This window comes from Haliotis cracherodii, unplaced genomic scaffold (genome assembly GCF_022045235.1).
Source record: "Haliotis cracherodii isolate W230 unplaced genomic scaffold, xgHalCrac1.p SCAF_14, whole genome shotgun sequence".
In the NCBI taxonomy this organism is placed as follows: Eukaryota; Metazoa; Mollusca; class Gastropoda; order Lepetellida; family Haliotidae; genus Haliotis; species Haliotis cracherodii.
This window is the reverse complement of record NW_027266269.1, coordinates 35,248,715-35,320,803: the sequence shown is the minus strand read 5'-3', so window position 1 is coordinate 35,320,803 and position 72,089 is coordinate 35,248,715. Positions and strand designations below refer to the sequence as shown.

At 41.2% G+C, this 72,089-nt stretch overlaps 3 protein-coding genes across 4 annotated transcripts; 1 reads left to right on the top strand and 2 right to left on the bottom strand.

The window, feature by feature from the left end:
- Positions 1-6,357: 6,357 nt before the first annotated feature.
- LOC139461214 (dTDP-glucose 4,6-dehydratase-like) lies at positions 6,358-34,351 on the bottom strand. Of its 2 annotated transcripts, XM_071242820.1 has the most exons (14): positions 34,312-34,351; positions 25,596-25,657; positions 24,066-24,122; positions 22,561-22,615; positions 21,916-22,007; positions 21,365-21,478; positions 20,624-20,638; positions 15,120-15,273; positions 13,708-13,760; positions 12,241-12,367; positions 11,410-11,495; positions 10,538-10,651; positions 9,638-9,739; positions 6,358-7,515 (listed from the first exon to the last, which is right to left on the bottom strand). In XM_071242820.1, exons 1-14 carry the CDS (start codon positions 34,349-34,351, stop codon positions 7,375-7,377), a joined length of 1,212 nt encoding a protein of 403 aa, XP_071098921.1. In that variant the 3' UTR covers positions 6,358-7,374. The 2 variants fall into 2 exon arrangements, with proteins under 2 accessions (XP_071098921.1, XP_071098922.1); XM_071242821.1 differs by lacking the exon at positions 20,624-20,638.
- A 3,885-nt stretch (positions 34,352-38,236) lies between these two features.
- LOC139460774 (deoxyuridine 5'-triphosphate nucleotidohydrolase-like) lies at positions 38,237-50,194 on the bottom strand. Its single transcript, XM_071242244.1, has 7 exons — positions 50,116-50,194; positions 47,810-48,038; positions 45,978-46,069; positions 43,827-43,871; positions 42,746-42,820; positions 41,074-41,144; positions 38,237-39,862 (listed from the first exon to the last, which is right to left on the bottom strand). Exons 2-7 carry the CDS (start codon positions 48,010-48,012, stop codon positions 39,806-39,808), a joined length of 543 nt encoding a protein of 180 aa, XP_071098345.1. The 5' UTR covers positions 48,013-48,038; positions 50,116-50,194; the 3' UTR covers positions 38,237-39,805.
- Positions 49,801-58,304, top strand: LOC139460775 (protein KTI12 homolog). Its single transcript, XM_071242246.1, has 9 exons — positions 49,801-49,959; positions 50,118-50,169; positions 51,857-51,909; positions 52,549-52,604; positions 53,283-53,362; positions 54,073-54,232; positions 54,840-54,902; positions 55,852-55,920; positions 58,081-58,304. The coding sequence occupies exons 1-9, from the start codon at positions 49,806-49,808 to the stop codon at positions 58,222-58,224; spliced, it is 831 nt and encodes a 276-aa protein (XP_071098347.1). The 5' UTR covers positions 49,801-49,805; the 3' UTR covers positions 58,225-58,304.
- Positions 58,305-72,089: the final 13,785 nt, after the last annotated feature.

Sequence of the window (72,089 nt, the reverse complement as noted above, 5' to 3'; positions counted from 1 at the left end):
TCAAGGTCAGGTAAAGGTGAAGGTCATTCTCCTATTCCAGTACACACAACCCAAGGTCATGGTCATTGTTTTAAACAAGTCATCAAAGACATTTACATCACATAAATTCATTTAAATTTCACGATTTTTGACCTCATACAAAATATAGACATACCAGTAAGCTTAAGGTGAAGGTCACAAACATTCATGATGATGTAAGCATATAATTTTGGTTTTACGCCACCTAATGTCAGCTTAATGTGAAGGACATTTACCACACTGGTAAAACCAACCAGTAGGGGCGTTTGAACCCTTGATCAGCGAATCCTGGCATGATCAAGGGATGCAACTCTGCACAGCAAAAGTACAAACTATGTAATGATAATATACTACTCAAAATAAGTTAAGGATCACCAGATTCTTTCATATTACAATAGTTAATCTCTCATGCCATGACAGATTAACATTACCAATGTGAAAGAATCGGGTGATCCTTAACTTCTTTTGAGTAGTATATGAAAATAATAGTAATAACAATAATGATGGTGATAAAACACCACGTTTAAATTCCACATGATCCCTATTCATCTCCCTGGGGAGAGTTGTCAAAACACTTTAACATATGATATAGATTTCTTTCCTTAAAAAGTTGTACATCCATAACATTCAACAATTGTAAGTACAAGGGTGTGAGAATATACAATGAAAGCTTGTTGCTACATGAAGCGAAATACACAAATATGGCCATATATAATGGACAAAATATAATATATATAATATAATCAAAATAAACATCACTGGAATTAGATCCTTTTATCTGATGTTTCTCTATCAAAATCTGACACATGCTTCCAAAAAGGTCACATCATGATCTAAGGAGTGAGTGAGTGAGTGAGTGAGTATGGTTTTACGCTGCCTTTAGCAATATTCCAGCAATATTACGGCGGGGGACACCAAAAATGGGCTTCACACATTGTACCCATGTTGGGAATCGAACCCGGGTCTTCAGCGTGACGAGCGAACGATTTAACCACTAGGCTACCCGACCGCCCCTATGATCAAAGGAACCTGTGTGACACAAAATGAACGTTGCGCGGGTTTCTGAGACTTGATACATATCACCCAATTAACAATTTGTTTGTTTGTTTCTTTGTTCTTTAATGCTGCACTCAGAAATATTCCAGCTATGTGAGAGCACCCTGCAAATAATCGAGTCTGGACCAGACAATCAAGTGAGCATCGATCAACGCAATTTGGATACAATGACATGAATCATCCAAGTCAGCGAGTCTGACGTGATCTTGTTAGTTTCTTCTTACAAGCTCAGCTTATTATTACGATTCAGCTTCATTGGAATGGCAACATATGGACAGTGTGTGTCTGCTTGTACTAATCAGGACTAATTCCAGTTTTATAGTGCTAAGCCATTAAGATACCATGCCGCAATTTAACTTGAATAGGCAACTCAGACACGAATACATATCCATGCCGACCAATCCCCTTAGTGCCGAGTGCCAGCCAGGGTAACAACAAGTACCATCATGCAACGTCATTCGGCATGACGCGGTTGGGGTTCAAGACGCATTATCCTCTCGACCATGGAAGCAGCCCACATTTGTTTTCGAGACAAGTCTGAATACCTTCAAGATTATTGATGGCTCAGTTCGCCAGACTTGAGGGGGCACGGGTGGGCCAGTTGCCGCGATTCGCTGTGCAGAGTTGCGTCCCTTGAACACACCAGAAACCTATGATTGTGGGTTCAAATCCCGGTTTCGCCCCGATTATGTTTCTAGGTTTGTCGGCACCATACCCGTGCTCGTGGGTTTCACCGATGTGGTAAACGTCTGAGACCTGCATCACTTCAGGCTTTCCTCCCACATTAAACTGACACGCTGTGATATAACTGGAATACTGTTAAAAGCGGCGTTAAACACAACTCACTCACTCACCAGACTTGACCTCCTTTGATGAATCTGTCAGATCATGATGAAGAAAGACATTAAATCTGAATAAAGGATCGGACTCTTATGGGTTTATGTTTTGATATGGCTGCATCAAGTCCAACAGGTAGGCAACCATGAAGGACTTTCCTTTGACTGCAAGACATTCACCTTTAGGCCAGGAAACTGGACACAAGTTGTAGAAAAACACTCTGTTTATCACGCTACTAAACTTACTGATGTATATCATCAATCTTGCAACTTGCCCTAATCACACAGAAACAATATCAGTATTTTTCGGCCACACAATGTTCTCCTCAGAAAAAAATACTTTTTTTAAATTACGAATACGAATACTTTTCTTTTCACAACACATTCTTTCTGGACTTCCACAATGTCTAACATACAATTTCTTTTCTTGCGTACATTTTTTATTTGTTAATTTATTTTCTTCCCCATCATTGTCACGGACAAATTATTGAAACACAAGGCCACTCTCCAAAAAAACTATGGTCAATCACATGCTGTTTGTTTAAAGCTTGGTTGTTTGGTGTTCAGTAGGCAAGGGTCCGTAAATAATCGAGTCAATCCAGTGATTGACATCAAGAGCATCGACCTATGCAATTGGTATACGATGACATACATCAACCAAGTCAGTGAACCTGATCACCGAATCCCATTAGTTGCCTCTTTCAACAAGCATAGTTGCCTTTTACAGCAAGCATGGGTTGCTGAAGACCTATTCTCTACCTGGTCAATTACACGTCTTTGTTTAAATGCTAAACATTTTCTGATACAATAAACCATATGCCTTAATAACCAGCAGACATCTTCAATTTTCAGTCAAGTTCAAATTCATTTTTTGTAATCACCCATTATTCTATTATATTTGGCCTCCATCATCTTTAAATATTGCCTCAGTAAATCGGCCAAAGAAGAGTGAGTGAGTGAGTTGGGTTTAACGCTGCTTTTAACAGTATTCCAGTCATTTCGCGTCGTGTCAGCTTAATGTAGGAGGAAAGTCCGAAGTGGAGCTGGTCGCAGATGTTTACCACTTTGGTGAAACCCTCGAGCATGGGTAGGGTGCTGACAAACCTAGAAACATAATCGGGGCGAACCGGGATTCGAACCCACAATCACAGGTTTCTGGCGTGCCTAAGGGACGCAACTCTGCACAGCGAATCACGGCGCCTTGGACGACTGGGCCACCCGTGCCCCCCAGCCAAAGAAGAAATATAACAGGTCTGGTCTTATTGTCAAGTCTATTTTGTGTAGCTGATCTGATTAGTAAAAGCAATGGCGTAGCTACTACACAGCACAAAAAGCAAGTGCTTACACTTTGAAATTGTTACAAAAATGAAAACTCAATAAAATATAAAAAGTATGGTACTAGATCTATAGTGTTCTTCTGTCAGTCGTGTTAAAGTTACAGAATCCTAGGCTGACTTACAGGTTGACCCAGCTACACATGTGAAAATTGTCGTTGATTAGTTGGTTCGATGTGGTTGTTTCTTGCATTAGTTAATAGTGAGTGAGTGAGTATGGTTTTACGCCGTTTTAAGCAATATTCCAGCAATATCACAGCAGGAGACACCAGAAATGGGTTTCACACATTGTACCCATGTTGGGAATCGAACCTGTGTCTTCAGCATGATGAGGGAACGCTTTAACCACTAGGCTACCCGACCGCCCCCGCATTAGTAATTAAGGATATCTAGGTTTGACCTAAACGTTCAACTCTTACAAAGGGTTACGTTCAGAATGAAAGCGGGATATCTCTGGCTTAGATACATTGTACAAGCCTGTTTGTGTTTGTTTACATTGTCATTTGCCCAAGCTACGTCTCCGATAATTAAATTAATTAATTAAATTAAGAATTTGTATAGCGCATTTTCCAATTAACAACTTCTCAAATGTGCTTAGACCATGATTGTTCTTTTCAAAAGCTCTCTTGAACAGACAGGTTTTGAGTGTTCGTTTCCAGTTTGTCAGATTTTCTGTTTCTCAGATTCCTTGTGGCACATTGTTCCATAGCAATGGTCCAGCATGCTGAAAAGACCTATCACCATATGTTCTGGTACCACTAGGAGATGTTGATCCTTTGATTGATAAGTACAGTACGTTACACACATAAAGATTGTTGTCATTAAAGCATTGCTGGAGACTAAAATCTTTAAGACTAAATGTGAAAATGGTTAAAACATGATATGGTGTGTACACTTCAGTGAAGCAGGTCTATATACTTCAATACAGTAGATATGTGGTGTGAATACTTCAATAAAGGGGAGATATGGCCTGCATACTTCAACAGAGGGGAAAAATGATCTGCATACTTCAATAGAGGGAAAAAATGGTCTGTATACTTCAATAGAGGGAAATATGGTCTGTATACTTCAATAGAGGGGAGATATGGTCTGTATACTTCAATAAAGGGGAGATATGGTCAAGGTCAACCACATGAATGTCAAGGTCAAAGGTCAACTATATTAATGTTGATACAAAGGTAAAGGCCTACAACATGAAGGATGCGTCAAACGTCTAGGAACGAACACACTGACATGAAGGTACACCACAGTTGGAATATTTGTGCGATTGCAAAGGTGATTATTCTCGACTGCATCAGCAGCTTCAGGTAATACTGGCAACAGCGTATGAACTACGGCTGTAATAATACATTGTAGATAGTGAGGTCGCAATACAATTCATAAGCTACACAAATTTGACACTCTTTTCATGTTTAGGAACAATATTCCATCACAAAAGCAAATAATAATATTCATATCACGCTCCTTTGTCTCTAAGTCATGAGCTGACCAACACTTCCATCATTTACCTTGATGACAGAACAATTGCACGTCAAACGTGTGTCATTCCATAGGCAACATGGTCAACTAATATTTAGGTGATCAACAAATTGTTGATCAATGAGTTGTAACTGTAGTGAATTTTCTTTGAATAGTTTTTCTCAAAAAGCAAATTTGTACTTTATGTTAATATCTACTCAAAACCTTGACACTGAGTGCATGAATGCTGTAAGTCACTTTTACGTTACATGTTTGAAATTTGTAAGTTGTCAAAGCTTGTTTGTCAATCTTTCACACCTCTAATCGCCTTTTACGGCAAGCCTGGGTTGCTGAAGACCTATTCTACCCCAGATCTTCACGGGTCTGATGATTTTGGTAATGGGTGCGACGTCACATATATAAACATATTGCTAATTAATTCAGGCAATCCATTTGTGTCAAAAATATCTGTCCGATCACATAATTGTATTGAACACATGTGAAACATACATAGCACTGTACACAAATATTACGAAATGCTTAAAAGATAAAATGTGTCCAAATAACAAGCAAAATATATATAGCACAACAATTCAAACATTTACATAATGGTCATAACAAACAAGTTTAAGTAAGTAGTGAATTTGATATACTCAGTACTAAATATTGATATGCTTAGCTCTGATATGGTGTATGGTCATGTGTTGCATATAATACAGACTCCAGGAATATTGATATAGTAAAGCTGTTAAAATAAACTTTGTTGTATGCATACATTATAAACATTAAATAAACATTTGTAGCTATAGAAAACAAACATTTCCTCTGGTGTCAGGCTGTTTTCCAACATCCTATGATCCTGTTCTTTCTCCCCACCATATTTCCCCCCTTGTAATCTGAGTTTCCCCTTTATTTCCCTGTGTTTCTCCGTGTGTACCACCTTCATAACAATAAGTCTTTGACTTACGTGCTGTTTTCCATCCACTCTGGTTGTTTTCTCATGTGATAACATACTTTCTCCCAATGTGATATGTTTCTTTCTCCCCAGGTAATATCTGACTTCTCCCCATGTGATAGGTTTCTTTCTCCCCTGTGATATGTTTCTTTCTCCCCATGTGACATCTTTATTTCTCCCCATGTGATATCTATATTTCTCCCCATGTGATATCTATATTTCTCCCCATGTGATAGGTTTCTTTCTCCCCATGTGATATCCTTCCTTCTCCCATGTGATATCTTTCTTTCTCCCTTGTGATATCTTTCTTTTTCCCCTGTGACATCTTTATTTCTCCCCATGTGATAGGTTTCTTTCTCCAGATGTGATATCTTTCCTTCTCCCCATGTGATAGGTTTCTTACTCCCCATGTGATAACTTTCCTTCCCCCTGTGTAATATCTTCTCCTCATGAGATATCTTTGTTTCTCCATATGTGATGTTTCTTTCTCCCCTGGTGATATGTTTCTTTCTCCTCTAGTGATATCCTTCTTTCTCACCATGTGATATCTTTCTCCCTATGTGATATTACTTTCTCACCATGTGATATCTTTCTCCCTATGTGATATTACTTTCTCACCATGTGATATCTTTCTCCCTATGTGATATTACTTTCTCCCTATGTGTCACAGGAATGCATTTCAATTTGAAATGTATGTATAGAAAGGCGCCCAATTTAAATGTAAATTCTACAAAATAAAAGCATGTTTTACATTTTCCTTGGAACTATACTGACTTGATCCTACTGACGGCACAGTGCCCTGGACACCAGGGGGGTCAAGTACCAACATGGAGTGAACTTGTAATTTCATTGTCCATGAGTGTCAAACATGGGTAATACTAAACCACTAAATGAACCACTGTTATTGCAATAACCTTTATGTATATGCCAGCATAACTATCTAAATATTATTACTATTAGGTTTAAAAAATTAAAGAATCAGTTCTCAGGCACTGACTTTAGAAAATATAGAGCGGGTGGGCAGTGTTTTTTTGTTTTTAGCTTGTTCAAACTAGTATGTTACGAAATAATCAGTTGTGTACCATCAACCTGGGAAAGGGCCTCCCTACATAAACAAGTATACAAACTCCTACTGCCGCCATTACCATAACACAAGTTGCGCAGTAAAGCAGTGCTAATGTAAAGGGAAGTAATTGAAAGCTATATCTGATCACATTGTTTTTAAGTATTAGGATTTCTAAAAAAAAATAAATTAAAAATGGAAATAAAAACTCAACATGCAGCAGACTTTGTATTGATGTGGGCAGTGCCTGAGAACCAAGGTTGTTATATTCTTTAGCCTTACAAGTCAACATTTGACAAAGGCCAAAATAGTCATCTTCACTCAGATGTGGCCCTTAGCATATGTTGAGTAGTATACATAGAAGATTGTAAGCTTTCAAACTGAACACACTTGGCCAAATACAGAACACTGACACTCACAGTCATATCAGGAAAAGCTGTTTTGGAATGCATAACATCAGTAAACAGCGCTTTTACATGGTTCTGTGACATATATTTCAGTTGCTAGGCAACCTGTCATCATTTCACGCGCACACCATCAATGTATACACAACATACCAACATATACAAAAGCAAGTGTATAAATCATGTATCATCCCACGTGATACTAAAACATCTACATCGTGTGGTTGTACCATACGCGCAGTGGTGCGCATCACACGGTATCGCCCTCCCCTCCCTCTCCATCCTCCCCTGCCTCCCCGTCCACCAAGTCCCCGACTGGCTGACTGTAGAACACCTCCCCCGACAGCAGGGATGTTGGAAACAGCCCCATCTTGATGTAGTCGTCCAGGACCTGAAACATACAACGTCCTATACATGTGCAAAGGAGTTTAACATTGTGTTCAAGATGCTGGATTTATAGTGTTAGCCCTCTTAGGGTTTGTTTGTTTGTTTGTTGTTTAATAGTGCACTCAGAAATATTCCAAGTATATAACGGCGGTCTGTAAAATAATCGAGTCTGGACCACACAATCCAGTGATTGACATCAAGAGCATCGATCCACGCAATTGAGATCGATGACATGCATCAACCAAGTCAGCTAGCCTGGAAACCCGATCACCTCTTACAACAAGCTTATAAACCTATTCATTGGGATCGCTATTAAGTAAGAGACTTCTTTCTATAGGCATAAACCTATTGTGAGGTTTTACTTTCCAGTCAGGTTAAATCTCATAAACAGGGACGTTGTAATGTCCCTGGGATTTTATATAATATCCCAGGGATTTTATAGGATATTCAAGTCATATTTGCTATAATATTCCAAGGATTTTATATAATGTCCTGGGTATTTTATTAATATAATTTCCGTTCAGATTGTAATATGTAATGAAATGTCAAATCAAATGACAAATGTTTTTTTTATATTCCCGAGGATCGAACTCGCAACCTTCATATCAGTGAGAGTACCATGAGGCTACAGAGGTGTTGATAAGCCTCACTGGTTCTTAGAATGTCCTTTCAAGATCCGTACGCCAGCAACAGATATTTTACGCGCGTTTCCTAAGGTTCATGGAAAGTATGTTCGAAACATAAAAATGTTGTTCAATGTTGTTTTAAGTTTCTTTTTTCGGTTTATAAGTATGGAAAAACACTTTCCCTCGGTTTTGGTAGACAGAGCATGCCCCCTTGGTTTTTCCCTCTCCCCAGGGCATGCTCTGTCAACCAAAACCTTGTGTGCGTGTTTTCTCCAATACATAATCGCCTTTTTCTGGCAAGCATGGGTTGCTGAAGACCTATTCTATCCCGGATCTTCATGGGTAGCCCCCTGAGTGAGTGAGTATGGTTTTGCGCCGCTTTTTCAATATTCCAGTAATATCATGGTGGGAGACACTAGAAATGGGCTTCACACATTGTACCCATGTCGGGAATAGAACCCAGGTCTTCGGTGTGATGAGCGAACGCTTTAACCACTAGGCTACCCGACCGCCCCTAGCCCACTGAGATACCATGCGGCAGTTTAACATTGATACCCCACTCAGACACAGTATACTGACTCCGAGCCGACCAGACTTTATGGCAAAAGCCAGGCAGGGTAACAAGTACCATCTTTCAATGTCTTTTGGTATGATGTGGCCGGGGATTGAACCAAAGACATCATACTCTCTGGATGGAAGCACTATCCACTAGATCATGAAGGCACCAGGCAGGTTTCACAAATTACAATCTGTGTTTTGTTACCATCTTCTGGTCGGGATATCAAAGCCCAAAAGAAAGATGAGAATAAATAGGCAATGCGATTCCGAAACTCAGTTTATAATTTTATTGTTTAGTTTCTATTTCGAGCAATTTCAGAGAATATCAGCGGAGTCTCCCAAGATCTTCACGACTTAGTCACATTATGGCTTAAGGTGAGGTGAGGTGAAATGGGGTTTAGCGTCACATCCAAGATTATTGCACTTATATAGCGACGTGCATGTGGCTGTTGTACTAGTCTGGACTGATGCCGATTTATAGTGCTAGCTCACTGAGATACCATGCCGCAGTCTAACATGGATACCCCACTCAGACACAGTATACTGACTCCGAGCCGACCAGTCCTTGTTTTAGCCCCTTAATTCCAAGCGCCAGACAGGGTAACAACATGTACCATCTTTTAACGTCTTTTGGTATGATGCGGTCGGGGATCGAACCCCGGACCTTTTGCTCTCCGGGCGGACGCTCTACCACTAGACCACGGAGGCGATCTATGGCTTAAGATAGGGTAATAGGCTGTAGCACCTGTTTATTTAATTTGTTAGGTTCCAGAATGTTTGCCACAAAAAAATGGTCAGTCAAATTAAAAACAACATGAGATCCTTAAATGTTGTGTCATGTGGAAAAATAGGGTTGAAAGGGTACGAAAAAAGCACATAAAAGGTGAAAAGAGGATGATCTAATCTGTACATCCATCGTGTATGGTGTGGGAAGGGGCTCACCTCTCGGAGTGTGTCGACACAGAGGCTCGGCCTCTCCCAGGTGAAGCCCATGTCTGTCAGTCGGGCGGGGTCCAGGCACAGGTGCTTGTTGTACAGCAGCTCCTGGAACACACACACCACCATCATCAGCTCCAGCCTCCCACATCCGGTCATAATATACCTGTATCTAGCGTTAAAAAGCTATCCAATCAAATTACCGTATTCGATGTAATGAGCGCCCCTCTCTAATAAGCGCCCCCTTGCCCCCTTGTGTTTTATGAGCAAATAAAGACATTGTTCTACACATTACAAAATGGCATCCGGTAGCCATTCTACCCAGATGATCGACATATATCTTTCTTCGAGTTAACCATTCACACGACCTCATCCCTCTAAATATTTTCTCATACAGCAGTGTCCAATAAACAAAAATTAAACATACACAGAGATGGGGTGACATTTTGTTTGTTTGTTTGTTTGTTGTTTAACGCCGCACTCAGAAATATTTCAGCTATATGACGGCGGTCTGTAAAATAATCGAGTCTGGACCAGACAATCCAGTGATTGACATCATGAACATCGATCCACGCAATTGGGATCGATGACATGTATCAATCAAGTCAGCGAGCCTGACCACCCGATCCCGTTAGTCCCCTTTTACGACAAGCATAGTCGCCTTTTACGGCAAGCATGGGTTGCTGGGTGACATTTTCACAAGCCTTGACGGGCCATCTACTTTACGTTTCAGCAAGCCCTGTGTAATTTTAACTGGCCACAGGCCAACGGGCCACAGTTAAGTCGATACCTGGTGTTGATATAGATCATTCATATCTCAACTTGTCAATGACGTCTTGCCACTGTGCCATAGACAGTTGAGATGCAGAGATGGCTCCGCCAACCACAACGAGACTAGTTTTGTACCTGGTCAATGAAGGGGTTGAGCGGTGTGTTGACGATGTTGTCTCGCTGACAGGCGTCGGCCCATGGCGCCATGTGTTTGTCGTTGATGTCCTCGACCACATTCGTCATGTTCAACTGAAACCAAAAGAGGAATTATCTCCCCTTGGAATATCACCGATATTATGACTAGCAGCTGGGCCACGTAGACACACAATTAACTAGGTCACCAAGTTGAATCCCCTCTTACGACCAGCATAGGCTGCTGGGAGCCACTTCTAACCCAGAATGTCCACGGGGACATACCATGCCGCGGTTTAATGAATACCCCACTCAGACACAGTATACTGACTCCGAGCTGACCAGTCCTTGATTTAGCCCCTTCGTGCCGAGCGCCAGACAGCGTGCCAAGTACTAAAGTTTAACATCTTTTGGTATGCGTATAATGACGCAGCTGGGGATTGAACCACAGGCATTCCTCTCTCCAGATGCTCTCTCCAATACACCACGGAGGTGGCCCAAATATCAGAAATATAGCCACTGTCCTCAGGGACAGATGGTTTTCTTTGTTTGTTGTTTAACACCGCACTCAGCAATATTCCAGCTATATGTTGGTGGTCTGTAAATAATCGAGTCTGAACCAGACAATCCAGTGATTGACCTCATACGCATCGATCCGTGCTATTGGGATACGATGACATGCATCAACCAAGTCACCGAGCCTGACCACCCGATCCCGTTGGTTGCCTGTTATGACAAGCATAGTCGCCTTTTATGGCAAGCATGGGTTGCTGAAGACCAACTCTACCCCGGATCTTAACGAGTCCCGACATTAATGGTGACTGTCCTCGAAAATCATGAAAGGGATCGTAGCACTAACATCGGCTGTTACCCACCTTGGCCATATTTGACATTATGGAGCCGACAAAGTCAAAGTTGATGTCAAAGATTTCCGACACCAGCTCACTTATTCTCCCTTGTGCTGCAAATGGAGAAGATCACAATAACATGACACGTCATTTCTGCGTATTTGACGCAATAATTTCCTGAAATACAAGCACAATATTTTTATATTTGTTTGTTTGTTTAAAGCTGCACTCAGCAACATTCCAGCTACATGACAGTGGTCTGTAAATAAGCGGGTCTGTACCAGACAACCCAGTGCTTGATATCATGAGCATAAATAAAAAAAAATCAGGGTTCACCTGGTGAGATCTTGTGTGGAGATATCAGAGTAAATGGTTTGATTTTAACAAGAATGTATAAGTATCGCCCTGAGTATATCTGACATACTCACTGGTATCGCCCTTGTCCACCAGGTTGTATATCTGCCCTGCTTGTAACACCTGGTGTATATCTGACATACTCACTGGTATCGCCCTTGTCCTCCAGGTTGTATATATATGCCATGCTTGTATCACCTGGTGTATATCTGACATACTCACTGGTATCGCCCTTGTCCATCAGGTTGTATATCTGCCCTGCTTGTATCACCTGGTGTATATCTGACATACTCACTGGTATCGCCCATGTCCACCAGGTTGTATATCTGCCCTGAGTGTCACCTGGTGTATATCTGACATACTCACTGGTATCGCCCTTGTCCACCAGGTTGTATATCTGCCCTGCGTGTCACGGTGTATATCTGACATACTCACTGGTATCGCCCTTGTCCTCCAGGTTGTATATCTGCCCTGCGTGTCACGGTGTATATCTGACATACTCACTGGTATCGCCCTTGTCCACCAGGTTGTATATCTGCCCTGGCTTGCCCTGCTGGCACAAGGTCCACACAGCCGCACACAGGTCCTCCACATGGATCGTGTTCATCTTCAGGTCTTTGGTCCACAGCATCTGATGGTTACAGGGACATATGTTACAAAACTAAAGCCACCTTGTGAAATGAGGTTGAAGATGAAGAAATGTGCTTTTTTCATGATCCTCAGGTTTTACAACCAATAATCATCCACTTGACCTGCAGGATGTAATAGATTTGCCTCGGTTCCAAACTCCATCTTTCAGTGTAAGTTATTATATGGTGCAAGAACTACTCAGACGTAAATGAGACACTACCAGTGACTAGTAAACGTTAATTAAGAAATAAACGGTGAGGTGAACTCGGGTTTAACGTCACGTCCAAGATTATTGCACTTATATAGCAACGTGCATGTGTGCATGTACGCGTGTGTGTGTGTGTGGCTGCTTGTACTAGTCCGGACCGATGCCGATTTATAGTACTAGCTCACTGAGATACCATGCCACAGTTTAACATGAATACCCCACTCAGACACAGTATACTGACTCCGAGCCGACCAGTCCTTGTTTTAGCCCCTTAATGCCGAGCGCCAGACAGGGTAACAACAAGTACCATCATTTAATGTCTTTTGGTATGACGCGGCCGGGAGGCGGTCTAAGAAATAAACAATGAGTGGGAGTTGTTTATCAAAATAACGTCATTCAATACATAAAGTCTTCAACTCCAGGCCTAAAAGTTGCAACTAAAATGGTTGCCAATGTGACATAAATTTCAATTTGTCTACTGTCTAAAATTCAGAGGTAGTATATCGTGGCGACTAAGTTATATTGCTACACATATATAGACAGAAAAATAAACATGTCTGCTACTAATTGAACTCGCAAATAATTCCTCCAAAAGTCAACAATGAACCGAAATACATAAATATTAATGTAATTAGTATTTTATTTGAGCTGATAATTTATTGGACAAGCAAAGATTGTCTTAGATAAAACTTATTTTTTAGATGTTGATACCTGTTGAGGTGAAATGGAATCCAAGATTATTGCACTTACATAGCGATGTGCATGTACCTGTGTGTGGGTGCTTGTACTAGTCCGGACTATTGCCTTATCATGCCGCAGTTTAACATGAATACCCGACTCAGACACAGTATACGGACTCCAAGCCGACCAGTCCTTGTTTTAGCCCCATAATGCCGAGCGCCAGGCAGAGTAACAACAAGTACCATCTTTTAACGTCTTTTGGTATGACATGGCCGGGATAGGCTCTTCCTCTAGACCACGGGGGTATATACTATGTTGATACCAGATCAGACAGGAAAGAAGTGAGGTTTCCCACCTTGGTCATACAAAAGAGTGAGTGAGTGAGTGAGTGGTTTTACACACACACCCCCCCCCCCCCCCCCTCCGTTACGTTCCAAGGTGTGGACACTCACCTTCATCTTCTCCTTCATGTACTTGTATATCGCACCAATTATCAGACGCGGAGCTGCCGACAAAGATACATATATTTATCACATAAAGGTTTGTGCCTATCAATGCAATAGTCATGTGAAGATTCTGGGTTAAAACTGATCGTAAAAGGCGACTACGCTTGTCGTAAGAGGCCACTAATGGGAACAGGTTGTCAGGCTCGCTGACTTGGTTGATGCATGTCATCTTATGCCAATTGCATAGATCGATGCTCATAATGTCAATCACTGGATGGTCTGGACCTGTCTCAATTATTTCAACCGGCTCCTTTACTCCTCTAGTCATCATCCTCAAGCCGCAACAATATGTCAGGTGACTAACATTTATTTGGATGGATTGTTGGATTTTCAATGAGTTTCCATCCTCAATTATATCACCTTTCCACTTTTATCAGTATCCTGGACCCATTTGCTACCATAGCGCCAATTTGAGCCATATTCAGATGTTTAGTTTGTTTGTTTGTTGTTTAACAACACACTCAGCAATATTCAAGCTATATGATGGCGGTCTGTAAATAATCGAGTCTAGACCAGACAATCCAGTGATTGACATCATGAGCATCGATCTCATAAATTGGGATACGATGACATGCATAAACGAAGTCAGTGAGTCGCCTCTTACGACAAGCATAGTCGCCTCTTACGACAAGCATAGTCGCCTCTTACGACAAGCATAGTCGCCTCTTACGACAAGCATAGTCGCCTTTCACCTTTGCCGGAGACCAATTCTAAGCCAGATCTTCACATGTCTATTCAAATGTCACAGATCTAAAAATAGCCATCCAATTATCTCTCTCATGAGACAGAAATTCTGCAAGAGACAAGAGATCAAAATGGTGCTGTCACTTCTGAAACGAAGTAGAATGGCGATAATATACCCTATATAATCGAGGATGATTTTCACACACTTTTTCTTGACTTTAAATTTAAATATTTTCTTTTCCCCCCAATATCTGTAAAATGTTGTTTGTAATGTCACAAACAATGAAACTCTTAGTCCAATATCGCATGACACTAGGCATCAAACTTTTACAGGTAAACATTGGATGCAGACAATGGAGTGAGTAAATAAGTATGGTTTTTAGGCCGCTCTTAGCAATATTCCAGCAACATCACGGCTGGGGACACCAGAAATGGGCTTCACACATTGTACCCATGTCAGGAATCGAACCCGGGTCTTCGGCGTGATGAGCGAACGCTTGAACCACTCGGCTACCCGACCGCCCAATGGAAGACAGGCAAGAAATCAGCTCAAAGGGACCCTCCATCCTTACAGCTGGTATTTCTCTCATTAATTCTTTGCAGATAATATTTTACCCTTGAGTACCTTTCTTGTGCCAGCATTGAAAACAATCTAATCAGGACACATTACTTACTTAAACCGTTCTTATCCCCTGGTCCGTAGACGATGGCAGGTCTGACGATGATGTAGTTGAGGTCGGGGATGTTCTCGAGGTCCCTCTCGACCTCCAGCTTGTGTCGGGCCATGTGAGTCCAAGGGTCACACTTGCAGTCCTCTTTGTTGGCTTTCTGGGGGACACAAGTACATATGTGTATGAGGACACAAGAACATATGTGTCCGAGGACACGAGGACACAAGGACATATGTGTCCGAGGACACAAGAACATATTTGTCTGAGGACACAAGAACATATTTGTCTGAGGACACAAGAATAAATGTGTCTGACACAAGAACATGTGTCTGAGGACACAAGAACATATGTGTCCGAGGACACAAGAACATATTTGTCTGAGGACACAAGAATAAATGTGTCTGACACAAGAACATATGTGTCTGAGGACACAAGAACATATTTGTCTGAGGACACAAGAATAAATGTGTCTGACACAAGAACATATGTGTCTGAGGACACAAGAACATATTTGTCTGAGGACACAAGAATAAATGTGTCTGACACAAGAACATGTGTCTGAGGACACAAGAACATATGTGTCCGAGGACACAAGAACATATTTGTCTGAGGACACAAGAATAAATGTGTCTGACACAAGAACATATGTGTCTGAGGACACAAGAACATATTTGTCTGAGGACACAAGAATAAATGTGTCTGACACAAAACCATATGTGTCTGAGGACACAAGAACATATTTGTCTGAGGACACAAGAATAAATGTGTCTGACACAAGAATATATATTTGTATGAGGACACAAGAACATATTTGTCTGAGGACACAAGAATATGTGTCTGAGGACACAAGAAGATATTTGTCTGAGGACACAAGAACATATTCGTCTGAGGACACAAGAATAAATGTGTCCAAGGACATTATCTCAAAGGAAAAGAGAACATACCGCTGAAATTACAAAAATATCAACCTTCAAGAAAGTTTGATAACAGTGTAAGAATCTACATTGAAACGTCTCCATATGCAATAAGCCAGAAGTTGTTATCCTTACAGTTGTACGTTTTATTACTAATCCTTTAGAAATCCCGATTATGAACTAAATAACAATTGGGTTCACATTTGCCTGCCAAGGGCACTTTGTTTGGAATTCTAGACAAATCCCTGGTATGTATTGTGTATCGCACTTGTAATGTCCTGGAACCACCAACTTGGCGTGCACAAAATGCCTTTTGACACATAATCAACATTTTGATATTATTTTCAGCATGATAGAGCCTCAAATAGCATCCCAAGATTATACTTTAAAATTTCTCTTCCATCTCTGCACTATACGTGTTAGACAGGTAAATATGTGAGTTATCTCACCTGGTCCGGTACCCAAGTCCTAGATGGGCTTGGGTGCACTTGGCTTATCCCGGTACCATCTTAAATACCTCAGGCGGCTACGGAGAAGTGATATTCACTGCAAAACGTGTAATGTCTGATTCTGCTGAATACGCTTCCTACAAAGTGATGCCTGGTTTTTTAAGACAGGTTCTTCTGTGCGTTACAGTCATAGGTTAGTCGGCAGCCCCCAGGCTGTGCTGTGTCATGTGACTGTTATGTGACTGTCACATGCACAAAACTAGTCCCAATTTTCAGTCTTGCCAAATCATGTTGGCCAAGGTCAAACTGAGTGGTCCTAGACGTAGGACTGGAGACCGTCTGAACCAGACCACTACACGAGTACTCGTCAGCTGAGTGGTCCTAGACGTAGGACTGGAGTCCATCTGAACCAGACCACAGCACAAGTACCCGTCAGCCGAGTGGTCCTTGACGTAGGACTGGAGTCTGTCTGAACCAGACCATTGCACGAGTACCCGTCAGCTGAGTGGTCCTAGACGTAGGACTGCAGTCTGTCTGAACCAGACCATTGCACGAGTACCCGTCAGCCGAGTGGTCCTAGACGTAGGACTGCAGTCCATCTGAACCCAGACCACTGCACGAGTACACATCAGCTGAGTGGTCCTAGACGGAGGACTGGAGTCCATCTGAACCAGACCACTGCACGAGTACCCATCAGGTGAGTGGTCCTTGACATAGGACTTGAGTCCATCTGAACCAGACCACTGCACGAGTACCCATCAGGTGAGTGGTCCTTGATGTAAGACTGGAGTCCATCTGAACCAGACCACTGCACGAGTACCCATCAGCTGAGTGGTCCGAGTGGTCCTTGAGTCCATCTGAACCATTGCCTTAGAACACCTCAGCGCTGGCATGATAGGGACCATTTTTGCCCGGAATCCCAATAATGACAGAGTCATGGAAAGACAACAAGGACAAAGCTAGCAGTGACATTCAACATGCAGTGAGAGTGACTATGTGATCTAGAAGATAAACTCATGTGTAGAGGTCAATAGAGAGGTTGCAAACATGATTTCATTCAAAGCCGAAGGAGGTAGAGCAAGGACAAAAGTCATTGATGTCACTGAAGCTTACAATACACTCTCAACAAGTATTTGTCCGTCAAATGTCCTGCCTGAAATATATTGCCACGCTTGATGTAAATAATGTAAGAACCACACGACGTTATTTAGCAACGTTAAAGAATTAAGATCGGTATTTGAAAATTGCCAAATGGCTGGTTTGCAAAAGAATAAATATTTTGGACCCATGGAGTCCATCTGATCCAGACCACACTGCACGAGTACCCATCAGCTGAGAGGTCCTTGACTTACCACTGGAGTCCATCTGAACCAGACCATAGAACGAGTACCTGTCAGCCAAGTGGTCCTAGACGAAGGACTGGAGACCATCTGAACCAGACCATTGAATGAGTACCAGTCAGTCAAGTGGTCCTTGATGTAACACTGGAGTCCGTATGAACCAGACCACTGCACGAGTACCCATCAGCCGAGTGGACCTTGACGTAGGACTGGAGACCATCTGAACCAGACCATTGAATGAGTACCAGTCAGTCAAGTGGTCCTTGATGTAACACTGGAGTCCGTATGAACCAGACCACTGCACGAGTACCCATCAGCCGAGTGGACCTTGACGTAGGACTGGAGGCCGTCTGAACCAGACCACTGCACGAGTACCCATCAGGTGAGTGGTCCTTGATGTAAGACTGGAGTCCATCTGAACCAGACCACTGCACGAGTACCCATCAGCCGAGTGGTCCATGACGAAGGACTTGAGTCCATCTGAGCCAGACCATTTCACGAGTACCCGACAACCGAGTGGTCCTTGATGTAAGACTGGAGTCCATCTGAACCAGACCACTGCACGAGTACCCATCAGCCGAGTGGTCCTTGACGAAGGACTGTAGTCCATCTGAACCAGACCACTGCACGAGTACCCATCAGGTGAGTGGTCCTTGATGTAAGACTTGAGTCCGTCTGAACCAGACCACTGCACGAGTACCCATCAGCCGATTTGTCCTTGACGAAGGACTGGAGTCCATCTGAACCAGACCACTGCACGAGTACCCATCAGCCGAGTGGACCTTGACGTAGGACTGGAGGCCGTCTGAACCAGACCACTGCACGAGTACCCGTCAGGTGAGTGGTCCTTGATGTAAGACTGGAGTCCATCTGAACCAGACCACTGCACGAGTACCCATCAGGTGAGTGGTCCATGACGAATGACTGGAGTCCGTCTGATCCAGACCATTTCACGAGTACCCATCAGGTGAGTGGTCCTTGATGTAAGACTGGAGTCCATCTGAACCAGACCACTGCACGAGTACCCATCAGCTGAGTGGTCCGAGTGGTCCTTGAGTCCATCTGAACCATTGCCTTAGAACACCTCAGCGCTGGCATGATAGGGACCATTTTTTCCCGGAATCCCAATAATGACAGTCATGGAAAGACAACAAGGACAAAGCTAGCAGTGACATTCAACATGCAGTGAGAGTGACTGTGTGATCTAGAAGATAATCTCATGTGTAGAGGTCAATAGAGAGGTTGCAAACATGATTTCATTCAAAGCCGAAGGAGGTAGAGCAAGGACAAAAGTCATTGATGTCACTGAAGCTTACAATACACTCTCAACAAGTACTTGTCCGTCAAATGTCCTGCCTGAAATATATTGCCACGCTTGCTGTAAATAATGTAAGAACCACACGACGTTATTTAGCAACGTTAAAGAATTAAGATTGGTATTTGAAATTGCCAAATGGCTGGTTTGCAAAAGAATAAATATTTTCTTGGCAGTAATGCAGTCATCAGCAATGTCATCGCCTACTGTATAGTGATACCTTTAGCGGTCCAATAAGAATTGAAGGTTTCGAAAATGTCTTGGAAAAAATTTGGTTTAATTTGAACAATATTTAGGAAACAGGTTATATGACAGCGTGGCCACTTCACGTGAGGGGAAGGTCTGCTGTGGTAGAGAACCACGATATCGAGCTGACAAACTGAGGATCATCACCCCGGTGAAGCATGCAGCTGGAGGGAGTGGGGGAGTTGGGTTTCTCAACCATAGCTGCCAACATCCCAAATTACAACAAGAGTTTGCTACTAACATGGCTATATCCCCCGCCCCTGTTGCAGAATTTGACATAATTAAATCTAGACAAACCCTAACCTTTTTTAACCAAGGTGGAACTTGTAAAAAAAAGAAGAGTTTGGAACCTAGGTCCGTCTTGTTGCCATGGAAACGTAAAAAATAAAAAATTCTAAAATTTCTAAATAGCCAAAGGCACCAGTTCAGCATGTACTTGACAGACCTGCAAAGTTCAGTTATGTCACAGGGCATTAGTCTGTTGTGGAAGGAAAGCCCTGAGTGACAGGCTTACTACTTTGGTGAAACCCACGAGCACGGGTCACGAGCTCGGGTCGGGAGCACAGGCCAAGAGCCATCTTTCCCAGGCAAGAGAGTTAACTGACTTTAAAAGTCCAGTTTCCACCCTTGCCGAACTAGGCTGGAATTCCTGGGCTCTATCGTAGCGCCACCAGTGGCTATTACGAGTTATGTCCCTTCTAAGCCTCTCCTTTAGACCAATCAGATTCCACCTCTCGTATCACTTGCATTTGCTTCAAACAAAACAGTGGCACCCAGTCAAGACGATCTGATTGATAATCAAGGTCTGTGTTGTGATAAAACGGGACTTAAAACGTGCATTGCGTGAGCACCTTGATTAAAAACATGAAAAGATTTGGAAAATATCTCTTGACAACGAGTTAGCGGTGCACATGCTTTGCAAATCCTGTAATCGACCGAAATATGCACGACAGTTTATGAACCGGATTTTGATTTTGCATGATTTTGATTGGACTATGCATAGACTCAGTAGTCCAGCCAAAATGTAACTCCATGATACCAGCCCATTTCGGCAAGGGTGGAAACTGGACTTTTATAGTCATTTAACTCCCTTGCCTGGGAAGATGGCCAAGAGTGGACAAACCAAGGATCAGAATGAGGCTGAAACATGCAGAATGATGCACTAGGGCTACACAACATCAGCATCTCAAGACGACACTGCTATCTAGGTCAAACACAACACACACTTGCATGGAGTACTTACAATATCGTCTTCAGGCTTGGAACAGTAAAGTCAGCATCAGTTCACAAAGTGTTCATTATGTATAATGTACTTGGAAACAAAATCAATAATCGATTGTTGATAAGCTCTCGGAACCTCATATACGTGTCCATTTTAAGTGAGTGAGTGAGTATGATTTTTGCTGCTTTTAGCAATATTCCAGCAATATCAAGTGGGGTGGGTGGGGAGGACACCCGTAATGGGGTTCACACATTGTACCGATGTGGGGAATCGGTTTGTTATTGATTTTATGATAATGTGATCAATAATCAAATTCAGGAATCCAATTGATATGATCAGTTTACCGATCGAATAACAGATTGTTGCACCTCAAATATATAATGTATTGAAGGTTATCAGAGTACTGACTGCTCTTATCTATCCCTATCATTAAAGGGGTGGTGGGGTAGCCTGGTGATTAAAGCGTTCGCTTGTTAAATTGAAGGTCCGGGTTCGATCCTCCACATGGGTACAATGTGTGAAGCCCATTTCTGGTGTTCCTGGCTATTGTCTGGTTATTGCAAAAAGAGTCGTAAAATCATACTCACTCACTCACTCACTCATATAATTACAGTTTGTACCAAATTTCAAGGAAAAAATAATTGTCATTATTCCTTCAAATATCACTCCACAAAATACCTTGCTCCGTCTACAGAAAGTTTGGCAGATATGTGTCCTTCATTCATCTTCAATTGGACATTAATAGCAAGGGAGGCAACTCACCTTATCTGAAGAGTACATCTGACCAGTAGAAAATTCCATGTAGACCTTGACCTTGTGTCTTGCTGCAGTGACGGCACAGTTGTGACTTAGACGTACAACACCCTCCTTGTAGACCTACAACAGTGAGTGAGTGAGTGAGTGAGTGAAAGACTGAGTGGGTGAAAGAGTGAGTGAGTGAGTGAAAGAGTGAGTGAGTGAGTGAAAGAGTGAGTGAGTGAGTGAAAGAGTGAGTGAGTGAGTGAGTGAGTGGGTGAGTGAGTGAGTGGGTGGGTGAGTGAGTGAGTGAGTGAGTGATGGCAGAGTTGAGACTCAGACAGACAGTGCCCTCCTTGTCAATAATCAAGCATGGACCAGACTGACTGACATCATGAGCACCAATCTATACAATTGGTATACGATAACATGCATGAACCAAGTCAGTGAGCCTGACCACCCGATCCTGTAGTCACCATATACGACAAGCAGAGTTTGCTGAAGACTAATTTTAATCTGAATCTACACGGGCGAAAGAGACCAAGTCAAACCCGAATCTTCACGGGGGAAATACTTACTGGTTCAGTCTGGCCATACTTTGTCTCTGCAGCTACGTTTATTACGAAGTCAAACTCCTCTCCGTCATCAGCAAACGCATTGTCTACAGAAGCTGGAATGAGAAAAAGAGATTAGATGGTTGAGAAAATCTGTCAAACGTTACCGTACATGGTGAATATATATTATTATTATTACTGACTTTTGCTATCACCACTGTATTTTTGTATTTGATACTGACCACTGCCATCATATTATTTGTTGCCACTGAATATTGTACTACCACTCTATGTAATTGCTGTACAGTAATTTGTATTGATTTGCAGGCTTAGTTTTGTAATTCATTTGTTGATTGTATCCGACTTTGGTTGTTTGTGGGTTCACACTAGGTTCTTTGACAGACAGATTTCTGGGTTGACATATTGTTTTAATTTGGGAGTTGACACAATCCACGCACCGGTATAATATAAACCATGCACCGGTGCACCCTAATACAATCTCATTAAAATCAGACCTTAGTTCTCGCTACCGCTAAACAAAGATCTGACCAGGGTGCAATTGGTTTTGTTTGGTGCCACTTGGTTTTCATATCGACGTGTACCTGGTGCAAGTTACGAGATCAGGTTCCTTAAATCAAGCCCTGGGTATACAGTGTGAATACAAGATACCTGGGTTGATGAGGTTGGAGTGTCGGAATTCCACCTTGGGGCTGCTGAAGGATTCCTGAAACACAAACACAGAGTAATTGTAAGTCAGAGAGTGATTTGGGATTAAAAATTAATATTCTTGGTTCTCAGGCTCCACCCGCATCATCATAAATTCTGCCACAGGTTTCGTTTTTATTTCCATTGTTAAAAAAATAAAAAATCTTTAAATATATACTAAAAAACAACATGATTTCACGATATTATTGAAAACAAAATTAGGGTACATACGGGCTTGAACAACAACAACAACAACAACAACAAAAACAACAACAACACTGCCCGCTCGCCTGCACTATATTTTCAAAAGCCTTAGCCTTAGAGTGTAGCAGGGCGTGGAGTCATCCCACAGATGACATCCTTACCTTGTCAGCTTGCTGACGGGGTTAACCTCTTTGGTCATGTGGACAAGGCGTCCGGCCTCTGATCAGAAGGTCCGTGGTTCGAATCCCATCATGGGACTCGGAAATTTTATGGCCGCCACATTGGCGCCCAACGTGGGGCTGAGCACGTTCATATTAAATTTGAGCAAAATAAGCCTCAGTACCCTACTATGCGGCCCGAGACGTGCCTTCTGTTGATGGGGGAGTATGTAGCAGGGCGTGGAGTCATCCCACAGATGACATCCTTACCTTGTCAGCTTGCTGACGGGGTTAACCTCTTTGGTCATGTGGACAAGGCGTCCGGCCTCTGATCAGAAGGTCCGTGGTTCGAATCCCATCATGGGACTCGGAAATTTTATGGCCGCCACAAGAGTGAGAACTAATTCTTTTATTTTTCAAGCCTTAGTATTCGTGGCATGTCAGCTTGATGTGGGAGGAAAGCCCAAACTGATGCAGGTCTTGGATGTTTACCATTAAGGTGAAACCCTCGGGTACGGGTATGGTGCTGACAACCTAGATTGGTTGGTTGGTTGGTTATTTGTTTAACGCCGTACTCAGCAATATTCCAACTATATGACGGCGGTCTGTAAATAATCGAGTCTGGACAAGACAATCCAGTGATTAATATCATGAGCATTGATCCACGCAATTGGGATCGATGACATGCATCAACCAAGTCAGCGATCCTGACCACGCGATCCCGTTAGTAGCCTTTTACAAAAAAAATAGTCACCTTTTACTGCAGGCTTGGGTTGCTGAAGACCTATCCTACCCACACCTAGAAACATGGTCAGGGAAAAGCAAGATTTGAACTCATGATCACTGGCATCTGGAATGCCCAAGGGACACAACTCTGCACAGCGAATTGCAGTGCCTTGGACAACTGGGCCACCCGTGCCCCGGAGTAAGAAAGGGCTTGTCAATAAGGAGGGATGAGGGGAGGTAAGGAACCTGGCAATCAGGGTGTCATTGTACAAAACAACCTTAGCACTTAGTCCATGTCAAAGTATTGGAGCTACGATTACCTTAGCGCTAAGATAGCTTTGTGCAACGGCACCCTTTATCACTGTTACCATAGCTACTCACTGTATGATGGGGGTTCAGCCACGCCATCTGGGGGGGAACTTTGTCAGCAACACGCACCTGAAACACAAGCAACATTCTTTATCACCAGCAACTTTTGTCAGTTGTAGACTTTTCCTCCATGAAGAGACAAGAAGACAGCCATCACTATCTCCCCTCCAAACACTGTATGAGTTGTCTCCCTTGTTTGTTTGGTATTTAGTGCCTTACGTGGCAATACTCAGGCTATATGACAGCGGTCTGTAAACAATCGAGTCTGGACCAGACAGTCCAGTAATTGACATGAGCATCGATCAACGCAATTGGGATACCATGACATGTTAACAACTGAATCACCAAGATCAACCACCTGATCCACTTAGTCGCCTCTCACGACAAGCATGGGCTGCTAGGGACCTAAGGTCTTACCCAGAATTCCCATGGGTCCAGCAGTGAGTGAGTGAGTATGGTTTTCCGCTGCTTTTAGCGATATTCCAGCAATATCATGGCGTGACACCAGAAATAGGCTTCGCACATGGTACCCATGTTGGGAATTGAACCGGGTCTTCAATGTCACGAGCGACTGCTTTTACCACTTGGTTACCCTACCACCCTGTTTCCCTCACTGAATGAAATGTTCATTAATGTGATCTCATAGGAAAGTCATGTATCTTACCAGTTTACCATATTATCAGCTTAATTTAGCATATATCTTATCAGTTTACCATGGCAACCATATTACCAGTTTACCATGGCAACCATGTTACCAGTTTACCATGGCAATCATATTATCAGTTTACCTTAGCACATATCTTATCAGTTTACCATGGAAACCATATTATCAGCTTACCTTTGCATATATCTTGTTGGTTTCCCATGGCAACCATATTATCAGCTTACCTTAGCATATATCTTGTCAGTTTACCATGGCAACCCTATTATAAGCTTACCTTAGCATATATCTTACCAGTTTACCATGGCAACCATATTATCAGTTTATCTTAGCATATATCTTGTCAGTTTACCATGGCAACCATACTATCAGTTTACCATGGCAACCATATTATCAGTTTACCTGAACAACCATATTATCTGTCCCCCTAGCATATATCTTATCAGTTTACCATGGGAACCATATTATCGGCTTACCTTAGCATATATCTTATTAGTTTTCCTTAGCATCCATATTATCAGCTTATCCAAGCAACCATATTATCAGCTTACTTTAGGATATTTATTATTAGTTTACCATGGCAACCATATTTTCAGCTGACCTAAGCATATATCTTATCAGTTTACCATGGCAAACATATTATCAGCTTACCTTAGCAACCATATTATCAGCTTACCTTAGCATATATCTTATCAGTTTACCATGGCAACCATATTATTAACTTACCTTAGCAACCATATTATAAACTTACCTTAGCAACCATATTATCTGTGCACCTTAGCATATATCTTATCAGTTTACAAGTAACCCTATTATGAGCTTACCTTAGCAACCATTTTATCAGGCTACCCTAGCAACCATATTATTGCCCTATTGCTTACCTTTGCAACCAATTCATTCTTTATCAAGTAGTGTACCAGGTTCCTCCCAATGAAGCCGGTGCCTGAAAACAGAAAATATAGACAGTTATACACCTCCTATCCATGTACTAGCATCAAGTAGTGCACCAGGTTCCTCCCAATGAAGCCGGTGCCTGAAAACAGAAAATATAGACAGTTATACACCTCCTATCCATGTACTAGCATCAAGTAGTGTACCAGGTTCCTCCCAATGAAGCCGGTGCCTGAAAACAGAAAATATAGACAGTTATACACCTCCTATCCATGTACTAGCATCAAGTAGTGCACCAGGTTCCTCCCAATGAAGCCGGTACCTGAAAACAGAAAATATAGACAGTTATACACCTCCTATCCATGTACTAGCATCAAGTAGTGCACCAGGTTCCTCCCAATGAAGCCGGTGCCTGAAAACAGAAAATATAGACAGTTATACACCTCCTATCCATGTACTAGCATCAAGTAGTGTACCAGGTTCCTCCCAATGAAGCCGGTGCCTGAAAACAGAAAATATAGACAGTTATACACCTCCTATCCATGTACTAGCATCAAGTAGTGTACCAGGTTCCTCCCAATGAAGCCGGTGCCTGAAAACAGAAAATATAGACAGTTATACACCTCCTATCCATGTACTAGCATCAAGTAGTGTACCAGGTTCCTCCCAATGAAGCCGGTGCCTGAAAACAGAAAATATAGACAGTTATACACCTCCTATCCATGTACTAGCATCAAGTGCTGTACTCTGTCGACTCCATCAATCCAGCGCTGAGTGAGCGGGTGGGTGGGCTCCAACCTAAGAATAAAATGAGTGAGTGGGTTAGGTTAAACCCCTTGATTTGAACAGTATTCCAGTTCTATCATGGTGTGTCAACTTAATGTGGGAGGAGAGCCCAATCTTATCATGTATGCAGGTCTTTGACATTTATCACTTTGGTGGGATGGTGGATGGTACTGACAAACCTAGACTGGGGCAAACAGGGATTTAAACCCACAATCATAGGTTTCTGACGTGTCCAGGGGAGGCAACTCTGCAGCAGAATGAGGATAAACATGTGGCACCACACAATAGCTGCATGTCTCCTCAAATCTACAAGTAACCATGGTAACAAGGGAATCACAGAACAGTTATCATCACATTTCATGTTCATATGTAAGGTGTACATGGTAAAAGTCATTGGGTCCTTGTCAAAATCTTCATTTCAAAAAGAGGGGCAGTCAGGTAGCTTTGTGGTTAAAGCATTAGCTCGTCACACCGAAGAACCAGGTTCGATCCCCAACATGGGTACAATGTGTGAAGCCCATTTCAGGTTTCCCTTTGCCATAATATTGCTGGAATATTGCTAAAGGTGGCGTAAAACCAAACTCACTCACTCACTCACTCATTTCAAAGATTCAAGTCTCTCCATGGTCCTAGCATCAAACCCATAGGGACCTGGACCCCTTCACTTTTACCTCTGATACTGAAGGGGGTTTTGCTAATCTAAATCTAACATTTCACAAATGTTGAATGAATTTAAAAGTTTTAAGAATAGAATTTCAAAAACATGTAAAGAAAAAAAGAACTTTAAACAAAATTCCAATGGACAAAATAGCAATTTATTTTCCAATTTGCCTGCCAATTATAATTGGTTTGGATGCTAAGATAAATCCATGCTTGTTCACTTCATAAAGGGAAACAAAATGTATGTTTGAAAAAAATATTTCAATCCTTTTTGCCTTCCCACAATTCTTCTTCAGGATCACTTTGAAAAAAATATTTCCCATGGTTTTTTCTCGACCATTCACCAGAATCTTTTTTTATCATTTAAATCTCTAACACAAAAAAGAAAGAGGCCTGATGTCATATAGGTGCCCGAGGATGACCCTACAGGGGGTATTCAAATTACATGCCATCAATTCAAATTAGAAAAATTTACATTTCCTTTCGGTAATATTGACACTCTAGATTTGGAGATCATACAAACATTTGTCTATCAATTAAAGCTCTTTTCCTCTGTGGAAATGACATTGTGGAACATGCCCTTGTTAAAAGAAGCAATGTTGAGATATACCAGCTTGAACAGTATTCCACGGGGAACAAACTCCCATAACACCACCCCTATCAATAACAACATTGCTTGTTGAAGACACATTAAACACCTCAGACATGGGTGTTTTTTAAAAGTGTATTTTTACACTCAGTGTGTATCAGATTCTCAAACATTCTTTGTCCTATGTCTTTTCTGTTTAGAGGAAACAAAAGATGTTCGGCAGCACCCTACATGTGACACTCTCACACATGCTGGTGTCAAACAGAAGCCAGACAATGTATATTTATATAGTAGAAGATGTCTCACCATGAAGCAGGCCCTACAGTCAGGACAATGGCAACATGGTTTTGTTTATAAAGTATCGTTAAAATGAATTTCTTGCTCTTCATGATTATGTTGTTGTGTGTTTGTTTATATGTTGTTTAACGCCACACTCGGCAATATTCCAGCTCTATGACGGAGGTCTGTAAATAACCGGGTCTGGACCAGACAATCCAGTGATTGATAACATGAGCAGTGATCTACCCAATCGGGATACGATGACATGCATCAACCAAGTCAGCGAGCCTGACCCCCCGATCCCGTTAGTTGCCTCTTACGACAAGCATAGTCGCCTTTTATGGCAAGCATGGGTTGCTGAAGACCCATTCCGTCCCGGATTTTCAAGCGTTGCCTGTAAAGTGAGGACCCAGAAACAAAGTATACACTTCACATGTTTCAAAGGAATTGGCAAGTCGAGTATCATATTTTGGGGGTTAAGTGGGTGGTAAGGTCTACCTTTTATCAAATCCAGAATTAACTCTGTAGATGTCTGTGAAACCCAAGATCAAGGGTATGAAGCAGACAAACCAAGAGACATGACAAGACTGAATCAAGGATTCAAACCCAGGATCACAGGTTTTGGCATGCCTAATGATGAACTTGGCACAGTGAGTTCACCACCTTAAACAACTGGGCCACCAATGCCCCTGTAGAGAAAGAAGAGAATTAAATTCTCGCATCAATTCACTTTGTAGTTTACACTTAATGTCTTGACGGCCAAGGAAAATTAAGCAGGTGGCAGTTGACACCACAAGATATTTATCTCGATGATCTGGAACCAACTTCTGGAATACGACCGGAAACAGACACATTTTGTTTCCTTATTCAAGCGAATATCTCGACCTGCTCACACTGGCACAGGCCAATATTTATCCCAAGTCTGCTGCAAATTTCATTAAAAATTCTCAAAATGGAAATAAGAGTTTTCCAAATTCATTTCAACTAATTTTATGATTTTGTAGAAATATCCTGTATTCCACTGAAAACAGGACCAATACATGGGAAGAGGTTTTAATGCTTAGTTATATATATCATTGCATTAAATGCAACCTGAAAATAAAAGGTTAAAATAGGCCTACCTCTAAATTTAAGAGTGAGTGAGTGAGTATGATTTTATGCCTCTATATTCCAGCAATATCAATTTGAACTGAGGAAAAATGAACTTTGAATGAAAAATCACAATTTTCCAATTAGCCCGTCAGGGGAATTTGTTTTAAAATCCTAGAAAAACACTGGTATTCATGTTAATACGCTTATCAACACACGGAATCAAAACTGCATCGTGCTATCTAATCATGCTGGCTTGAATATTTTCTATTTCAGTAAGCAAGTCTCCATTTCTTTCTGCATGCCACACATAAAATGGCTGATATCATAAGACAGTTTTTGCGTTATCAGCAAATGTTTGCTTTTTTCATGAACAGATGTGTTTTTCTTGACCAACATCCAGTAACAAATTGACTGAGTTTGTGTTCAAGAAAGTAATGTTTGTAAACAATCCGCTATCACCACCACGGAGATGACAAACTTTCTCTTCCTTCTCAACACACACAGGAAAATGTTAGGCAAGATAACATTCCTGCAATTTAGTTTGCTTTAACCCTTGTCTTCACAAGCAACTCTTCCTTAACCCCGGCCCTGCTACAGAGCTGTGAACACCTCCATTTATTCATAAAACTCTATATAGTGTTGTCATGGTTTTAATGAAGTCTTATTTTCGTAGAATAAACCTGTAGCAGGAACGAGGAACTTCCTACAGAATATAACTCTGTCCCCTGGATAATCTATTGAAAGTCCCCGCTATTAAATTAAATCCTCTACATAACAGTCAGACCATTTGATATTCATGGGGGGGGGGGGGGGATGGGGGGGTCGAATGCTTGAAATATATTGAACTTCTGACTGTTGGCCAAAAAAACACATTGTTGTGACATATCCAAGCCTGCCCACCCCTGAATATCAAATGGTCCGCTACACATTACAATGCTAACTGTAGGAAATGTATGGATAGATGTAACATCAAAAGAATATTTCTGTGGATTGTGGGGCTGGGACGAGTCCAAATTTACTACCCGGGTAACCGACACCATATTCATGATATTACCCGACCCAACCTGGGTTCCCGCTGCAGGTCTCAAGAGTTAGGAACAAAATGTCTGATTGGGGATTGTTTTACCGCAGCCCTGGCAAAACAACATAAATACATGCATCAAACAATCATATCATGTGTACACTGAAGTTCACTGAATTTTTATCTTTACTCAAACATATACAAATCAAAAGTAATGTGTGCATCGTCAGAAAGAAATGGGAACATTAGGGACTTGTAGTGTAACCACTGAGCTAAAGTGAGTTTTTGTCATTAAACAATATATCACGTGACTAACCACGGATCCGGGTGGTCATGTGGGTACCCATGTCCTAATCAGGACCCACCCGACCCGAGTACCCGAGTTACCCATCCCAGCCCAAGTGGACTGAACTTGCAACCTTCATACTCGTTGTCTCTAGTGTATGAGCTACTACTAGTACTAGGCTATAGAGGCGCGGATAAATCAAAATACTTTAACAGTCTCTTTTTAAGTACATGAACGTTGCATGATGTGTAATACGTCCAGAAGGTGTGTTGGAAAAATAATATTATCGATAAATGTTGTTTCAGATTTTGCTTTTGGATTAGAAGTCAGATAAAACACCCCCTAAGGTTTTAGCCTTAACATATAGTCCCCATGGGGATTTCAGGTTAGAATTGGTCCCCAGCTATACCTATGCTGGTCGTAAGAGACAACGTAACAGATCGGAGAGTCAGGCTTGCTGACTTGGTTGATGCCGTTTCATCCAACCCTGATGGCGTGGATCAAAGTTCACAATACCAATAACTGGATTGTCTGGTCCAGACTTGATTATTTACAGACTGCTGCCATACAGCAGGAATATTGCTGAGTGCAGCGTTAAACAACAAACTTCTGGGCAACATGGCAACATATTAGGGCTGGGACGGATAACTTGGGTACTCGGGTCGGGTGGGTCCAGATTAGGACCCGGGTACTCACAGGACTACCCGGACCCGTGGTTAGTCACGTGACATATTGTTTGATGACAAAAACTCACTATAGCTCAGTTGTTACACCAAAAGTCGCAATTGTTCGCATTTCTTTCTGACGATGTACACATTCCTTTTGACTTGTAATGTCTGAGTAAAGATAGAGTTTCAGTCAACTACAGTGTATCCCAGCGTGTCAGCTTAATGTGGGAGGAAAGCCCGAAGTGAAACTGGTCTTAGACGTTTACCTCTTCGGTGAAACCCACGAGCACGGGTATGGTGCTGACAAACCTAGAAACATAATCGGGGCAAACCAGGATTCAAACCCACAATCATAGGTTTCTGGCGTGACCAAGGGACGCAATACATTTTCTGCCCATCAAGTATCTGACTATCTGTCAGTATCTGAATATTTCCAATTTTGTCACTTTGTGCCCAATGAATATGTATGAGTAGCATAGTCCATAAAAGATTATACTAGCTTTACGTCTATCGTGCCAAGATCTAGTATCACAACATGCAAGACATTCAAAACAGTTCAATGTTCAGTTGAAGTATAATATTTGTAGAGATTTTCCTGATTGAGGTGAGGTATTGTTTAACGTCACGTTCAAGATTATTGTACTTACTTCGCATGAACATGTTTGTGAGGCTGCTTGTACTATATGTGTTTATGACCGTTTTACAGAGCTAGCCCACTGAGATACCATGCCACAGTTTAACATGGATACCCCACTCTTGTTTTATTACCTTAATCATATCATTGCCAAGTGTCAGGCGGGGTTACAAGGAGTTTTGTTTGTTGTTTAATGCCACACTCAGCAATATTCCAGCTATATGATTATAGTTTGTAAATAATTCAGTCTGGACCAGACAATCCAGGTATTGACATCATGAGCATCGATCCACACAATTGAGAGATATGATGACATGCATCAACCAAGTCAGTGAGTCTGACCATCCAATCCCGTTAGTCTCTTACGACAAGCATAGTCACCTCTTATTGGGTTGCTGATAACCTAATCTTCCCTGATCTTCCTGAATAACAATAAGTACTTCTGATTTGAGGCTGGGGATCAAACCACCGACCTTTCACAGACACTCTATCCAGTACACCAAGGACATGGAGAGACTCTCAAGTATACATTGGTTAACATTTCTGTCTCTGCCTGAGCAACATCAGCCAATACTAATCCATATACAAAATGATTTACATCTAAACAATTCCAACCTAGTAGACGCAAAATGATTTGGTACAGACAGTATGAACGGTTTGAAGAAACTAGATATATAACAATTGTGTCGAAAATCAGGAAGTGATATGAGATATGTGTTAGTGTCTTATGAAAGAAACCTTGTACTTCCTTAATTTTCTCAATCCATTGTCCAACAGTCGACAACATAAACAGTGTCCGGTGCTGGGCTCCAGATATATGTTACCATGGTTACACGCATTTGGCCCAAAATCAAACATAAATGTTTCTCATCATCGAGCAGGTCATGTTAAACCTAGCCGGTCAATTTTTCTTTTCAGTTCCAACTTCAGCCATTCCTAATATTTCACATTTTTAGTTTTAGGCTTCAATGAGAGTTATCTTCTCTTTACAAAACTGTTGTTGTTTGGTCATGTTGGTTGTGTCCAAGTTCATGGAATGTCCTTTCAGCACTTTTCTAGTTGGAATTAAATATTCAGACTTATTTAAGTGTCTCCGGTTGTCTTCTTTCGTTCACTGTTTGAAAAGATTACTACATACACATAAATGTGGTTAAAAAAGCAGAAGAAAAGTGCTTGGTCACATCTGGATTTGATGAGAAACTTTTTGTGGTGTGTGGCCTTAACATGCTAAGTATTTACTCACTTGTTTTCGTAGTGATTGTTTTCCTTGAGTATTCAATATATTTGTACTTTCTTGGGTATCTTGAAATAAGTAGACACTCTTTTTAAATATTTCTGCTTTGAGTGCTGTGATGAGTAAGCATTTTGGGACTTTAAAAAATGAAATAATGTTTAAGATGTTTATAACGGTTTTAAATATAGGCTTGGCTCGGCAAGGTGAAATGGGGTTTAACGTCATGTTCAAGATTATTGCACTTATATAGTAATATATGTGTGTGTGTGGCTGCTTGTACTAGTCTGGAGTAATACCAATTTTACAATGCTAGCCCACTGAGTTATCATGCCGCAGTTTAACATGGATACCCCACAAAGATACAGTATACTGACTCCGAGCCGACCAATCCTTGTTTTAGCCCCTTAATGAGCATCAGACAGGGTAACAACAAGTACCATCTTTTAACGTCTTTTGGTATGACACAGCTGGGCATCTGACCCATGACCTTCTTCTCTCCAGGTAGACACTCTACCACTAGACCACGGAGTGAGTTTTATCCCTATAAAGTGAAGCATATATGTCAAAGGAATATCTGTTCCTGTAGTGAAATTGTCCTGGCTTTGTAACTATTATATTTCCCTGGGAGAACTATTCCCATGGAACAGTGTTAACAAGGAAAATGTTTCCAACATACATGTATTCTGGCTATATGTTTTCCCGATGAAACTCATTCATGTGGAACCATTCCTCTATGACATATATATATATACACACCTCATACAATTAATGATAAAAATAAATAACCATGGTTAGAACTAATTTAAGAAGCTTTATAGCCCGGGTGAAGATAAAATGCCCTTGTAATGTTAAAACAATGGGGAAACTCTGTACTAGCCTGCAGGAATTTGAACTAGCCCTGGGCCTCCTTTAGATCTATCCTTGAATAACTAATTTTGCCCTAATCAGCTTATAATAAGTCTTATTATTCAATATTTGTCGAACATTTCGACCCTCATTCGTGTGAAAGACAGAACAGTTTTCTGTATGACGTAAATATAACAATCATGTTCACAAACACAAAGATTTGAATAATCACTATGATCGTGTTCGAATTGAATCCACCCTATTATAGAACAGGACATCACAGATTTAACCACCAGCCAGGTGAAGAATAAATTATATGCAGGTTCAACTGCAAAGACGTAAGCTTCTGACTCACGATGAACAAGTTTCATTGCCTGAAACATCGACCCCGACCAAAGCCAGACACATGGAATTATTGATAAATTCATCAGCCATCGCTGTCATCAGCTGATATAGCAGAAAAACAACACGGAAGATTTTGAATAAAAATCGTTAATTTGAAATACTTCTCAGTCATATTTAGCTAAAATTCGTATCAATGAGTCAGTTCATAAGTGCAATGCACGCCTACCATACTCAAGAAGGGGTTGAGTCATAAACATAAACCTTACCTCCCAGTATAAGCACGCGTGCACGTTGCTTTTCCGCCATTTTGCAATATGGAAATCACGTGACAGACGGTGTCCCGTCAATTGGTATCCCGCTGTTTTTTTTAAACCCACATCAAAGCAATATTACGAACAAGGGGTTTGAATCGATGTTGCTTTAAAATCGGAGTTTAAAATGTGTATCGTAAAAGAGAGTCGTTACGTTTTCAAAAATAGTAATTGTGAAAGTTGAAATATTTTTTGTTTCTCTGGGTTTCTTCTTTCATTGGCTCTTTGCTGTTTTGTGTAATACAAAAATGAGGTCAAAGAAAAGCAGAAAAAAATGGCACCTTGTTATTTCAAAAATCTGGATTTGATTGGAAACATAATTTTGGTGCCTTTAATATTTATTCTAATGTTTAATATATTCACATACGGGTTTGGTTGTTTTCTTTAGGTATTCAACATGTTTAATCCGTTTAAACGCCTTATCGATGAAGGTTGAAATGTGTACCGTAAAAGAGAGTCGTTATCTTTTCAAAATAATAATTGTGTGAATTGGAATGCAAATATGTTTATGCTTTCAGACCCGTGAAGATCCGGGGTAGAATAGGTCTTCAGCAACCCATGCTTGCCGTAAAAGGTGACTAACGGGATCGGGTGGTCAGGCTCGATGACTTGGTTGGTGCATTTCATCGTATCCCAATTGCGTAGATCGATGTTCATGATGTCAATCACTGGATTGTCTGGTCCAGACTCGGCATTATTTACAGACCGCCGTCATATGGCTGGAATATTGCTGAGTGCAGTGTTAAACAACAAACAAATAAAGAAAGATCAAATCAAACTCGACATCTATCCTTGAAAAACGAAGTATATCATAACGGCAAGTTTTTAAATTTACCTCCTCGAGCACCAACAAATAAAACTTATAACAGAATGATTATGATGGTATTGGAGATATTACGGGCGCTTCCATTTGAGCCGATTTCGCACTCAGGGCTCACCTAGAAACCTATGAGTGAGTGAGTGAGTTTGGTTTTACGCCGCTTTTAGCAATATTTCTGCAATATCACGGCCGGGGACACCAGAAATGGGCTTCACACATTGAAACCTATGAAATAGGTCGCACAAATAAGATTACAACAGTACAGTAGACTACGGTAATATCGAACTCAAACGGACCACTTCTTGTTGTTAGTTGTAACCATAGTCCGTTATATAAAGTATTTTGTAGGCTATCAGAAGTCTTTGTTCGAGTCGACCGCCTCCGTGGTCTAGTGGTAGATCGTCCGCCCGGTGAGGGGAAGGTGCGGGGTTCGATCCCCGGCCGCGTCATAATAAAATACGTTTAAAGATGGTACTTGTTACCCTGTGTGGCGCTCTGCATTAAGGTGCTAAAACAAGGACTGGTCGGCTCGGAGTCAGTATATTGTGTCTGAGAAGGGTATTCATGTGAAACTGTGGCATGGTATCTCAGTGAGCTAGCACTTTAAATCGGCATCAGTCCGGACTAGTACAAGCAGCCACACATACACATGGATGCACGTCTTGGACGTGACGTTAACCCCATTTCACCTCACCTCACCTTGGATCAAGTCACATGACCACATCATGTTACACGATATATGACAAAAACAGGCACCGTATATACACTGTGTTTATTCAGACAGACGTGTTTATTCAGTATTTCGGCCCGGAGTATAATTCAGTGAACAGAATAAAGTTGGTAGTCACGTTACTGACAGGGCATTTGCTGAATTAACAACTCTCTGAAATGTTATAGAAAATGTGTTTGGTAATGATGGCTACTGACTTAACAGTATGAACATCATTTGATTGGAGTGCATTGTACAATACATGGTGATTTACGTATGTATTTTCTAAACGTGGCAAATATTTCTTTCTTCGGGAACCAAAGATATCGCCGGTAAACAGAACATGGAACTCGCCTTCAATGGACCCAGATTTACTATATGTACAAGTAATATTTGAATAATCTATGTCTTTGTTCTTCCCAATATCTTGCATGTTTAAACATTGGATCGAGTGAGTTGGGTTTAACGCCGCTTTTAACAGTATTGCAGTTATACCGCGGCGTGTCAGCTTAATGTGGGAGGAAAGCCTGAAGTGATGCAGGTCTCAGACGTTTACCACTTCGGTGAAACCCACGAGCACGGGTATGGGGGTGACAAACCTAGAAACATAATCGGGGCGAACCGGGATTCGAACCCGCAATCATAGGTTTCTGGCGTGTCCAAGGGACCCAACTCTGCACAGCGAATCGCGGCGCCTTAGACGACTGGGCCGCCCGTGCCCCCTTAAACATTGTAAATGGATTCCAAACTTACACATCACTCGTAGAAGGGATTTATCATTCAATGTTAAATATTTCTCAGGTTTAAACACAGATCTAATGGAAGCATAATTTGAAAGAAAGTGAGAGGATATAATACTTTCCGACCAGTCTTGAACGAAGATATTAACCAGTCATTGTTTAAAGGTAGACAGCCATGCAGCATCCCCAGCATCTTGAGCGACCCAAACATGGGAAAAACCACAAGATAATAATAGTGTTCTGACATCAGATGCCATGATTATTTAAAGATATTTAAAGATACCAGCAACCGGTAACTCTGGTAAGTGAGTGAGTGAGTTGGGTTTAACGCCGCTTTTAACAGTATTGCAGTTATATCACGGCGTGTCAGCTTAATGTGGGAGGAAAGCCCAAAGTGATGCAGGTCTTAGACGTTTACCACTTCGGTGAAACCCACGGGCACGGGTATGGTGCTGACAAACCTAGAAACATAATCGGGGCAAACCGGGATTCGAACCCACAATCATAGGTTTCTGGCGTGACCAAGGGACGCAATACATTTTCTGCCCATCAATTATCTGACTATCTGTCATTATCTGAATATTTCCATTTTGTCACTTTGTGCCCAATGAATATGTATGAGTAGCATAGCCCATAAAAGATTATACTAGCTTTACGTCTATCGTGCCAAGATCTAGTATCACAACATGCAAGACATTCAAAACAGCACGGGTATGGTGCTGACAAACCTAGAAACATAATCGGGGCGAACCGGGATTCGAACCCACAATCATAGGTTTCTGGCGTGACCAAGGGACGCAATACATTTTCTGCCCATCAATTATCTGACTATCTGTCATTATCTGAATATTTCCATTTTGTCACTTTGTGCCCAATGAATATGTATGAGTAGCATAGCCCATAAAAGATTATACTAGCTTTACGTCTATCGTGCCAAGATCTAGTATCACAACATGCAAGACATTCAAAACAGCACGGGTATGGTGCTGACAAACCTAGAAACATAATCGGGGCGAACCGGGATTCGAACCCACAATCATAGGTTTCTGACGTGCCCAAGGGACGCAACTCTGCACAGCGAATCACGGCGCCTTAGACGACTGGGCCACACGTGCCCCTCCATTTCTTCAAGCGTGCGTTAATGGCTATGGGTTTGTGGAGTGTGTTTGGTTATCAATTGCTGTTTGTTTAAGTTTGTTGCTAAACAGGCCGACCTGAACCATAGGTGAATCCAGACAGGGGGCCGGTCCAGGGGATCTACAGGTAACCTAGCTCTACATCGAAAACACAGTATGTTTCTCTCCTAAATAAAACATTGTTCTATCTTGACGTCATTTCTGGAGATTCGCACATGTGCTCGCAACTTGAGGACGTCGTTATTTTGAGAGGGGAGTCTCTTGTGTTGTTCACCATAATTATATGTAGCTGGGCAAGGCAGAAAAAACGCGATGGCCGAACGATCGCATCCCAAACCGGGAGAGATATGACAATCGGTATTGGGTGAAAAGGTACAGGTAATCGACGTGAGGATTGTGAGAATATTCATGAATGTTTTCGGGATAACTGTAGTGACGACAGAACACACAATTTCATAAAAAAATATCGTTTTTTTAATTCAGTATGTGACAGCTACATGCCAAAAAAATATTCATAGCAAAACCGCTTTTTGAGAGTGAGTTTGTTTTTGCTCTGCTTTCAGAAGTGTGGGGAATCGAACCTGGACCATCAGCAAGACAAGAGAAGGTTTTAACCACTAGGCTACCCCACTGCCTCCTCTTGTGAGAATTATCCATAATGCTGCAAACGAGTAAGTATGGTTTCAACAGAATTCCCGTGATATCACCTTGATTGGCTGGCAAGTTTGTGTTCATTGTTTAACAACAATATTCCAGTGGAGTGAGCGAGTGAGTATGGTTTTAAGCCGCTTTTAGCAATATTCCAGCAATATCACGGCAGGGGGACACCAGAAATGGGCTTCACACATTGTACCCATGTCGGGAATCGAACCCGGGTCTTGGGCGTGACGATCGAATGCTTTAACCACTAGGCTACCGGACCGCCCCTATTCCAGTGGATACAGCAGCCTGTCAGTTGAGTCCAGGGAATGATATTGTGGGCAACGTTCCATGCTGTGGTGTACAATCACATTCAGTAAACCATGAAGCAATTAGGTGAGGTGAGGTGAAAATGGGTTTAATGTCGCGTCCAAGATTATTGCACTTATATAGGGACGTGCATGCACGTGCGTGTGGCTGCTTGTACTAGTCCAGACTGATGCCGATGTATAGTGCTAGCTCACTGAGATACCATGCCCAGTTTAACATGAATACCTCACTCAGACACAGTATACTGACTCAGAGCCGACCAGTCCTTGTTTTAGCCCCTAAATGCCGAGCGTCAGACAGGGTAACAACAAGTACCATCTTTTAACGTCTTTTGGTATGACCCGGCCAGGGATCGAACCAGGACCTTCCACTCTCCCAATATTCCCGAGGCAACAGAGTTAACTAACTACAAAAGTCCAGTGTTGACCCTTGCTTAACTATGCAGGAATTATGGAGTTACAATTTGGCCTGACTAACAAGTCTTTCCTTAATCAACATCTGGTTCATAAACAACATAGTGACTGCTGTGCAGATTTTAACTGTAGGATTTGCAGAGCATGTGTACCCTCAACTGGGCAAAGGCAAATATTTTCCAAATATTTTTATGTTTTTATTCAAGGTGCTCAAGTGATTTGGTGAACTTTGCGAAATAAGACCTGTTTTATTATGATAAAGTTATTGATTATCAATGAGATCATCTTGACTTGTCCCTGCCATTTTGTTTGAGTGAGTGAGTGAGTGAGTATGGTTTTACGCCGCTTTTAGCAATATTCCAGCAATATCACGGCCGGGGACACCACAAATGGGCTTCACACATTGTACCCATGTCGGGAATCGAACCCGGGTCATCGGCGTGACGAACGAACGCTTTAACCACTAGGCTACCCGACCCCCCAAAATAAATGCAAAATATGAATGTCCAAAAGCTGCTACACCTGGACATCGTCGTAGAACCCAGGATTAAATGCTTGGTCAGTATTCATTCACACTGCATTGTCCTTCAATATAGCACGTTCTTGGAGGACAACTGCCACTGTCCGACACCGACACTGCACATACGTAACAATAACGCCCATCAGTTCTTGCCGGTGGATCCGAACCCGCCGGACCCTCTCTCCGTGTTGCCCAGCTCCTGTGAAGGTACAGAAGAAAGAAAGGTAGTTCAGTGGCCTATAGGGGATATGGAAAAGTTATCAACACAGCAGGGACGGCGAATAACCAAGAACGTTTATTACTGGTTACACATCTTTTAGAACAGGGAACTGGTTCAGCAGGCAAACCCTGAATATTGCCAAAAACATGAAACATAGAAAAGCATATACATTAAAACCCTGAAAACTCAAAATACCTTCTAATTTTGAATTTTTAAAAAGTAATTTTGACACAAATCCTAATGAAGAAAACAAGAGTCATCAGAAAGATGACATATCCCCCAGGCAGCTGTCTGTAAAGTAACCACCAGTAAATGTGCAATTCTGTATTCTGTTATTTTTTATGCAAACAAATGACAAATTACAAGAAACAATGACTAAACAAGCGTAGAGTCACAAAGTCATCTATATCCCCAGCCCATTTTAATATGTTATGGTCCCAAACCAGGTAAGTGACCCAACATTTCTTTTAGCCCATTTAAAAAAAAGCTGCAATGGAAATTCTAAAATAAACATTTCTAAAACTTATTAACTTCCTTAATATCAAATGGCACCAGTTCAGTATGTGCTTTATATATATATATATATATATATATATATATATATATATATATATATATATTATATGCAATGTTTGGCAAGACATATTTAACAGTTTATTTTTTTTACTCCATATGTGGACTCACCCTATATTACAACTTAAATCCATCTTGTTGCCATGGGAACGTAAAAAGTAAAAATTTATAAAATTCCTAAATAGCAAAGGCACAACTTCAGTATGAGACTGATAGACATGCAAAGTTTTGTTAGAAAGTTTTGAATAGGTTTTGAGTTATGCTCCGGAAACGAACTCTACCCTATAGAACCTAAGTCCAACTTGTTGCCATGGAAACGTAAAAAATAAGAATTTATAAAATTCCTAAATAGCAAAAGGCACAACTTCAGTATGTGCCTGATAGCTTTGCCAAGTTTCGATCAAATACACTGAAGGGTTTGGGAATTCTGCCCCGGAAAATGAAATGATTACTGACGGACAAACAGACTGGCTGATCGCTATATCCCCTCGCATTATATGCGGGGGGATAAATATATTCCAGGTTTTCCTGCCAATGGCACTTAGTTTGGAATTAAGATATTACAATATGCTCTCAGGAGCAAGGTGACAGCAAGTCAAATAAGTATAGAATATTACCTTCAATTCCCTCAGTTCAGGAATGTATATTCTCTCACAGATTAGCTGTGCAATACGATCACCACTGTTCACTGAAAACAAGGAAATCAACATTAGCCAAGACCAAATGCTTAGTTTGTTTGTTCTTTAACGCCACACTCAGAAATATTCCAGCCATAAGACGTCGGTCTGTAAATAATTGAGTCTGACCAGACAATCCAGTGATATGGGGGAATAGAACCCAGCCTTCATCGTGATGAGCAAACGGGCAGGTAAAATCCAATCTTGTTTCTTTACGACTCCCCCTCCCAAATTGACAAGGTGGGAAGGGAAGATTTTCGTTAATTTAATTATTTAGCAGTGGGCCTCTTGAAAATGAGGTTTACAAATTTTGAGCATAAAACCAGTTCTTTCGTGTACTTTAAAATTATTGCATTCCCTGTAGAGAGGAGACACTTATCTGAATGCTTTGCAGATTCCCACCCGCTTATGTTTACTGGCAAAATGAAAACTACAATTAGCGTGAATGTATACAACTATTTGTCCTTCTGAAGGTGAGTTAGCACTTCTCTGACATCTTCCTGAGGCAAGGGAATTAGCTGACTATAAAAGTCCAGTTTCTACCCTTGCTAAACTAGGCTTGAATTATGGAGTTATTCTGGACTAATGAATCTATGCATAGTCCAATTACAATTGTGAAACGAAATCTATATCCGATTGATGAACAAATGGGTGTTGACGGATCTTTTCTAAGTCTTTTCATGTTTTACATCAAGATGCTCAAGTGATGTAACTCATTACGCAAGGTAAGACCCATTTCATTACAATAAAGATCTTGATTACCGATATCGTCTTGATTGGGCGTCGCTATTTGTTTGAAGCAAATGCAAGTGATGTAAGAGTGGAATCTGATTGTAAATGGGAGAGACATAACTCGAAATAGCCACTGGTGGCGCTGCGAATAAAACCACGAAATTTCAGCCTAGGTGGAAACTTGACTTTTATAGTCAGTTAACTATCTAGCCTCAGCATGCTCAGGAAGATGGTTTTTTTAATAAGAAACACAAAAAAACGCCATAAAATGTTTCAAGAGGTCGAACTGACTTTCAAAGCAAAACTTTATCAGCCTTATATGCAAGAAGAAAGCCAAGGTGAAAAGTTGTTTTCTAACAGTTGTTAATTTTTTTTAGATCATTTAATGCCTGAAATTCATACTGTATTTTAACAAGCCTAACTCCTATAGGAGTAAGGACTACATTGTACTACCAGTACATTGCAATACTCCTTTCAAACAATGAATATTGCATTACGAAATTACAGCCTTGGTGGAAACTGCACTTTTATTGCAATATATTATCAATGTTATAGTACATTGGGTAAAGATATAAGACAACTTGAAGTACACGTATAGTTATTGTTTAACCAAAACCAGTTTTATAGTAGTAGCCCACGGCAATACCAAGCCTCAATTTAAAATGGATTCTCCATTCAGACAGTATTTTTAACCAGTCCTTGCCATCACGCCCACCCCCCCCCCCAAAATAATTATTGCCAAGCGCCAGGCAGGGTAACAACAAGTACCACAACTTGGGATCCATTGCCATGGAGACGTCAAAATGTGACTGAAACAGGCACATAGTGTGGAACAAAGTCCCTCTTTAAATAAAAAAATTGACGTTGTTTTAAGTCTTGCCTCTGAAATCTTCTTTACTGAAGTTGAACATAACAACGCCAACATTCCCTCTGTAGTCCTGGTCAATAACACCAGCTGAAACAAATAGCATGTACATGATGTATACAACACCAGCTGGAATTTATTAACATGATTAAACAACAGTTTGTTGTTTAACGCTACACACAGCAATATTCCAGCTATATGATGGCAGTCTGTAAATAATCAAGCCTGGACCAGACAATCCAGTGATTGGGATAGGATGACATGCATCAACCAAGTCAGCGAGCCTGACCACCCGATCCTGTTAGTCGCCTCTTAAGCATAGTCACCTTTGACAGCAAGCATGGAAGTACTTCTGTGGGTTTCTAGAGTGCTAGACCTGAATGTAATTGTGGCAAATCATGACAACCAGGGATAATTCTAGGGGGGGGGGGGGGGGGGGGGTCTTGTGTTTTAGCCCCTAAATTTGAAAAAAAGGCCAACATTTTCAAATACGTTGGGACATTTTAACATTTAACCGTACCTATGGAATATTTGAAATTTTCACATAAAGAGTACTGTTAGAAAATTCCTAGAATGAACGCTGGACCCCCATTAATTTTGAACACTGCATGTGATTCTGACATCCCTCAGCAGTTGCACACAACAGTATCTTACAAATACGTGTCATTTGTTTATTAAAGACAATCGAAATGAATACTTACTAGCCTTCAAATTCACCCTACACTGGATCCAGTACATATTTTCCCAAACAATTTCCAGTCATTGTTCATTCAAGGTCTTGTCGGAAATTCCACACATTAACCATTGTTGAGATACTGTAAATTACCATTTGTAAGAGGGTTGCCGTACTCGGCAATATTCCAGCAGTCTATAAATAATAGAGCCTGGACCAGACAATCCAGTGACTGACATCATGAGCATCGATCCATGCAATTGGAATCGATTACATGCATCAACCAAGTCAGCGAGCCTGACCACCCGATCCCATTAGTTGCCTTTTAAGACAAGCATAGTCACCTTTTACAGCAAGCATGGGTTGCTGAAGACCTATTCTACCCCAGATCTTCACGGGTCCATCTATCGATGATGTACTCACCTCCTACATCAATAAAATGTTTGGCTGCCAGACCAGACCGTGGAGCTGAAACACACGACACAGACCATACACAAACATTTCTCTTAATGACAAACATGATAATGTGATGTGATGTGTTTTATGACAGAGGAAGTCAGCAATCTTTGATGCACAACACTGGAATTGCAACATATGCGTTCATTGTTGTTTGTTTGTTAAACGCCACACACAGCAATATTCCAACTATATGACGGCAGTCTGTAAACAATGGAGTCTGGACCAGACAATCCAGTGATTGATGTCATGCATCATTGGTTGGTTGGTTTGTTTTACGCCGCACTCAGCAATATTCCAGCTATATGATGGTGGTCTGTAAACAATCAAGTCTGGACCAGACAATCCAGTGATTGATATCATGAGCATTGATCTACGCAGATGGGATATGATGACATGCATCATTGGTTGGTTGGTTGGTTTGTTTTACGCCACACTCAGCAATATTCCAGCTATATGACAGCGGTCTGTAATAATCGAGTCTGGACCAGACAATCCAGTGATTGATATTATGAGCATTGATCTACACTAATGGGATATGATGACATGCATCAACCACGCCAGCAAGCCTGACCACCCGAACCCGTTAGTACATCTTACGACAAGCATAGTCGCATCATACAGCAAGCATGGGTTGCTGAATTGCTGAAGACCTATTCTAACTCAGATCTTCACAGGTATGGTCTGTAAACAATCAAGTCTGGACCAGATAAGTCAGTGATTGCAGTTGTCACAATCCACGCCTTTGAGGGACAATGACACGATCAACCAAGTCACTGAACCTGACCACAAGATTTAGTTGCCTCTTACAAACAGAATAGGCTGCTGGGGGCCAAGTCTAACCCTGAAATCCCAATTGTTTGTATGTGGTGAAAAATGTTGTTTGTTTGTTGTTAACGCCGCACTCAGCAATATTCTAGCCATATGACGGCGGTCTGTAAATAATGAAGTCTGGACCAGACAATCCAGTGATTGACATAAGCATCGATCTACGCAATTGAGATCAATGACATGTATCAACCAAGTCATCGAGCCTGACCACCCGATCCCGTTAGTCACCTTTTACGGCAAGCAAAAAATAATCATGTCTGGACCAGACAATCCAGTGATTGTCATAAGCATCGATCTACGCAATTGAGATCAATGACATGTATCAACCTGACCGTTAGTCGCCTTTACCGACAAGCACAGTCATCTTTAACGGCAAGCATGGTTTGCTAAGAACTATTCTTCCCTGGATCTTCACGGGTCTAGTGAAAATGACACCAGTGAGTGAGTGAGTGAGTGAGTGAGTGAGTGAGTGAGTTGGGTTTAACCCCGCTTTAAACAATATTCCAGTTATATCACGGCATGTCAGTTTAATGTGGGAGGAAAACCCGAAGTGATGCAGTTCTCAGACGTTTACCACTTTGGTGAAATCCACGAGCACGGGTATGGTGCTGACAAACCTAGACACATGATCAGGGTAAACCGGGATTCGAACCCACAATCATAGGTTTCTGACGTGCCCTAGGAACGCAACTCTGCACAGCGAATCGCGGCGCCTTTGACGACTAGGCCACCAGTGCCCCTATGACACCAGTAGGGTGTGCATATGTCTATCATCCACAAACCAGGAATAGTACTTTATTCCTAGGGTGCCGCGCAATAGGGCTGGGACAATGACAAATTTACTACCCAGGTACCTCACACCCTATTACCCGTCCCTACCCAGGCACGCGCTGTAGTCTCAACAGTTGGCTACAAAATGTCCAAATGGGAAAAGTCTGATATGATCATGATCTGATCATGCATACACTGAAGTTGTTAGCACTTTTTCCTTACTCGAATATATAACCTTGCTTAGTGAGAAAGAAATGTGAACCTTAGCTATACTTGCAGTGTAACCATGGAGTTTTATTGTTGATGTCATTAAACATCGTATCACGTGATGAACCACGGCCCGGGGAGTCTTGTGGGTACCTGGGTACATCCATTTTGTTCATCAGTTTCCATGTGAGTGCTTATTACGGCAAATACGGTAGCAGAAATCCTCAAGGACCTAGGGCACCCCAATAATTATTTAACTCTCATAACAAAGAATACGAGTTGAGTTAGTTAGTGTGGATTCCGACATACCAACTCTGCCATATGACCCATCTGGAACAGCAATTTGGATGTCTGTCTTGGCAATGATCTTGTCTCCTGCCGGGATCACGTAGTCATAGGCACTGAAATTAGGTGATTCAATTACAATGAAGCTTTAACTGGTCTTCTGCTATAGCTCTGATCATGCTGATGGGTACTCAAAAATGAAAAACGTGTGTACAGCTGATTGCTGTGTCCAGCTTAGTTTACAAGAAAATACACAAGGTAATCTTAATCCCTGGATATAAAACAATGCATAGTAGAACAAAAAATACAAATTAAACGGTAAATCAACATGTCTGGTAATTTTTTATCTCAAATTTCGAATTTGTACTGACAAAGTTTCTCATCACCCGTTCGTTTGCCGGACTTCGCTGAAAGGATACGGTGTAAATTTTTTCTGCGCATAATATTCACATTTCTTTTTTTCCAAAATATTGAATCCGCTAGAGGGGGGTGTGCATTATACATGGGTGTGCACTACACTCAAGAAAATACGGTAATTTGAACTGACTCTAGTCCTACAAAATGAGGCCAAAATTACAAAGTTGCTGACCAGGGGAGAAAACTCTCATATCCCCTACTCGAACAAACTTGATGCAGATATCATCATGGAAGAGAAATGGCAGTGTCAGGATGATAGACAGTGACATTGAATCCAATAGGTCTAAATTAATTATGTATATATATGTGTACATATATTACCTCATTTTTTTTGCTGTTTGTGTGTGTGTGTGTGTATATATATATATATATGTGTGTGTGTAAAATATAAAAAGAAATTCCATATGTGCAATAGACCGAACATGTAATCTACTGCTTCATTTCAAGTCTTTCCATAGAATTGCCAAATAATCCTCGACTTCAGTTGTATTCATATTTTAATTTATTTCCTACATGGTCTGGGAGGCGGTGTATGGATGCTTTTAGACGGGATGATGCTAGAAAAAGAGAAAGAAAAAGTGTTACTCATGCAGCATATTAGAATGTAAACTTAAGTAACCGTATATGGATATTTTATGGACGTTTTATTTGCACTATTATATGCTTTATACATGTATGTTAACCGGAAATGATGATCAGAATTAACTGCCCCTGATGTTTGAATATATGTGTCTGTTGACATTCATGCATCGTCGATGTCAGACATGTGTACGGCTCTGTGAATAAATCTTTCATCCAACGAGAGTAGTTGAAGCCACTATCAAACAAAAGGTAAGAAGTATGGCAAATTCAACAGGTTATGGGCCCAGGCAACGTTTGCTGTTTGATGGAGATGAAACAAACTACGAATTATGGGAAGTAAAATTTCTTGGACATATGAGATTGCAGAAACTTTATGGGTGTGCACTACACTCAAGAAAATACGGTAATTTGAACTGACTCTAGTCCTACAAAATGAGGCCAAAATTACAAAGTTGCTGACCAGGGGAGAAAACTCTCATATCCCCTACTCGAACAAACTTGATGCAGATATCATCATGGAAGAGAAATGGCAGTGTCAGCATGATAGACAGTGACATTGAATCCAATTCAACAGGTTATGGGCCCAGGCAACGTTTGCTGTTTGATGGAGATGAAACAAACTACGAATTATGGGAAGTAAAATTTCTTGGACATATGAGATTGCAGAAACTTTATAATGTGATTGTAGCACCCGAGGAAGGTGCGGGAACAGCCGCTAAAAATGCTGATGCTTTCGCTGAGTTGGTTCAGTGTTTAGATGACAGAAGTATGGCGAATTCAACACAGCATATAGACCTATTACCTCTTTGATCACAATCACAGTTGGGGGAATATGATAAAGTTTTCAAAGTTTTTACCTGTACAAATCATAGCCCGCAGCATATTTTGATCCTCTGGTTGGTGCACGGCCATTCTCTGTCAGTTTGGCAAACTGGAGCGTGACATTGTCGGTGGGCATTTTGCAGAACTGATTTGACGGAGGCCTTGTCACGACTGCCCTCAACTTTGGCGGTAGATGAATAATTCTAATCTGGCGCCAAAAGAGGCGCTGACCAATCATGTTTTGAGAGCGCACAGATAGGAATTCTAAAAATAGAAACACATGCCTATGAAGCCACTATAGCTGGGCCCCGTCTCTAATATCACAATATACGAGCCGGTACAGGCCAATGAGACGATGGCTGTGAACGCCTTCGAAATATTAGACATACACTATGTTAGGTAATGTTTCATTGGTCGCTATTTTTAGATAAAAAGTTACTCCAAAAATCTAAGATAGATACGTCACTATCCATTATTCTAAACAAGCAAACAGACCCCAACATAGCCCAAACCATACATTCACGAGACTTGGCCAAATTGGTGTCACATCTACACAGACGAATCTTCAGATCAGATCTCCAATCACACAGGTTTCGGAGGACACGTCTCAAAACCAAACAAACAAACCAAATCTTTTTTCAGTGGCATAAATTTAGAAGTTGGTGTGATGAAGTAAGACGACCACTTGCTTGATAAAGGTGTTAGGATCTACACCGAAACGTCGCACTAATTGCAATAAAGAAGTTGTTCATCCATAGAACTCGTCTTACTTTGAACCAAAACTTACCGACTCCCAAACAACCAATCCATATTTACAGCATGGCCACAACCCTCCACAACCAACAAACTACAAACCATCAAAACATCCTCATCTAACAGACTCCCTCGGTGGTCTACAGGCACTCCAAAATAACACCTTAAAAACCACCCAAACATTAATTAACCAAATACTCAAAAGCACAAGCGAACTAACTAAAGCTGGGAAAAACATACAATTTACAAACAAAAAATCTTTAAAAAATGGCAAACCAACTCAGACTGTCAATTAAATTAGGAAAATATTAAAAAAAACTTAACCAAACCAAAAGTACTACACCCCTCCCAAAAAATAGACAGGGTCATAACAAAGCTCCAGGCCACACAAAACTAAATCACCAGCTTAAAAAACTTAAACGACACGCAACAAGAACCTGCCCATACACTGCACCCAACAAGAAACCCCACAACACCCTCTTATACACTGCACCCACTACAAGACACAGAACAACTCTACAAACCACACTAAACCTACAGCAAGGACTAACTCTAGAGACACTCCTGAACCCATTAAATAACGTAATGCATTTCAAAGCTCTAGGTGTATACCTAATTAAAACAGATCTATTAAACCGCATCTAAAAACCATCCAACTCACTTACCCACCCAAAACTACATAAACAAACAACCATCCACCCCACACGGCTCTCTTAGTCCCTCCCTACCCTTGCATCCATACCAAATCTCCCAATTACAACATAAGCAACCCTTAAACGAGAAAAAAATATTTATTATACACTTGCCGGAAAACTTTGAGCGAATAAAATATTCTCAGGTATTTGAACGAGATACGCATGTTGGAAATTTGTATATGTCAATCTCATTAAAATCAGATCTTAGTTCTCGCTACCGCTAAACAAACTTTGTTTAGCGATAGCGAGAACTGAGGTCTGATTTTAATGAGATTGGTATATGTCGACATATGTAGAGCCACGCATAGATGTACAATATAAATGTCGCATAGAAAATATTACTAACTTTGCTATTCCATTCCATGACGTCAAAAATGTTTATGTTTACGTGGGTTGGTGTTCCATTTAAGGAATAAGGAATAACTCGTAATATATATGATGTGACTCTGCTGACAAAATAGAAATGTATCGTACGAATAAGCTGGGCCCCGTCTCTAATATCACAAGTTGACGACGCGAATAGGAAGCCGGGAACCAGCTTAGGTGCGTAACTCTACCAGTACTTCCGGTAAATATAAACAACATGCCTTTAGTAGTTTTGTGTGGTTTTCCATCAAGTGGCAAGACTAGGCGAACACATGAATTGAAGAAACATGTAGAAACAAATTACCCCAAAAAGAAAATTCACATTGTAAGCGATCATAACAATGGAGTTGAGAGAAATTCGGTTTATGCAGGTACGGTGACATTTTCAACAAAACATCATCATCAAAATACCACTACCAGTGTCGGAATCGTTATGAAAATGTTACGATATGGCATCTTGAAAAAACCTAACACTGAATGTTTCCGTTATTATTATCACCATGACAACACGTTGATATTGTGCTTACAGAGTCCAGTCGAGAGAAAGAGGTTCGGGGATCGCTAAAGTCAACAGCTCAGAGGTGTGTGCACGTCGTTTCCGCAGCCTGTCGCTAAGTGAAGCATCACTAAAATCATCTGTTCCATTCTGACACGAAATAAGGCTAGACTATTTTGTTTGTTTTGTTTGTTGTTTAACGCCTCACTCAGCAATATTCCAGATATATGAGTGTGGTCTGTAAATAATCGAGTCTGGACCAGACAATCCATTGATTGACATCATGTGCATCGATCCACGCAATTGTGATACAATGACATGAATCAAGTCAGCGAGCCTGACCACGCGATCCCGTTAGTTGTCTCTTACGACAAGCATAGTCGCCTTTTACGGCAAGCATGGGTTGCTGAAGACCCCGGCTCTTCGTGGGTCCAAGTCATTTGAGAAAAAACAAAGAAATTTGATATTGTGGTTGTTTTTAGATTTTGTCTCTGATAAGTATCTGGATACCAAGTTTTTTCTACTTAAATGGAAAAATGCCAAAAATAGATGTCCAATTAATCAAGTTACACTGTTCTTTCATGATGTTTCAGTCTTGTCACTGAAAAACATCATCTTTACCAGCTAAAAAAATATGTATAACAGTCTTATAATGTGGTCATGATTTGATTGTAAAAAATGTTCAGAAAGGGCTTTTGATTGGTTGTTGATTTCAGGTTTATGAGCAGGTGTCTGTGAGTGAGTTGGGTTTTAACACCAGAGCTCGAGACAAACTGTGTATTTGCATAAAATACGCTTAAATAAGCTGAAATACACTGACAAATAAAATCCAAGCATATCAAATACGCAACAGAAACTATAAATACGCTATTGAAATAAGCATATATTACAACTATTAGATAAAACAGTTGCGTATATTACAACGGTTAGATAACATGATTGTGTATCAGCCAGTCGCAAAATTCACTTACCGACAGTTACATTAGGAAAATCTTGTGCGATAATAATACTTATAGATGCCATTTAAAAAGCACTAGTCTATGTATAGGTTGTATTTTTAAGAGTCGCGGATTGGTGATTAAAAGAATACCGCCTTTCTTACTACTGGGTATGTTAAGTTTTGCAAACAAAAAAATTCTTTCCAGAGAGGAATCTGCAAGCAGATGCATACAGATACACTACATTGCATGGATCGATGCTCATGATATCAATCACTGGATTGTCTGGTCCAGACTCGATTATTTACAGACCGCTGTCATATAGCTGGAATATTGCTGAGTGTGGCGTTAAACAAAAAACAAACAAACAAAATCATAGGTGGAACTAAATTAATTCCTTAGTGAAACACAAGCCGGGTTTAGACCCGGCTTTACTACAACCAAAAATATATTTACGTTACAAGCTCTGTGTTCTAAAAATCAATATGTTGGCGCCAAAAAAAAGTTTTTATTGCGGCTTCATAGACTTTAAGATAGTCTGTCTTACAGACCCTGATATATCAAATACAGCCCATGCAAGTCTATAATGTTTGGCAAGTCTAGATTACTGTTTCTGAAAATGAAGAGAGTCACCGGGCTCCCTTTTATTATATTTTTTATTAAGATAACTGAACAACTTTTTTTTTGTACGATATGTTCATTTCTGAGACTAGATGTTACTCTAACTTGAAGAAGGCATTCGACCTATTTGAGGTTAAACAACAAACAAACAAAAACAAAACATACTCAGGGATGATGCTTGTGAATCCGTACTGACACATTTTGTCTTTTCAGATTACTGAACAAAGAGGACGTGGTCATACTTGACTCCTTGAACTACATAAAGGGTAGGTTGGGGCAGACAACACGGAAACTGAACTGTTTCATGCTTCGATTCATTTTGTTAATAATGTGTGAGGTGAGATTGGTTTGTTGTTTAACGCAGCACACAATATACCAGCTATATGACGGCGGTCTGTAAATGATCGAGTCTGGAGCAGACAATCCAGTGATTGATATCATTAGCATCTATCCACGCAATTGGGATACGATGACATACATCAACCAAGTCAGCAAACCTGACCACCTGTCCTGTTAGCCGCCTCTTACAACAAGCATAGTCGCCTTTTACAGCAAGCATGCGTTTCTGAAAATCTATTCTACCCCAGATCTTCACAGGGTAAAAAAGGAGATCAAATCATACTGGTTTTATCATGAACTACAATTTTTACAGGAATGCATAGCCAAATTTTATATAGATATAAATACAATCTCACCAAACTAGGCACATCAGGTTAGGCCACGTGAGTCCGCTTCTAGACGGCTGGTATGAGGTGTTTAGAAACAGCTGCCAGTCAATTCATGTCTGTAACCACTGTGGCATGTCTTCTTGTATTTAACAGGTTTAAAATACAAATGTGAAAGTTTTTCTATATACTTTGCCTGAGATGTTGTTTCTTGAGCGTTATTATCATTTGGTGTTTCAGGTTTCCGATATGAGTTGTACTGTGTCACGAAAGCCTGCCACACACCACACAGTGTTGTAAGTGAAATGGCAATACTTTCAATTATTAATTATTAGGCTAAAAAAATAATAATCTTGGTTCTCAGGCACCGTCCGCATCATCATTAAGTCAGCATGTTTCGTTTTTGTTTCAATTTTCATTTCTAAAAATAAAATCGTTATACTTAAAAGTATGTGATCCATTACAGTATGCAATTCCTTCCCTTTACATGCACAATGCCTTACTGCGCATCTTGTGTTATGGTCATGGTGATAGGAGTTTGTATGCTTGTTTATGTAGGGAGGCCCTTTCCCAGGTTGATGGTACACAACTGCTTACTTGGTTACTTACTAGTTTGTACAAGCAAACCCCCAGCCTGTACTATAATTCTAAAGTCTTTGCCTGAGAACAAATTCTTTCATTTTTTTAATCCTTAATAACAATCACTGATACAGCTTTTTGGAAATGACACCCTTGACATATAAAAAAGATAAATGCTAATAGATATGAAAATAATTTGGTTTTTGTTATATTTTTTATACAACTACATGATTAAAATACTTCAAATGGGGTAATGGGGTCGGGTATGGAGGGAAGGGGAGGGGGGGTGCACTTCTGGATCTGTGTGATACAATCCTCACCTAAGCAGTTCCAACTCGCCTCTACCATGTCTAGGTAATGTTGAGAGTCAAAAACTAAATGAAATTCATTTTCAGATATTCTGTGATATCAGCTCGGAGCGTGCGTCAGAGTTCAATCTGCAGCGAGATGAGCCAGAAAGATACACCCAGGACATGTAAGGCTCCTACACATCGGCCGCCGAAATGGGCGAATGTCAAATATTATTGCAGCAAATTTAGCCGTCCTTATGATTTAAGTTTTATTCCACATTTTAAAAAATTAGTGCCAGAACTTTAGACCAAGTTGAAAACAAAAGTCTTATGTTGGCTTCTATAGTTTGATTGTTTGTTTTTTGCTTGTTTACATTGCAGTCAGCAATATGACGGCGGCCCAGTGTTTGAGATTATGAACAATGATTGACCCTGTTTGGAGTTGGATGACACGATCAAACAAGTCCAAAAGTCTTACCACCCGATCCACATCAATATATTTGCCTCTTATAATCTGACGTAGGTCTTCAGCAACGCATGCTTGTCGTAAATGGTGACTATGCTTGTCATAAGAGGCGACTAAGGGGATCGGGTGGTCAGGCTAGCTGACTTGGTGGATGCATGTCATCAATCCCAAATGCGTGGATCGATGCTCATGATGTCAGCCACTGGATTGTCTGGTCCGGACTCGATTATTTTACAGACCGCCGTCATATAGCTGGAATATTGCTGAGTGTGGCGTTAAACAATAAACAAACAAACAAAGTATCGTCACTCTGTATCATGATACAAATCATATCGATACAAGACGATACTCTAATATCCAATAATAGTTTGCCTGGCCCAGGTGAAAAAGCTGCTGGTGAATGTTTCATGGCACAATGGTATGTTCCAGCTTTGATGGGCTGGTGATGAGGTTTGAGTCCCCCAACTCCAGTACAAGATGGGACAGTCCTCTGTTTGTAGTCCAAGTGGAAGACGACCTCCCCGCTGTACAAATCTGCCAGGCGCTGTTTGACCGGAAGCCACCGCCCCCAAACCAGTCGACACAGTCGGTAAGTGTGCCAAAGACATTCTCAGATTGTTTGTTTGTTTGTTTTTAACGCCGCCCTTGGCAATATTCCAGCTATATGACGGCGGTCTGTAAATAATCGAGTCTGGACCAGACTATCCAGTGATTGACATCATGAGCATCGAACAACGCAATTTGGATTGATGACATGCATCAACCAAGTCAGAGAACCTGACAACCCGATCATGTAAGTCACCTTTTACGACAAGCAGAGTCACCTTTTACAGCAAGCAGGGGCTGCTATTCCACCCCGGACCTTCACGTGTCTTCTCAGATTGTTTGTGGACTTCCTGTATACACCGTATTAAGTGCTCTGCTCCAGCAAGTGACTCCTGACCAAATTCTTGACCGATGTTAGTATTATTTATTTATTGGTGCCCCCCTATGAAGACCACTCACTCACACAGGCAGTGCAATTTGCGATGCTCATGATGTCAATCACTGGATTGTCTGGTCCAGACTGGATTATTCAAAAATTGCTTTCATATACCTGGAATATTGCTGAGTGTGGCTTAAACAACAAACAAACAAATGTTATGACTAAAATTCTCTTTAAAGCAGCGTTAAACCCAACTCACTCACTGTTCCAGCAACCTCTCTCCTCCACTAACTTCCTGTATGAACTGGACCGCATCACCCAGGAAACACTCACTGTAAGTAACCATGACAACACAAATATTTACCCAGAAACAAAGAGACCTTTTCTATTGAATGTGTACTAAATTAGTCAAGAAGTTTGAATCGTCCCTTTTTGCATTCAGAAAGGAATATGAATGTCATTGAACTTGACTTATATTGAAATAACATGTGTGTGATGAAAAGTCTTACAACTCATCATTACTCAAAAAGTAAAAGTATAAAATTGTAGAATAATTAGATTTAGCTGCTGGTTAAAATTTTGTCATGAACATTTACTTCAAGTCTCCTTTATTGAATATTTGAATCAGGTCACTTCAGCTTGTAGTCTTCTGCATCAAACTGCCTGAAATTGTCTTTTGGCCTCATTTTAGTAGGTTTAAGCGTGAATATATGGAGCTTTAAGACCAAAGACAATTTGACTAAACTCTGGCTTCGTACTAGTTGCTGAAGTTTTGGGCTGCTTCATTGTGTAAACCTGTATCATTCCTCCATGTCAGAATGACGAGATCTGATTGGTCCATGTGACCTTGATAAAATACTGTGTAACCCGCCTTGGAGGGGAATAAATTTCTCAGTGAGCAAATTATACCCCACCATGAGCAAATCAGGCTGCACGCTTCAAAGCAAAGAGCAGCTTGATTTTTCCGAGACAATAGAAGTCACGTGACATAGCACAAGGTTATCTCAAGTCAATCGAACACCTGTTTTCTATCAATTTTGAAGTTGTTTAAAGTGTTTTACAATATAATAAAACGTGTCGGTAAGATAATTTTGTTGTAGCAGGATCACTCGGGGTGCATGGAGTTTCATGCATCCCACGTTAGGTTTTAACCCCTCGCCTCCGCGGGACACGTAAACCCCATGTTCCCCTTGTGATCCTGCTACAATTCATGGTATTGACATCAGGAAGACTTTTCCCTCTCTGGGAAAACACAAGTTTAATAGAGAGTTCCTGATTTTCAGGCCATGATGGAAGCACAGAAGATGGGTCTGCCTGGAGACAAGATCACCATCCCCGGCGCCACGGAGAAAGTATCCTTCCTGTTCCATCATCACCAATATCTCTTTCAGATGGAGATTCACACTCGGTACTGCTCCAGCTGAAGGATGGCGGCAACCAGACAATTCAGTGATTGAAATTACAGGCAAATATCAGTGTGCGATATATAGAGAATCTCACCCGTGTGTCTTTTGATATCAAATATATCAACACGAGTTGATAAAAGTGGAAAAACTCCAAGGCTTGCCGAGGATTTTTTTCTACTTTTATCAACGAGTGTTGATATATTTGATATCAAAACACACGAGGGAGAGATTTTATTTATCATCCAACATCATTCTTCCAACTTTTTCTGTTTGTAGAAAGTAATAAGTAGTGTCTAAGTGTAAAAAGTACTGCTAACAGCTTCAGTAGCAGAGCCATTGGTGATGTCATTTGATTGTGACGTCATGGTAACCAATGACGTCACAATGGTCTGCAAAGCATTGTGATGCAATTTCATTGCAGCGATATCTACAGTATAGATATCGCTTGACCTCACTTAAAGGGCAAGTTCACACGGAAATGAACCATTTTTTCTTGTACTTTTTCCACATTAAAAGTGTTAACATAGAAGTATCATAGACAAAAATATAAAAACATCATATTTAATTAACATATTTATTGCACTAAAACGATTTATATTTTTCACATTTACCAAGTGTTCTATTTCCATAACAAAAACACCATGGCTTATGCCCCTTGCAATATGACGTCATTGGTGCCAATTGATAAACATTATGACGTCATCATGCTTTGTTAGAGCCGCTTCACGTGGTGTAGGTACAGTTTTGTGATTCTAGCATCTCAGATGCCAGCCAAAATTGTGTTATGCTGAGTCACCACTGCGCCGGAGTTTGTCGTAGACCATGTTGTTTTACCGCAAACTGGTCCTTGATATCTTTTGCGTTGAGAATAGACAGGGACCCAGTTGAATTGGCACCAATTACGTCATAATCTAAGGGGGATAACTCAGGCCTATTTCGCTCGTAAAACGAAGGCCTCATAACGGCATATCACTTTCACACTATTGTGAGCTTCCTACTTTCACTGTGAAAAAAAAATGAGTGTATATTTTCAAACACAGATACTAACTAATTCTAAAATTGCGTTTTGTTTAGAAAAAGAAAGAAAGTGATTTTTGCGTGTACACTTCCCCTTTAAGCGATATCTCCTGTGGGAGCCAGTTTTGGATGATAAAAGTTTTCATCAGACGAGACCCATGTTTTTGCTACAAGCCAATTTCAGATTTAGGTAGCCAGTTTTTTTATTCATCCAAATAGAAGGAGATACTAGAGAGGGGAGATATTTCAAGTTTGACCAAGGTTAGGCTTAAAAAAATAAAAGAACTGGTTCTCAAAGAAAAATATAAATGTGGGCTTGTTTAACTAGTACCATCAACCTGGGAAAGGGCCTCCCTACATAAACAAGCATACAAACTCCTATTGCCGCCATGACCATGACACGAGATGCGCAGTAAAGCAGTGTGCATGTAAAGGGAAGTAATTGCTGCTATTTTGGATCACATTTGTTTTTAACCACAAGGCTACCCGACCACCCCTCTCACACTGGGAGATCCATTTGAGCTACACTGGGTAATTAGCAGAGCGTTTGTTACACTATCGGTTTAAACAAAATTTTCATGCATATTTATATGTAAACAACTCAAAATTAATTAGGTCATGGTGATATGGTTTGCTTATTTTATGCAAATATGCAGCTTATCAGGAGTTCTGGTGTTCTGGTATGGGGGGGCGGTCGGGTAGCCTAGTGGTTAAAGCGTTCGCTCACGCTGAAGACCCGGGTTCGATTCCCGACATGGGTACAATGTTTGGAACCCATTTCTGGTGTCCCCCACCGTGATATTGCTGGAATATTGCTTAAAGCAGTGTAAAATCAAACTCACTCACTCACTTATATCCTTTGAACCCAGTGGGACCTCATACTGGTCGAATGTAATGCTGATATTACTGGAATACAGATCAGAGGTTTAACCGCAATGTCCTAGAATTACTTTTGATCAATGTCTGATTAGTTATGGAGTTATTCTGTGTACATACAGGCAATTGTAAGACAAATTCTATTTGAGATCAGATTTGAATTCAAAATATCTCACCAAAATTGGAATTGTTTGATTTCCTTAGTAAGACCAGATAGAGCTAACCAGAACAATAACTCTGTCAGAGTTGCATCGGCAGCGCCGTCAGTTTATCACCTACACTAAGATGCACCCAGTGGAGGATACAGCACGCCTAGCAAACATGTTCGTACAATACCTCAACAACAGTCTCAGGTGACCCCAGCCTTTCTCATGAAGATGTGACTGTCTAAATTTTATTTGTAAATATAATTTGTAAATAAAATTTTCTTTTAGAAAGTGAGAATATGTCTTGTCATTTGCCAGTTTTCACTTCTGTTTGTTCATGTGTAGGGTGTTTTTGTATGTTATTTAATGCTGCCCTCAGCTATATCACGACGATCTGAAACCAGATAATCCAGTGATTGATATCATGAGCATTGATCTACTCATTTGTGATATGATGACATACATCAACCAAGTCAGGGAGCCTGACCCCCGATCCCATTAGTTGCCTCTAACAACAAGTATCGTCAACAGCAAGCATGGGTTGCTGAAGACCTATTCTCTACCATCTTCATGGGTCTACTTTGCGATTGAACAGGCATCACCATGGCAACTGAAGGACATGTGCAGAATGATATCAAAATCAGACAACAGATGTTACTTACATTTCAGTGGGATCGAACCTGTGAGTCGTACTCGCTGATAAGACACTGTGCTTTTAAGAATCTCTTTTTCAAGTACATGCCCGCCAACAAGTGATATTTTACGTCCGTTTCCTGGGGTTAATAGAAAGATGGAAATAAGAAATCGAAAAATGCTGTTTCAGATTTTTATTTCGGTTTATCAGTTGGCTAAAAACGGATTGACAGAATAAGCCTGGGGGATGGCTCGTCCCAATGTCCAGGTTCCCCGGGTCTGGTGCCCTGGGTAGCCCCAGACCGGATCACCTTCAATCTCATTAAAATCAGATCTTAGTTCTCGCTACTGCTAAACAAAGATCTGAGGACATCCCATTACGGGTCACGTCAGACCGACCTTGCGCGAACTTTGACCGACCAATGGAATGACCAATCAGAAGGCACTTTCTCGTGCTTTACGGCACTAATTTCAAATGGGCGACTACGCTTCAAAACATATTTTGACAAATTTTCGATTACAAATTTGAAACCTGAACAAAAGAACATTCTGGGATGGCTAATAGATGTCTAGATTGTATGGATGCAGTCGTTAAACCCGTAACTATCGTTCGGAGTTAAAGTTTTCGAGATTGCATGATTAGACATAACATTCCGACTGTCACTTTCACAATCTGGTAAGCGATGCTCTGATTGGTCGGATGAAAGGTCGTTCTGACGTGACCCCTATTGGGATGTCCCCAGATCTTTGTTTAGCGGTAGCGAGAACTGAGGTCTGATTTTAATGAGATTGGATCACCTTTAAAATGAACCCTTTTCCACTATGTTGAAACGCTAATATCCCACGAAACAGAAGATTACGTTGTGTTTCTAATGCTGGGTATGTGGAGGACAAACATCATTTTCTGTTAGTTTGCTCTGGTTATAATAAGCTACGGGTGGATCACGTACCAAAGAAATATTTAGAATATCCAACAAATATTAAATATCATTATGTCTACAACTGATCGTAAATTAATTATACTTCTAGCTATAGACTATATCTATATCTATCAAGCGATGTCACTTCGTAGTACATTATTGTCAGAACAATAAGATCTGTGGACATCACGTCGATTGTAATACAAATGCAACTATGGGCCGATGGCCGACACTTACGAAATGAAACGCATTGAAATTTTGCCAGTTTCGCAAATATTGAATTGAACAAAGTGCTCATCCATATACACACATCCCATAACCTTCATAGCAATTTCTAAAGGTACTGCTTAATACTTAACTTATTCAGACCCTATGGCCTAAAATGGGCCATTATCACAACTCATCCTCTCAAGGCATCGATAACGTCACCAGCTGTCGTGACACCTAGAACCGCCCGGTTAGCAGAATGTGGAACCAAGGGAAATCTAATATGTTATTTCGTAGATATTCATAAAACTATATATTTAATTAAATAGGTGTACAGTTTGCCAAGTCGAATTTTTGTTTTCAAATTTAGGGTTGAGAAAAGTAGATATTTGTCAACTTTAAATTATCAATACGCAGTTTAAAGTGCGAAGGAATCCAATTTTACAACATGTATCAGCCAAACAGATTGCTACGGAAACCCATCAGGGCTATGCCATGTTTTTAATTGTCATGAAATTCAAGAAACCGCGTTTAAACGTTCAAGTTCTTATCTTGAAAAGTCAACATATTAAGTGGAAAATTCAAGATAAAAAACTGAATTTAGGAAATTAATTTCTGTAAGCTTGACTTTCTACTTTGAGATGATATTGTTGCCGTGTAACTTTTCAAGGTAATAAATATTTTTTTGTCCCTAAAGTGCTTCCGTAGATAGCAACACACCATCACATTTGTTTTAGAAGGATTGCTAAATCTAGCCTGGTCATAGTGTCCAGCGATCGTTGACCATTCACTGCATGCTATATACGGTGGACATCATACATTGTTTGGGTGGAAAACCCGAAGTGATGCAGGTCACAGACGTTTACCACTTTGGTAAAACCCACGGGAATTGTACTGGCGTACCTAGAAACATATTCGGAGCGAAACGGGATTCGAACCCGCGATCATAGGTTTCTGGCGTGCCCAAGGGACGCAACTCTTTACAGACTGTACTCTGTGAGAGATTTAAAATCAGTTAATCCTTTGATGACAAGGAACGATCCGTTGATTCACAAAAAAAGTTAATCAACTACTCATTCATCTCTTGCTGGGCTGCCACGTGCATATTACATAACGCACATTTCAATTCACTTCAAACATGTATTTAGATTGAATAATTACCCCAGACACAATAAATGCCAAATGGGAACCTTTGTCAGGTAATGTGAGTGTTGCTACCACTAATTATACCTGTAATAAATTCATTAACTGAGCGTCAAGTGAATTGCGATAAGTACACAAGTATAGGGTTATACGAGAAAACGTGGATGACAACAAGGGAGTAGTAATCGTATTATCGACGCATTCTGAAATCCGAAAATGCTTTCACTGCATGGATGCTTTTTTTATGATTAAACTATAACCATCTGGGGTATTTCCATATGGCGACATCCGATGAGCTACGTCGTTCTTTTTGTCTGTTTATTTAGGCTGAAGAAATTGATTAACATGCGCCCTTTTTCGAAATCTTTATAGATCACGGTTAACCAATCAGTGATCCAAAATGCGTAAAACAAATATTGCCTCCAAGTTTATTTAGCCGTCATTGCAGACGGTAGCCAATACAAATACGCTGCGCTGAAATTTCATGCACACATTCGTAATACGTGAGAATCGTTATCTTCGTGCTCCGATACCTGTGCTGCGTTTGAACTCGCCCGTATATTCGCACTGCACGTGCCCCCTGTGCGGTTTGATCGCCGTAGCCAGCACATCCGTCATGCACGTGATTATAGCTAATGAATGAGCCTCACATTTGCATTGCAGAAAGTAGGTCACTTAACTCTCAGTTCATTACAGACAATCCACAGTTGAACAATAGAGTGACGTCTAAGCTGTATTTTTATTTCAGTTTTTAGTTTTTAGCACGCCGCTACCCTTCTTCGATCAATGGGTCTGTACTGACCGACCGCGGGTGTAACGGGTCCCCGGAGACTCGCTCGCTCCCCCAGAATGCAGTTCATTCATTCCCCCTCTTGAACTCTAGACCTTGCCATGATTTCAAGACATATTTTGTTTCTTTCCTTAATCGATGTTAATCTTGTAGAACAACAAGTAAAATATCGACAAATGTGTATTTTTCTCTTCTGCCGAGAAAACAATTTCTACCCAAGTTGTGGTAAACTAATTAAATTAATTTCTACCTCAACAAATAAAGTAAACGTTGCCGTGGTTGTTTGTTTTTTTTACAAATAAATCCATATTAATTTAGATAAAGAAATGCAAGATCAATATATTGCTAAATATTTTGCCATATTTCCAATTTATTCATTCGTAGCATTGACTAGTTGTATTCTTTCACATTCCATGCACGCTATTTTTTAAAGAATTAACCCTTGCCAAGTGCACGTGGGACTGATTAGTTTCCCGCGACTGAATCGTACATTCAATGTATACATGGCTGTCGTTTTATTAATGTTCTTTGTGGTTGTTTCATTTACGTGCGTATGTTTATGAGCGTAAAGTCTAAAACACACTATAACAAGTGCATCCGACGGGTATCGATCCACTCTGATTCGCCTACAGTGGGACATTGTCATGTGAAACAACGTCATCGATCTCACTTCACCACACTGCAAAGACATTGGGCGACCAAACAAGCCTACAGACAGCAGGGAGATTGAGGATGTTATTCCCATGCAGCGTCATTACTGGTTAATATTCCACTGAGAGACTCCTAAGTTAATCATATTTGCATCATAACGTGTATGCGTTGATAATGAGGATATGACATTGGTACTACTACAAGAAGTGTTTGTTGAAGCATTAAGCCTATTTTATGGAGCTAGCTCAGTGAGATACCATGCCGCGGTTTAACATGGATACCCCACTCAGACACAGCATACTGACTCCGAGCCGACCCGTCCTTGTTTTAGCCCCTTAATGTCGAGCGCCAGGCAGGGAAATAACAAGTATCATCTTTTAGCTTCTTTTGGTATGCGTGCGGAGAACGAACCCCGACCTTGCGCCTTTCGCCTTGCTCCGGGTAGCACTCCATCCACTGTGCCACGGAGGCGGTGTCACCACCGTCATGACACGTGGCTGCTGTACTGTGTAGTCGTAACGTGTCTTATTTTGATACGTCTTAATATGAGGCAGTGTATGACTTAAGGAAGTCAAGTGGCACGGGTTGCCCAGTTGTCTGAGGCGCCACAATTCGCTATAGAGTTGTGCTAGAAACCTGTGATCACAGTTTCGAATCTATGTCTCTAGGTTTGTCAGCACAATACTCATGGTCGTGGGTTCCATCAAAGTGGTAAACGTCTAAGACCTACATCACTGCGAGCTTAACTCCTACATCAAGCAGACAAGCCGTTATATAACTGAATATTGTGACGAATACGACACGAACATTGCTGAGTGCGGCGTAAAACAGAATACAACTTAATTTGAAACAACTACTATTGCAGGGGATGGGGGCTGTATTTGGCTTTGTATATAAGGGTTGTCTCGGTGATATGACAATTGTTGAACAGGGTTGCCATGGTGACGTGTCTATTAGGCAAGAAATGAGCGAGTGAGTTAGGTTTAGTATTCCAGTAATATCGCGGCGTCTCAGCTTAATGTGGGAGGAAAGCCCGAAGTGATGCAGGTCTCAGACGTTTATCACTTCGGTGAAACCCACGAGCACGGGTATGGTGCTGACAAACCTAGAAACATACATAATTTGGGCGAACCGGGATTCGGACCCACTATCATTTGTTTCTGGCCCAAGGGACGCAACTCTGCACAGCGAATCACGGCGCCTTAGACGACTGGGCCACCCGTGCGCTATATTGGGCAAGGATGTTACATAGAGAGACCCATGAAGGGACAGGGCTTTTTTTGGCGCAGTTCATGTGATGTCAGGCATCAGGGGTGTCTATGTTACCGTATTGCCCAATAGACACGTCACCATGGCAACCCTGTTCAACAGCGCCCTCTATGATACCCCTCGTCGCCCAGTAGACACGTCACTATGACAACTCCGCCCACCGTTGCCCGGTAGAGGTCAACGTCACCATGACAACCCTGTCCAACAGGGTCTCAATGTTACGCATCTTCCTGAGGCAAGGGAGTTAACTGACTGTCAATGTCCAGTTTCCATCCTTGCCGAACTAGAATGCAATTATGGAATTATTTTGTGGCTGGACTAAAGAGTCTATGCACAATCCAATCAAAATCGCGTAACGAAATCGAAATCGGGTTCTTGAACAACATGGATTTCAACGTGCAGTTTTCGGTGGACTGCAGGATTTGCAAAAGATGGGTACAGTCAACTGAGCGTCGACAGCTATTTTCTAATCTTTGCATGTTTTTAATCAAGGTACTCATGTGATTTGATGCGCTTCGCGAAGTAAGACCCGTTCTATTACGTCACCATGACAACCCTGTCAAATAAGGTCGCCTTATGTTACCGCGTTGCCCGGTAGACAGGTCACCATGACAACCCTCTCCAACAGGGCGCCTTATGTTACCTCGATGTCCGGTAGACACGTAACCATGACAACCCTCTCCAACAGGGCGCCTTATGTTACCTCGATGTCAGGTAGACACGTCACCGTGACAACCGTCTCCAACAGGGCGTTACCTCGTTGCCCGGCAGACACGTCACCATGACAACCGTCTCCAACATGGCGTTACCTTACGTTGCCTGGTATTCAAATAATGAAAATACCCCTTCATGAAATACCCCTTGTTATTCCACGTTGATCTGTTACAATGACGCTCAATCACACTTACTTTCACAAAGTCTTCCCACACAATCAAATTTGGATTTGGAAATGACACCACTTTCAAAGAATTCCCATATATATAACACCCCTTTTATCACGTCGAAGCATTGCCTAATGATGTTTCAGTCGAAGTATGAAGACTCGGATTGGAAACATCACTCATTGATGGGGGATGCATAATTCTTTTCAACCAGTTTCCTTTACTTTCAATATAAATGTAAATTATTCCAAATTCCATTTTCCTATTTCCGATTACTTTGGATACCAGTTAACGATGCATTGCTAAGCCATACACAATGTCCTCTGCCTATTCCTGGCAGCAGAATACATCCTTCGATCTGACGGCCGTTGTATGTAAAGCGACTGAAAAATCGACTATTCTAATACGGGCTATAGACCTGCTAAAATATTCCATTGATTGTCGGAAGCACCGGGTGGTGTGTTCCGAATGTGTCACAGTCGGCGTAGAAAGTGTTCTCACACACGTTGAGCGTCGTTCCGGCAGTCAGATATGGATACTGTACATCAAGCGACTCGGATCACGGGGTGAGGTAAGTTTTCACGATATACTCTCTCTAATTAATACTGTTATTACAATGACACACATTTTTATATGTGCACTATCTGACACACTTAATGGCCAAGGTGATTTGTAGTGTCATACTTTACTGATGCATGTATATTTAAAATGAACCACTTTGCTGGAAAATAGATAGGTATAATAACAATATCCTGGTGAAAAATACAGCAACAGTTATACTTTGCTGATGATTACATTCGCATTATAAAAAACAATTTCCTGCTAATTACATGCGCGCAACAACGTGCTGATAATTATATACCTTTTATAAGACAATTTGCTGGTACTTTTATAAGTATTATACCAAGTTGCTGGTAATTATATGCGTACAACACAATTATATACGTATTATCAGAAAATTTGCTGGAACTCATTTAAACGACCACGAGTCGTTTATTTCTTTATATCAACATTATGTAAATCCTCTTTAAAGATGACCCGTGAAGATCCGGGGTAGAATAGGTCTTTAGCAACCCATGCTTGCCATAAAAAGCGCTTACTCGCTGACTTGGTTGATGCATGTCATCATATCCCAATTGCGTGGATCGATGCTCATGATGTCAATCATAGGATTGTCTGGCCCAGCCTCGATTATTTACAGACTGCCGTCATACAGCTGGAATATTGCTGAGTGCAGCGTTAAACAACAAACAAACAAACAAACAAACTTTAATGTTGTTGACAAAATGCACAAGCTTTAAAGATATGTACCCAAATTTTAATAATGATGACCCTTGAATAGAATCCGACCTCGGAAATGTCGGAGAAGTTCATTTTACGAACAGCTGGGTTAAATTTGGTATTTCCCGCATATTCTCACAATCCTCACGTCTGTACCTTTTCTCCTAATACCGATTGTCATACCTTTCCCACTTTTGTAGGCGAGCGTTCGGCCACTGCGTTTGTCTGCGTAGTCTAGTGGAACAACTTACTTAACAGTAAACACTTCCCTCTGAAAAGTTACGTCGTCCAAAATATGACGTCATCAAGTTGCGAGCGCATATACGACTATCCAGAAATGACGTCATGACAGAACAATGTTTTATCGTGAAATAAACCACGCTTCATTCTTCATTGTTCTTTGCGATTTATCGCGTAGCTATCTTATATCAAAACAATATGTTGACGAAAATATACACATTATAACAACATACTGGTAGAAATACATACCGTTCTATAACAACACAATAAGTTGATGAAAATACACATATATGGCATTACGTACGATATGATGGTGAAAAGATACATAGGACAGTACCACATGGAGGTGAACAAATACGTATGACAATACAATATGGTGATGAAAATATACAGGTGACGATACAATATGGTGATGAAAATATACATATGACGATACAATATGGTGATGAATCTAAACATATGACGATGCAATATGGTGATGAAACTATACATATGACGATACAATATGGTGATGAATCTATACATATGACGATGCAATATGGTGATGAATCTATACATATGACGATACAATATGGCGATGAAAATATACATATGACGATACAATATGGTGATGAATCTATACATATGACGATACAATATGGCGATGAAAATATACATATGACGATACAATATGGTGATGAATCTATACATATGACGATTCAATATGGTGATGAATCTATACATATTACGATATAATATTTTGATGAAAATATACAGATGACGATACAATATTTTGATGAATATATACAGATGACAATACAATATGGTGGTGAATACATAACAATAACAGACTTTTCTATTGAATATATTCGTAATATGCTGAGAATCGAACCTGTGGGTTCGATCTGACGAACGAACACTTTAAACACCTAGCCATCCAACCGTCCGATTTCAGGTGCGATGCTCACAGTTAGGAAGGTAATGGCGACCAACCATCTTATCGAGATTAAAGAAAAACCCTTTTGTTTTGACAACAAGACAATAATATCCTGCGTTAACAGGAAGGAAACACCTTTTAACGTAAACAAATCATCGATTTTTCAAGGTGTTCGAATTTGAAACGGACGTTTTTGTACAAAATGTTTTAAATATTCAACGCATCTTCACAATGATCCAGAGTAGCGCAAACAGGCATGACGAGATCTGTCTTTGTCATTGTGCTTCTTCAAATATGTGTGATGAAACAATGGATTAAAAAGTCAATATACTAAAGTGTAAAATGAACATGGAGAAGCAAACGAGATTTCAGTCATATATACTCTACCAAAAAGGAAACGCAAAAATAAGAAACTACAGTAAATATGTGACAGAATATTACCCACATCCATACAACATGAGTACAAAAAGAGAATTGGTCATTCATGCACGGATTGGGATTGATTTATCTGAAAAGGATGAGGTACTGCAGAATTTTGGTGAAAAGATGGAAAAATCGTCAAAACACAACCACGTGAGAGCCTTGCGCAGAAACTACCAACATGACGTGCGCATGCAACATCACTACGCTGGGTTTCCATTTGTATGCCATCACAATCTTACAGCAAGTGAACAGCGGAAACATGCCACGACTGACGGAAGCCCAACGCTACAACGCCATCGGCCTACTGCAAACCATCTTCACGAGGCGAGAGAGTTAACTGACTTTAAAAGTCCAGTTTCCACCCTTGCCGAACTTGGCAGGAATTACTGGGCTCGATCGTAGCGCCACCAGTGGCTGTTACGAGTTATGTCCCTTCTAAGCCTCTCCTATGGACCAATCAGATTCCACCTCTCGTATCACTTTCGTTTGCTTCACACAAAATGGTCAGGACGATCTGATCGATAATCAAGATCTATATTGTGATAAAATGTGTCTTCCATCGCAAAATGCATCAAATCACGTGAACACCTTGATTAAAAACATGAAAAGATTTGGGAAATATCTGCTGACAACGAATTGGCGGTGCACATGCTTTGCAAATCCTGCAATCGACCGAAATCTGACCGACAGTTTACGAACCGGATTTCGATTTCAATGCGCGAATTTGATTGGACTATGCATAGACTCGTTAGTCCAGCCAAAATGTAACTCCATAATACCAGCCTAGATCGGCAAGGGTGGAAACTGGACTTTTATAGTCAGTTAACTCTCTTGCCTCGGGAAGATGTCTGCAAACAGGAGAATCATCTTCATCCACAGCCAGGTTTTTCCACATAGCTCCAAGCAACATTACAAGACCGTTATCAGATACAAGGGACAACACGTGACATTCCCAGATCCGGTCGACTACGTATCACTACCAGAGCACAGGACAGCTTCATACAGCTACGTCACATTCGTGAATCGAACCAGCACGGCCACCCCTGCGGCAATACCAGGATATTAGCCCAGAAAGAGAGGAACCGTTTACTTGCTGTAGGTATTCGAGCTAGACGACCGGTTCGAGGTGTCATTTTGTCGGACCTGCATCATCGGCTGCGACGTCAAAGGCGTCAAGGTCACAGAGTATGGCCACAACCTGCGATGGAGACAAGCTTCGCCGTGCGGAAGGCAGACGTCGTGTTTCCAGGCGTCGCGGGGAACGTTGTTCACGAAACTGCATACAGGAAGTGGACGGATTTGGTGGTGGTAGTGTAATGATGTGGGCTGCCATCTCCTACACTGGTAGAACAGACTTCGTGCAAGTTCTGGGGAATTTAACGGCAAACCGCTACACGGATGAGATTCCTTCCCATTATGCAGCAAGCGAACGTCATTTTTCAAGAAGACAACGCCCGACCTCACACGGCAAGACTGACAACAGCCGTTTTCAGGAATCACAACATCCAGGTCCTTCCATGGCCCTCCAGGTCTCCAGATTTATACCCAATCAAACATGTATGAGATGCACTGGATGAACGACTGCGTACACGCGCCAGCAACAACCACAGAACATCTGACAGTTTGAACACTAAAAGCGTCGTAAAACCATACTTTTTCGTTTTCTCCCCGGAATTCCCACCCAAAACAAGACAATTCAAGTGAGTAAGTATGGCTTTACGCCACTTTTAGCGATATTCCAGCGATATCACGGCGGTGGACACCGGAAATGGGCTTCACACATTGTCCCCGTGTGAGGAATCGAACCCTGGTTTTCGGCGTGACGAGCGAACGCTGTAACCACTCGGCCACCCCAATTCAAGCGAGGACCAAGGGCAGTAAATGTTCTAAACTAAGTTCGTTTCCGCTAGAAATCAAATGTGAAATTGAACATGAAATTAAACTCAGTGTAAAATAATTTCCTTTGGCCGTACAAGACGCTCCGTAAAAAAATCTAACAAGTGTTGTTCTTGACGCAGCGATTTTAAATTTGTTTGTTCTATTAAAAAATTCCTTTTTTAAAACACATGACACTTTTATTGAACCTTTTTCGAGGCAAACTTTGTCAACGCCCACAGAAAGCGCTTGGGATTTGGGATTTATTACCACCTCTCACAACTAGTGCGCAACGTCCTGTGACGTAGCATCGATTGGTCTCTTTGGAACGAGCCATTAATTCCTCATTAATAAAATGCTTTAAGGGAACATTTGCAAAAAAATACGAAAAACGCCTACAATAAGTCTTGCTCCCTGGAGTATCCCATCGTATCCTAGGCTCCGATCAACAAAGTTATCTAAGCGCTACGATTGTCGTCTTTCTATCTCATGACAGCGCTAAGATCGCTTTGTAGAACAGAGACCTGAGCCCACTTGCACAAATCGATCTTAGCACTACAACTATTGTGAGCCTATGTAAAAGTATGGGAGTTACGATTATCTTAGATCGCTTTGTGCAAGTGGGCCCTGGATAATTCTCGAGTATCCATGTGACTGTTCCCCGTGCGGATGAATTGAAATATAATATCCCTGTGCTTCAGTGGTGTAGACAGTTGCGCTGCTTCAGATAACATTGCTATCCACCCCATGAAGGCGCCTGGAGCGTATTTCGCCCTTAAGGGAGTGAGAGAGTGACTATGGTTTTACGCCGCTTTTAGCAATATTCCAGCAATTTTACGGCTGGGGACACCAGAATTGGGCTTCACACATTGTATCCATGTCGGGAATCAAACCCGGGTCTTCATCGTGACGAGCGAACGCTTTAACCACTAGGCTACCCGACCGCCCCATTTTCGCCCTTGAGTACGCACAAGGTGTAAAGCATGAAGCACTGGAAACGTGTTGAGACGGTATTGGTGGCCTTTTCTAACCTGTAACACCCACAGGGAGAAAAGCACGGCTGTAGTAGGTCTTATTCTCACCTGAACCCCCTCAGAGAGAAAAGCATGGCTGTAGTAGGTACGTATTCTGACCAGGAATACCCACAGGGAGAAGGACATGGCTGTATTAGGTACATATTATGACCTGGAATACCCACAGGGGGAAAAGCATGGCTGTAGTAGGTACATATTCTGACCTGGAATACCCACAGAGAGAAACATGGCTGTATTAGCTACATATTATGACCTGGAATACCCACAGAGAGAACAACATGGCTGTAGTAGGTACATATTCTGACCTGGAATACCCACAGGGGGAAAAGCATGGCTGAAGTAGGTACATATTCTGACCTGGAACACTCACAGAGAAAAACATGGCTGTAGTAGTTACATATTCTGACCTGGAATACTCACAGAGAAAAGCATGGCTGAAGTAGGTACATATTCTGTCCTGGAACACCCACAGAGAGAACAACATGGCTGTAGTAGGTACATATTCTGACCTGGAATACCCACAGAGAGAAAAGCATGGCTGAAGTAGGTACATATTCTGACCTGAAATACCCACAGAGAGAAAAGCATGGCTGAAGTAGGTACATATTATGACCTGGAATACCCACAGAGAGAAAAGCATGGCTGTAGTAGGTACATATTCTGACCTGGAATACCCACAGGGGGAAAAGCATGGCTGAAGTAGGTTCATATTCTGACCTGGAATACCCACAGAGAAAAGCATGGCTGTAGTAGGTTCATATTCTGACCTGGAATACCCACAGAGAAAAGCATGGCTGTAGTAGGTTCATATTCTGACCTGGAATACTCACAGAGAAAAGCATGGCTGTAGTAGGTTCATATTCTCACCTGGAATACCCACAGAGAAAAGCATGGCTGTAGTAGGTTCATATTCTGACCTGGAATACCCACAGAGAGAAAAGCATGGCTGAAGTAGGTACATATTCTGACCTGGAATACCCACAGAGAGAAAAGCATGGCTGAAGTAGGTACATATTCTGACCTGGAATACCCACAGGGAGAAAAGCATGGCTGAAGTAGGTACATATTCTGACCTGGAACACCCACAGAGAGAAAAACATGGCTGAAGTAGGTGCATATTCTGACCTGGAATACCCACAGAGAAAAGCCGGGCTGAAGTAGGTACATATTCTGACCTGGAATACCCACAGAGAGAAAAACATGGCAGTATTAGGTACATATTCTGACCTGGAATACCCACAGAGAGAAAAACATGGCAGTATTAGGTACATATTCTGACCTGGAATACCCACAGAGGGAAAAACATGGCTGTATTAGGTACATATTCTGACCTGGAATACCCACAGAGAGAACAACATGGCTGTAGTAGGTACGTATTCTGACCTGGAATACCCACAGAGAAAAGCATGGCTGTAGTAGGTACATATTCTGACCTGGAATACCCACAGAGAGAAAAGCATGGCTGAAGTAGGTACATATTCTGACCTGGAATACCCACAGAGAAAAGCATGGCTGTAGTAGGTACATATTCTGACCTGGAATACCCACAGGGAGAAAAGCATGGCTGAAGTAGGTACATATTCTGACCTGGAATACCCACAGAGAGAAGGACATGGCTGTATTAGGTACATATTCTGACCTGGAATACCCACAGGGGGAAAAGCATGGCTGAAGTAGGTACATATTCTGACCTGGAATACCCACAGAGAGAAGGACATGTCTGTATTAGGTACATATTCTGACCTGGAATACCCACAGGGAGTCAAACGTTAGATTTCGGAGATCTACTTCACAGATAAAACACATTTGATGT

Bases quoted from the DNA above. Each gene is read 5' to 3' on its own strand.
- LOC139461214 (XM_071242820.1), bottom strand. From the start codon at position 34,351: ATGGCGGAAAAGCAACGTGCACGCGTGCTTATACTGGGAG. The intron at 25,658-34,311 runs GTAAGGTTTATG...TTCTGTTTTCAG, and splicing joins ACGCGTGCTTATACTGGGAG to GCACCGGCTTCATTGGGAGG. The intron at 13,761-15,119 runs GTAAGTAATGTG...CTTTGTCGGCAG, and splicing joins AGGGGATAAGAACGGTTTAA to CTCCGCGTCTGATAATTGGT.
- LOC139460774 (XM_071242244.1), bottom strand. From the start codon at position 48,012: ATGATTGGTCAGCGCCTCTTTTGGCGCCAGATTAGAATTATTCATCTA. The intron at 46,070-47,809 runs GTAAAAACTTTG...ACCTAATTTCAG, and splicing joins GCGGGCTATGATTTGTACAG to TGCCTATGACTACGTGATCC. The intron at 43,872-45,977 runs GTATGTCGGAAT...CGTGTGTTTCAG, and splicing joins TGGGTCATATGGCAGAGTTG to CTCCACGGTCTGGTCTGGCA.
- LOC139460775 (XM_071242246.1), top strand. From the start codon at position 49,806: ATGCCTTTAGTAGTTTTGTGTGGTTTTCCATCAAGTGGCAAGACTAGG. The intron at 49,960-50,117 runs GTACGGTGACAT...TTGTGCTTACAG, and splicing joins GAGAAATTCGGTTTATGCAG to AGTCCAGTCGAGAGAAAGAG. The intron at 55,921-58,080 runs GTATCCTTCCTG...TAGTAAGACCAG, and splicing joins TCCCCGGCGCCACGGAGAAA to ATAGAGCTAACCAGAACAAT.